The sequence below is a fragment of the Augochlora pura genome, chromosome 4, assembly GCF_028453695.1.
Source record: "Augochlora pura isolate Apur16 chromosome 4, APUR_v2.2.1, whole genome shotgun sequence".
In the NCBI taxonomy this organism is placed as follows: Eukaryota; Metazoa; Arthropoda; class Insecta; order Hymenoptera; family Halictidae; genus Augochlora; species Augochlora pura.
The window spans coordinates 24,170,124-24,221,879 of NC_135775.1; the positions used below are offsets into that span (position 1 = coordinate 24,170,124).

Genomic DNA, 51,756 nt, shown 5'->3' on the forward strand with positions numbered 1-51,756 from the left:
CAGAAGTAGCGTCGATTTAAACAATTAATCACGGTGATTACGCGATGCGAAAAATTTCGAGGACGATAAAAAAATAGCGAGGATGTTCCCGAGCAGCGCGGGAGCCATTTTAGCGGAATCAGCGCGGCCGCTCGAATATTCCATTTTAATTAGGCGGGCCCGGGGAAAAAGGCGTTGATGAATAAAGAAGAAGAAGAAGAAGAAGAAGAAGAAGGAAAGTGGGAAACGAGGGCGGAGAGGTGTGTCGGCGCTGGGAGGAGCGAGGCACCTCTAGCCTAGATTAAGTTACTCTCAGCTTCGGGGATATAGGTAACAGATCGTTAAGGCGGAAGATCGAGGAGGTCTGGCGGTGAAATTACATTTTTTAATTATGGCCGGAGCAAGTTCATAATTGGTGCTCACTACGCGGGGGATGAAACTTATTAGTCGGCAAGGCTTTACCGTCCTGGGGGATGTAACATGGCCGGCTTGCGGAAGGATATCGCCTCCCGGTTCCCAGGGACGCAGCCGGAACCGGTGAAGGGGCGCCGGGCTCCGTGGAAATTAATTAATTAGCACTCGGATATCACGATTGTTTCATTAACGCTGCTCGCTGGCCCCGAAAACTTTTATCGAGAACTATCGCTTATTAATCACTCATCGATGAGACGTTTTCGGTAAATAATTATTTTTATATCGATGATATGTTAAGGAAATTATTTTTTGAAAATTTCGTTCGTTATACAGTAATTAAATCTAATAAGATTTAATTTAATTTAATTTAATTCATTTGTTTTAATGCTCCTTTTATTCTGAATTATGAGAGGTCTATTTTCTCTTTCCTATCTTATACGTATTAAATAAATATTAATATCTCATTTTAAAATTATAATATCTCATTTATGATTCTACGTTAATTTTATTTTATTTTTCGTGTTTTCAACCCTTAAGTATTAAAATTCTAAAAATACCTATACTAGACTAGAATTTATTTTCTTTTTGTCCTATTTTCATCCCTTAAATCATCTTTAATTTCTAATTAATTATTGTCAATAAAAATATGTGATAAAAATATATATTTTCGAGCAATGTATTCCAGGAAATAATCAAGGGTTCCTAAACGCGACCGTATCGCGCGATCATCCCCACCCCTTGACCAAGCGGCCGTGTTTTTAGCGCTAATAAAGGACGCGAGATATTTTGAAAAACGATAGGCAGCGCGCGAGAGACAGATTGGCCGAGAAGAAGCAGCGGCCCTGACACTAATCTCGAGTTAGGTGGCAACATTTTCTCGTAGACAGGGAATATACGGGGGCTCGTAGCTGTTGCACGGTTATCCGGCCTCGGCTACACACAGCCGCGAGCGCGCGGACTCCGTATATATTTACTCTGCGCGTGTGCGCGCGCGCAGAGCCGTGGCTACAAATACGTATCGGACGAGATACAAGATACGCGTTAAACTTTCCGATGCGAAATTCGTTTCGGTAGCCAAAAATATTTCGTCGACTGCCGAGGCCGTTTGCAACCGATTATGTCAGCTAACGATTCGACTGCCGGAAAACCGTGTTCGATAACAGGAGAACGAAATTGGAAAATATTCCTCTCGCAGAAGAACATTTTATAGAATTTACTTAAATGAAAATATTCAAAAATAAGGGGATGAAAATTAAGAATTTATTTCTTGATAGCCGCGACACTGTTACAATATTTTATACAATTTTTTTCGAAATTTTACTTGAAATTTTATATTTAAATTTTAATTTTACAAGGAATTTGTACTTGGTAAGGAGGGGATGAAATTTTGTTTTCAAAGCATGGTAGTTACAATCAGGTTAACTGTTTAGATTAAATTTAGTTATATTAGATTCAATGTTTAATTATTTTGAGGTACATGGAGTAATTAGAGCTTGTAAAATTATTAGATATTTACAGGAAAATCACAGAAAAACAGTAATAAAGATAAAATAATTTTAGCAGCATTTCCAACGCGTCGCAGCAACCCTTGAATTCCTTGGAAACTAGCCTTTCACTCGAAGCCATTTTAAATCTATATCCAAAATAGCATATCTAACTAACAATATCCCTATTTAACCTCACTTACTGTATTTTACATAATTGATTCTTCTCCCCCGTAAAATAATAACTCTTTAAACAGTCTTTCAAACAGCAAGAACTTCAGCAATATCGAAACGATTTTCGAACGCGACGAAACAATTCTTATCTGCGCCTACCATTCGAGCGGCTTATCAATGCCAATCATACCGTAGACTCTCGATTCCGTCTAATAATCCTTTAAACAAATTCTGTATAGCGCGAGGTAGCACGGAAAATTCCGTGAAAATAACGCGGGGCCGACGACAGCGTAACACATTTCAAATCTCGCACGCCGCCGCCCTTTCTCTCCGTTTCTTTCTCAATCTTCCAGCCGTTTCTATCCCGACGACCACCAGAGGGTAAGATGGGGTTGTGTCTCGTTACACCGCCAGCCTCTCCCCGGAGCTTAATACGTGCGCGCACGGATAAGCGAGAGGGGAGGGGGGTCGGCGAGGCGCCGCGGGGAGGTCGGTTGCATGAACAAGTAAATAGACAGGTAGCGCGCGGGCGGAGGCCACGTACACACAGGGGTATCGTTGGTGAAGGGTCGATGGCGTGGTTGTGAGATTCACAGGAGGATGAGGGAGGGAGGGTTGAAGGGATGGGAGGCGCTGGTGGATAGCAATAAGGTGCTGGGCACCGCGCTGTTACGACCCCTGATCTAGCGACGTCGCGTGTATGAGGGAGTGTGCTCACGCCGCCGCTACCTCCGCCGTGGAAATTATAGGAAACATGCTTTATCCTTCTCGTCATTATTCCCGATGTTTCTGAATAATTCACCGCAGACCAGAGAGACTCGTGACAGCCGGGTGTTTGATCGTCCATGGCTTCGCCGCTCGGAAGCGGAAATCATTGTTGCTTATTTCGAAACGCTGAAGACGAAAATAGCAGAGAAAACTAAATGAAATCGCGTGGGATTTTATATTTTATTCTTTTTATTATTAGTTTGTTTATTAGCGAATTTATTAGTAATAGTAGTAAGTAATATTGTACGCACTTTGTGATAAGAATTATTAGTGATCGATACAGTTTATTTATTTTATTTATTATTATTTTCTTAGAGCTTGTGAGGAGTATACACTAAGTTACAGTTTTATAGGTTATATACAAGAATTAAAAGAATTTAATAATTAATAGTTGAATTCTTATGTTACATTTGACTGTAAAAATTGTTTGACATTACTAAATATTCTCTGACACTATTGCTATTTATTTTAAGTGATAGTAATGAATTAGTAATAAATTTTAACCTTTCCTATTCTGCTTTTAATTAATCGAAGACAAAATATTGATCTATGAGAATTGCTAAACTTTTCAACCCTATGAAAGCAATATTCAATATTTAATAATTACTATTATTTTCTATAGAAATGCATATGCTATAGCCCACTTAAAAATTCTCGTCCAACAATTTTACAACATTTCTAACCAATAAAAATAGCAACAAAAATCCTCCTTCACCCCCTAACAGAAACAAAAGCTCTTGCTAAAGCTATTGAAATATTTATCTAATTTGTTTCTAGCTTCGCATCCAACTCTGACGTCACAGATACGTTCCAGTGCAGTTCGACAAGTCCTCTGAAAGGTCGACGGACACCAATTTCGTAAACGGAAGCACGGCGATACGAGCGAAATAGCGAAAGAATAGCCGAAGTCCGTAATTCCTGTCGTGGATCGCAGAAGGTTGGGTTGCCTGAGAATTCCGCGGACCGTCGGAGAGGGGGGGCGGGGGTGGTGTGGAGGTGGTGGGTTATACGGGATCTTGAAAGGAGAGCCTCAGGTAAAAAGAACAGCCGCCGGGGGCCATGATGGCTCTGACCTTTCTCGCTTATCTGCGGGGCGAGAGAGATACCCGGGTCAATACTTCTCGGGAGGGTTTTGCACGAGGAAAGAGGGGATCGTTTCGCCACCCCTCGTTTCTCTGCTCGCCGACGATTGGCGGTGGCAGGAGGGCTGGGTGGTGGTCCTGCGAGGGTGGAAACACGAGATGGATATTTGATTGTATTTGTATTCGTACGGGTGTATCCTTGTTGGCTGTGTCCACGGAGAAAGAGGGGGAGAATGAAAGAGAAAGAGAGAGAGAGATGGAGAGTGAGAGACAATAGGGGATAGGGTGACGCTGAATAATACCGTTCTTTGGGGATGCGAATCCCCGATTTTATTTATATAATTTCGCGATTGAATCGCGTCATATTTAGGAACCCGTCTGACAGGTAGCCTTCGGTAATCGATATTTTATTGACTCGCTCTTGGGGGATCCTATGGGAGTCTGTGCATTGGAGGAGCTTTCTATATTCTTGACATTTTATTCCTTCGATTTTCGAGATGCAGGGACGCATTTGTTGATGGAATTATTGTGGAAGTTTATAGCGCATTGGAAACGATAGCAGAATTTGTTGAAAGGTTTTTTAAATATTGACGACTGTGGATTTTGCCTTTTTATAAATAATAAATTTATGCAGACGTTTTTAGATAGTGTTCTTAAACAACAGTGTCTGTTTTATAAATATTTTCTAATAATCGAGGTTCGAATAATCGCATCATCTCCACCCTGATTGCCCATTTTGATTTAAAAACCCAAAAATAATTAGAAAAAATCTACCATACCCTCTAATAAATATATAAACAATAAGCTAACTATTATCTTAACCTCCTACAAATCTACTTTACCCCCAATAACAATAAATAAAATCCCTAAGTAATTCAGCCAATAATTTCCTCTCTAAATCTCAAAAAAATGATTTTAACTACTACACTCCTAAACAATTAATAATTTTACTAAAAAAACCAGACACTCGGTATAGTTGCCTTTTACTAACCCAGCAGACCCAAAGAATAACAAATTAACCGAATGGCCGGCATTAAATGCAAATAAAAAGACAGGAGAGAAGTAGAAGGATTCGCTTTCACGGCGGGCTATTTATTGCAGAAAATTGTATCTACTTTCAATGATTATGATTTATCTGCAGCCGGTTAAGTCGGCGGGCGAAGAAGGAGGTCTTCCACCACACCTCGTTTCAGCTCCTCGACGACGATTGGTCGTGGCAGATCGCGCGCAGGACGACGTCGGGAGGGGTGGAGGAGGGAGGAGGAGGAGGAGGAAGGTTACGCGAAGGGGATGAAAGCGGTGGAAAAGGTTGCGGGGGCTGGCTGTCTTCGAGGAACGGCCGATGGGGTGGAAGAAGGATATCGAACGTGCGACGAGGACAAAGGGTGTTTCGCCCTTGAGTCTGCCAGTGGATGAGGCGCCTCGTGAAACGCCATCATCAAGCATTCATAAGGTGTAGCTGCCTGTTTATCAAGAGGAATACTTTGCAGTAGATTCCACGGGAATAACTGGCGCGTGTACGGACTCCGCTCGCCGTGGATTTACAGGATCCTACGGGATCGCTGTAACGCCGTTACTTTTTCTAATTGTTCCTCCCAGGACTGTTGATACATTCGTATTTTCTATGGCGACAATTTTCATGATTCTTAATTGTTTCGAGCTTTATCAAATTCTCAAAATATTGCCAAGAAAATTATTGACTCAGAAAAATCGTGGACTTCTTGACACATTTAATAAAATTATTGACAGAGAAATATATTTAATTTTGATATTTAGAATTACTGCTTTAAATTTTAACATGTTCCAGGACTGTTAATAAATTCGTCGTTCACTCTAGTGATAATTTTAATTGATTTTTAATGAATTCAAGCTCTATTAAATTCAGAAAATATTGCTATGGGAAGATCAGAATTGAAAATATTACTGGCTCAGAAAAATCATAGATTTCTTGACAAAGTTAACAAAATTATTAACACGGAAATTAAAAAATTTGAAAGTTTAGATATTGACAATAATTTTACCCCTACCTCGTAGCTTGAAATAACATTCACATTTTTGGAAATTCTCATCCCCTGTCATGCAAGTCAAATATATAGCAATTATTGTATTTTTAAAATAAATGATTTCTCTTTTATAGACAATAGTTAACGTTAATAATCTTGCCACTGGTACGTGTAACAGCTGGCAGAGTATATAGAAATTCGTTGATGGAAGAACTTTTTGCGAATATTTTAGAAAAGGGATCCATTATGTAGGAGAAACAGGATTGCCAGGATCGTACTCAGCTGTTCCTATCAATAAAATTGATGGTCCAGCGAGATGACTCTTTTATCCTCCCTTTCAGCAACTAATGATGTGGGCTGAACGGTGCTCCGTCGTTTCCTCCGGCGAATCATCATCCATCAAAATCGTATCGACGGGACGCCCTTCAATTTTTCTCTTTCCGGAAAGATATAATCCAGCTTGGAAAAACAGCCAGAATCCATATTAACAGTTAAATCAATTTTCTTATCTCGAATCCCATCTCGATCGCGCACTATATTTTTCTCTCATTTATATACTTCTTTATAGACTATAGAAATTAATAAGATACGATATTATGGAAATCTTGACGCAGAAATATTATTAAAAATCTTCGAAAGTGAAATAGAAAAATTTGATTTATGTTAATTTCTTAATTTCGTACGATGCTTAAATACGGCATAAGGAAATGACAATTTTACATGTTACAATAATAATACTTCTCCTACAATTTAGGCTAAATTGATTATAAAACATATTTATAAATTTTGCACATGGTAGATAAAAAGTATAAGAAAATTTATCTTCGAAATACATCGACGCAACTAAGTGGCTACAAAAAAATATTTATCCGTAGAATTAATTATTCTTTAGGAAAGTATAGTGTACAAAATTGATAAATATTAATCGCAGAAACTTTTATTATAAATTTTCAAAATATTAACTCCACCCAGTGACATTTACAGAATTAATTCTCCAAGAAATCGCTGAGCTGTCTGAACTTGTTCCACGTTCTTTAAAAATATACAGAGCGAAAAATTAATAAAAGCACATCACGGAAAATATTTTTAACAATGTAATTTGTACGGAATCTTTTACAAACAATTTTTGGGGGGGGTGGAGAATTAATTATCAGAAGCAATCAGGACTGTTCAGTCGCCAGTGGCATATCGGTGACGACGTCGGCCATAAAACGGAAGGGTGTGGCGTGCAGAAGTCCGGACAAAGGGGATTACATCGTCGAGGAGGCAAGTGGATCCACGCGAAGGGATTACCGGGGGGGGGGGGGGGGGGCAAATATTTATGTAGTCGGTGTCTCCCCACGGGACGACGGATCATCAAATTCCAATGACAAAACGTACACGGCCACGGGGCGGCGGGCCACCGGCGCGTCCCTCAGCGCGAGGGGGGTTTACATTCCGCATATGCTGCGCGCAGGTTTTATGCGACCCGGGGATACGAAATTGCCGTAACACGCCGGGTGACAAGGCCGGCCGGCCGGCCGAAACTGAAAACCCGATGAAACCCGATTCAAATCATCGTCCATCTCCGGAATTAATCATTTTACGAGCGTTTTAACATTTTCGACCAGCGACGCGCGTTGACGAATGATTCTTCGCTACGGAAACTGTTTCGCAGTGTTTTAAACAGTTAGGGGTGGTTTTTATCATCCCTGTCGATTAAATAGACAATTTTGGATATTATTATTATCGGCTCTTTGATGAAATTTAAATAAACGGTATAGTATGATTTTTTGAAGATTTTACTGTTGCAATTAAGATAGGGTGGTTTTTTAAATTAATATTTAATTTTTACTGTTGTTTATATTTTTTTATTTATATACATTCTTTAAGGGCTTTTTTAAAATTATAATACAAATTTTAAAAATAGCACTGAATTAATAATTTTAAAATAATTAAATTGATAAAAGGACTTCGAGAGGAATGAAATCAGAAAGTTCAGTAATTTTATTCACTGTAATTTATTATTGCTACTAATAGTAAATTATATGCATAGTAAACTTACTATAGATTATATAATATATTACAGAAATTATATATTGGTAAATTTACTAAAAATAGTCAATTACAATGAATAAAATTATCGAGCTCCCTCGCCCCCTCTTTATTTATTAACCCTTCTAAATTCTCTTGTCAATTCAATTGTTTTTATTGGTCCGATGAAAAATTAAACAGAAGAAAAGATCGGCCGTCCGTGAACGCGATCGCGCGCATTATTTATGGTAACGACGGTTCCGCAACTTCGCGGGGATTTGCACTTGTCGAGGGGACAAATCCTTACCTGCTGTCGGGAAGTGGAGACAGGGGAACCGGGGGGTGGTCCGCCAAAGGGTTGGGATTCTCGTTAATGAAATTAATCGTGCGTAAAGTCCTCGGCTGTAATCCGGACTTTATTATGCGTGACCGTTCATGCTCACGCCTTAGAATAGTTACGGCTGGTGCTAATTTTTTTCGACGAGCATAAAAGGGGTAAAACGGACGTATCGTTCCGCGTATATTACACGGCGCGATTATTGCGATACCGTCGACATTGTAATCTGCTAATTCATTGTTTGAGAAGGAACTACGGGATGGGTCTATCATTTGTTCGTTTCGTTCGTTTTATAGAATAGAGTGTTCTTTATTTATTTTAATATATAGAACGTTACGTTTTCATTTTGATAAATAGAGAATTATTCTTTTTGTTTTGATAAGTAGAGAGTTATTGTTTTAATATAATTAATAGAACGTTATTGTTTTATTTTAATAAGTGGAGCGTTATTTCTTTATTTGAATAAATAGTAGCACTATCTCTTTATTTCAATAAATAGATCTTTATAAATATAGCGTTAATTGTTCGTTAACGAAATAGAAGGCGAGTAAAATCTTCGCAGAATTTTTAAATAATTTTCGTACGCTCTTATAATTATTTTCTGCTGCCGGGAACATTTTGCGATTAGTATATTAATTTCCTATTTGATAGCAGCATCATGTGACGGTGCACCAGCAGTCAGCATATGCCGCTAAATTCTACAAATCCCACGTTAATCCCATTTAAAACAGCGATCATGTATAATGCAGCGAGTGCGTCTGTCGCGACAGGAAGTCATCCAGGGATGATTAATCGTTCTCGCACATCCCCGCAGCCTCCTGCTGTCACGGACCTCGCAAAAAAGACTGCTTCTGTCACCCGACCTCGACAATTACAAATCTTACATCTAACAATACTTCTCTGACATTCGCCATTAAACCACAGTTTATGTTTGATAAAGAGGAATATATCAGAGACATCAGTAAAAATGACAGAAAAATATCAAAGCGGCTGTTACCACGTTATTATCAAGGTATTAGTATAAAGGGTATTAATAAGTGATAAATAAAAATAAGGGCTATAAATAAGTAATAAATAAAAATAAAGACAAAAGTAAGTAATAAATTAAAATAAGGGTAGAATCTGTTTAGTTCCTCTGATAAATGAATCGCATTTTTATTCTACACTTGGACCGACAATTTAACAATTACTCAAGACCAGAAAGATAATAAAATGTTAACAGAAAATTGTCAAAGCTTTCAATCTACCCTGCCGGATCTTGCAAATCCTAAAACCGTCCTCTATTATTATTAATTCACGCAAAGTAGATCAGTATCGAAATCTGAACCAAATTACATGTCCCCCTTAAATTGTTCTTAATTAATTGCAACGAGCCATGCACGAGATGCATCGAAATAAGAATTGTTATCTATGATCGCACGTAGATTTTCCAGTGTCGCGGAAGGCTATCGAGATTTTTCCAGCGATGAAATTTACCGATGAACGCGTGCACGCGCGATCCGGCGCAGAGACAATCGTCCCTCCCCTTGCCATCCCCCCCCCCCCCTCCGCCGTGCCGGTGCACACGGTGTCGCAGTTTTTCCAGCGGAAGCTTTTTCGATTCTTGGGACGATCGCAAGGACCGCGGGAATTAATTTCGTCGCGAGGATCCGAGGGGAGGGGAAGGGGTTGCCCCGGCGATCCTCCGCGTCAATGTGTCGTCGTTATCAACGTCCTGTTCACCTCTCAGCTGACACGCCGTAAATCGCGGATCGACGTGCGCCCGCAAAAAAATCGTGCCCGCGCGAGAGAGACCGGGCGCCGTTCTCTCCTGCAATCTCCAGGAAAATGAACGCCATAAATAAGCACGGCCGGCCAATAATTCCGTCGCGATCGAGCAACAAGAGTTTTTCATCGGTGCAGCCGGAACGGGGTTGCGGACGCGGTTGAAACCAGCGATGGCGACGAGCCACGGCTACGAATTCACACCGGTGCGAGCCAACAATTTTCACGGCATTTTTCCATCCCAAATTCTAAACCGAAAAATAGAATATTTTTAAAAACATTTTGGCAAAGCTAAAACAAAAATTCTCTAAATCATCCCCTTCTGCCACGGCTTCGTTAATTAATAATAATACCTTTGGCATAAATCACAGATTTTGTAAGAAAAATGACAATAGATCATTGACAAAACTCTAAAGAAATAAGGCAAATTTTACATATATTTTTATACTATTTTTAAAATATTAAAATAATTCAAATACATTCTCACTTTTCTTTAGGATATTCAGGGATGAATTTAGAATTAATTTTTATAAATTCATAGATGGGGTTAAATAGTTCAAATAAAATTTGATAAATTATGCAAAATGTTCATTAAAGTACATTGTTTAATGGGAGTGGGGTTAGCACAGTTATCGGAGAGAATTCAAGGGGTTGTATGCGAGGGTGTCGTTGCCATCGCTAGCTGCAAGGGCGAAAGCTCGATCGCGGCGGACGTGTAGGAGACGGTGCCGATGGCGGGAGGGGGTGGCGGTGGACGGACGGGTGGACGCGTTTTGTAATCAAATCTAAAATTCCCAGCGCGGAGGAACCCGATGAAAGAGTAACCAACGGACACAATCGAATCGGGCTACGGGCTTGTCACCTGACTTCAAATAAGCGACCACTGTCCTGCGATTTCCACGCGGCTGTTCCCTTGCGCCACCTTTAGCCTTTATCCCAACCCCTTTTTTTCCCCAGCCCGACCTCAGATTTCCCTCGAGGCCGGAAAAAAAAGGAACGAGAGGGCACCCGGTTTGCACGCCCTGCGAAGCGTCGAAAGAGTTGGAACGGTGTCCGCCGCGACGTGTTTAGAGTTTTTTAAGGAATCTTCGAATTTCGGCGCGGGTCTTTGCACTGTAATTAATTAAAGGATTGATTAATCGTACTTTGTGAAAATTATTAGGTCTTGTTGAAAAATGATATTGATATTATCGAATTTGCTTGGTATGGATTGTTAACATTTTTAATGTTATATGGCGCAGAAGATTTAATTTTATTGTGCGTTAAAGGATATAAAATATAAATACAGTAAATTAGAAAAACTATTTTCGATTTTCAGGTTTTTAATATATGATAATTTTTTTAAAGTTGAAGATCGATAATTGGGAATTTTTTAAAAAATTATTGAAAAGCCGTAGCTTATTTTCTAATGCAAGATATTATTTAAAAGAAAATTGTGCTTTATTTAGACACGGCTATAGTCTAATTGTAATATATAAATATAGTATTTTAGGATAAGTATAGTATTCTAGTATAAATATAGTATTCTAGTACTATAGTATAGTCTACTATAGTATAGTAGTCTAGTATAAGTATAGGGTCGATAAAAAGGTGGAAGAATGCTCAAACTATTCGCCATAATTATCCATTAATGGTAACTGTGTACGTTTAGTGTTTTAAATGTGACATAAAATAACATCGAGTTAGTTCAAATAAAAAGTCGTGAACAAAAAGTTTCCCTATCTTATCGACCGTGATATTTTACCAATTGAAGAGGGTGCAGAATGAAGATCGATAATACAGAACAGATTCTATACTACATTTTTTATTGAACATAATTGTATTAAACAATCATGTGGATATTCGTTGATTTATTCGAAAATCCAGTTTTAGTTTTTAAATTGATCTATAAAACATGAGAATCTTTCAGAGATTATTATTAAATAAAAGAAGACCACTACCTTGACAATATTACAATAAAATTATTCAATAAAATTGGAATAAAATTGCAATTATAAAATATGCAACTAGATTGAATTTAAAGACTATTTTTATGCTTTCCAAATAGTTTATACTGCATGCTTTAACAATAAAATAATTTTCTATTTTCGACTTTTATATCGCCAAGAATTTACTCTAAACGCTTAAAATAAATAATCAAAACAGACAAAAGCAATTACCATTAACTATTCCAAACGAGAATAATAATCTTCCGATTATCTATATTAAATAATAAATAATAACCTTTCGCCATAAGATCCACCGCGATTAGGGGTAAGAACGGAATCGACGTCCGCGTTCCACAGAAGTAAAGGCATTCATTTATTTCATTTCTCCCAGATATTTAGATTACAACTCACACAAATATATACAGACGATACTGAGCACATTTACAATGTTTCTTTCGATCATTTGGTCGCGTTTATCAGTTAGACATCCACAAGCGAATGTTACAATTGCTCCAGTAAAATACCATAGACGATCACGTGACGTCGAGGACCGGACGCGGCGGGTCCACCCGTCGATCCCCGATCCTCTCTCGTCGATCTTCCTTTCGGCACGTGCCGCGCGCACGCCAAATAAATTAGAGGGCCCTAAACTAATTTATCCGAATAAATTACTTAGGTGTGTAAAAAAAAGAGACAGAGAGATAGAAGTAGAGAGAGAGAAAGATCGAGATAAATAGAACAAGATAAAACAAAGAACAAGAGAGAAATAGTTTCACTCGGGAGAGTATTGATCCGTCGTTTAGCCGCGACAAACGACGATAATACTGTGCCATCGTCAAGCAACGATCGAAATAAATTACCGCCAAGCATAAATACGAATTTCTCGCCTACCAATAAATATTCAATTACACGGAGGAGGGGAGGCTGGTTTTATTATCTACAACAAAATCAACGTTCGAGGAAACCGATCGAGGCACTGTCACTCAGACGACAGCGATCATCGCGTCGCAGGTTGGAACGCGCGCGGTCCTCGGATCGGTGCATCGCGCGACACCCGACGATCGTCTGGATCGTCCAGACGTGTTCTGACAATTAATATCGGCTCGTTAATATCATCGTCGACCGATCTCGTACACAATCGCCGCCCCGGTCGCGCAATAAATTACAGCTCGCATTTGAACGGCTCCGAAGACAAACAATAAATGATCGATCCCCGGCGAGATACCGTCGCGACGATTCGTGCGGCGAATTAAATAGGTCCATAGTGTGAAGCACGATCCTCGCCGACGAATCAAAAGCTCCGGAAACGCGGCGCTCGAGTCGCCTAAATAATTTCACCAAGTCCGGAACGACGGCGCGGGGGCTTCTTACGATACGAATACAACGAACGCGTTTACATGCTCGTGAAAACCATGGCTTCGCTAAGCTAAAGGATCCGAACGTTTTTCCACTCGCGACGCGCGAGAACCGCCGACGATCTCGGCGGGAAGATTCGTTTGATCAAGGAGAGAGAAATCGTCGCTCGGACAAGGATCGTTTCGCTTCTTAATCGTTGTCCTCGGCGTGTGCGTTCGAGGGGGGGTGGTTAACCGCGTTTTTCTTACACGTTTTGGTACACATATGTACAAATATCGCGAACGTAGAAAAACATAACGAGGACTGGTGGAGAAAGGAAAGAGAGCTAAACGGGGCGTCATCCTCGACGGAGTTGCCCGCGTGGGATCGTCGGTACGCTATAATAGTTATAGATCGCGAAGGTTCGCTGATTATTACACGGTTCTCGGTTTAGCTTGGTCTCGGGCTTCGTCCTAGAATATCGCCTCGACGATGAGACGTAGGTCTACGCTTATTCGAGCTCTATGAACGGCCGAGAAACAGCGACTTGGAATGTTTGTTGGTTGCCGGTCCGAACGGTTCCCCGTGTTCCTCGCTGAACACCAATGGAAGCCCCAGTACGCTTCCACCGTGATCGACGGGCGATGATCAACGTCGCCCCATTCGATCGTACAATAAACGGTAAATCGATCGCACGATAACGATAAATCGATCGTACAATAGCGACGAAACGGTCGCCTAAATCATCGATCTCCTAGCGATCGCGTCTTCGTCGCGCAGTTTAATCAAGTGTTTCGCGCAGCCTAAATCGGTCGTCGCGACTTCGATCTCTAGATCACAGACAACGAAACTCTGGTGCGATTGTTAGGATCTTTCGATTCCGATTGGTCGTGGGTTCGTTGCAGGTTCGGTCTTCGATTCTCACGGTTTGGCAGCAATTCCAGTAGAACGTGTTATGTCTCTAGGTCGATCGGTCGGTGTCCACGTGGTCGCGCGATTCTATTAGGTCTATCGGAAAGTTCGAGAGAATTTAATAAACTTTTAGTATACTTAATAATAATTATTGTACAATAGAATTTCTGTCGGTGATTATACTCTATAGCCAGCGTAATGGCTATTTTAAATATTATTTTTGAAAAATATATGTTTGAAATAAAGATGTGAATATTTATTGAAAATTGCAGTGATATTCGACTTTCTGGTAGATTTAATACTATCGGCTAATAATAGTGACTTAGTCGTGATTTACACGAATTTAAGGTCGCGGATTGTTCGACCAATTTGCGTATTATTCCACCGACTCGACTGCGATTAGGTTAGCGTGTTGTCTCGTAGATCATCTTCCTCGATTATCTGTCTACCGCCGGTGCTACTAGTAACAGTCTTTCCTCTACGTCTACGTCTTCTTAACTGATTACGAAAACTGGTCCAGACGGTCGCAACACGTTCTCCGCGACTCGATAATCCACGGCTCGCGAACGCGAACTCGCGGGCTTCCGGTCGCGCGCGCGCAGGTACAAAAGTCCGATCTCGCAAACTCGCCGGATGATCGTTAAACGCTAAATCCAGATTAAATGTCCAGTACAGCTCGAAGAGAGGTGAAGAGAGGTGGTATTATATTTCTCTCGATGGATAAGATCGATTGGAAGATTGCGATTAAGCGGATTCGAAGTTACATTGTTTCCGCGCGGGTGAAAGTGTCAACGAGAATGGTTCGAGCCTCGTTCCCTCTTCTTCGTTGATGCGACAGTCATCGCGGCGATCCTCCTTAACTATACCGAACCTAGGCTACCAGGCACGGTCTGTCGCGTCCTCCGGATAACGCAGGTTGCGGCGCGAATAACCGAATCGAACGTGAAACAGCGATTTTTCAAGAATTGTTTATGGCAGAAGGCGAATCCTCTTAGAGTAATCGGTGAATTAATGGTTAAATTAATGGTTGAACTGACAGTTAAAATAATTGATAGTAATTCAGAGAATTATGAAACTTTTGTATACGTCTTCTTAGCGAACATTATGTTTCTGTTTCTAACAAAGGAAAATGCTCGTTTGAAAAATGCAAAGAATTAAAAAATATGTTAACATCCTCAAAATCTTTGAACCTTCTCGCAATTTTCAATTCGACTTACTTTATATAATATACTTAAGATAATTCTATAATAGTCATCCTAATTGCATAAAATCGGCAATCTATCAGCAATGACAAGACATCGCCGTCTAAGTCCAAAGTAACGAAAAACCGATCTATAAATCCAGAAGACGTATTAAAAAAACTTCCCACGATTCAAGGAAAATCGCTGTTCCATCTCCGACCCAGCGACTCGGCCTAGGCCAGGTAGGTCCTAGGATTGGTCTTCGGGTTACCGGGGGGATCGTCCTTGGTCGGGCAGGGCCACGCTTCCTCCACGAGGCTGCCGTACCTCTGTACGCCTGGGAACGGTGGCCCGGTGCTCTGCGGCGAGTAATAACCGCCCTTCAGCTGATAATAATTGCTGGTCTGCTGGTATTGGTATTGATCGCTCGCAGGAAGTATGTTGCTGTATCCGGAATAGGAGCCGTACTGCGAGGAGTACGTCGACGAGTATCCTCGCTCGCTCAGGCTCCGGTAAGGCCCCGAGTGCTGGGGCCTGCCCTCCTGTCAAACGGGGGTGCTGACCGCCGCGCTCGTTATGTAGTCGATGTCGCCGATGCTCTTCACTCTGCGGTGCCTCTTGTTACCGGTGATCGGCCTGGGTGGGAGCTGCGGCGGCGGCGGCGAGTTGCTACGGGCGCTGCTCATGTACTGACTCGCTAGACTTCCGGTGTCCGAGGAGGACGACGGGGAGGCCTTCTCGCTCCTGGGTCGCAGACCGAAGGCTCGACTTAGAGATCCCTGCGGAATCACCGAAATGATTAGATCGCGCATTTTAACGGGGATGTGGTCGACGACTAGGTCCAACGAACTCGTGACGCTAACTTCGGTGGAGGATGGTGTGGTGTAGCTATAGGACATTTTGTCTACTGGGGGGAGAATTTAGGATTGGTTGGGGTGGTTGGTAAGGGGAATTTTAGATGGATTTAACAATGAATTTTTTTGGGATTATATGTATTAATATGTTGGTTATTCATGTATTAATATTTTGGTAGCAACTGTATTAATATATTGATATTCTGTACATTAATATTTTGGCACCCTGTGTATTAATATATTAGTAAACTATATATTAATATTTTGGCAACCTGTGTCTTAATATATTGATAGTCTATATATTAATATTTTCGTACCCTATATATTGAATGACTTTTTATTCATTAAAATATATAAAAATTAGGAAACCTCAGAAAAATAATCCTAATAATTCTTGAAAAATTGTCTTAAGCACTTTCAAGTATAAAATTTGCATCTGTATAATCGAAACATTAATAAACATTTACAGAAACTATTTCTTTGCAATTATAATATACCGTAACAATAAACTATAAAATGAAGAACAGAAACTAGAGCCAGCATATTTAAAACTCATTGTTAAAATTTGAACAGTAGACATTTATTTTAACTCTTGCCCAAATAAAACAATCGTGCCGATATTAATATTTCCAATGTCTCGTTTCGTTTAGCTGTTCGAGTTCGGTGAACCTCGTCGCCTAATGCAACTATAGGTCCCGTAACAAGCGATGATCCGATAGAGGACACTTCTATATGAATGACTATGATGTCTCATGCGAGTTCGGGTTCCCCGAGTAGAAATAGGATCGATACGAAATTATTAGGTAGAAAGAATGATCGATCGTGTGACCAGAAATTGATTGTTCGAGATGATCTATGATTTCGATAAATTAAACACCGCCTTTGGAGCATATACAAAAATTCAGTGAAACGATGACGAGTTCGTGAACCGATCGAACGACAGACAGAAATGACGCATGTGTTCAGAGTTCGTCGAGAATTGCGTCTCGAATCGGAACGTCTTCTTTTCTGATCGTTCCGATGCGAGATCGATGTTTCGGCATGAGTGACTATGATTCTGTGTTTGATATGCGCGTGCAAGTGAGCGTCGAACGATTCCAGGATCTATACAGTATCCAGGAAACGTGGAGATCGCGCGAGGATGATGATCCAGCAGCGCGAACGAAAAGCGAAGGATTGCTGCGTGATAATGGAAAATCTGGTGATCGATTCCAACACAACAGAACACGACAAGCATTCTTTATACTCTAAAGAAAATTCAAACAATAATTCAATAATAGGATTGTTAATATTCGATTAAAAGCAGGGTTAAAAGAAGGAGTTAAGCTGATCGAATACATCGAAACTGGCTAAAGTCGAATCAGCATTTCTTGATCTATGCTTCTACTGTTAATAAAAATCTCTTTCGATGAAAATAGATAGCATGATTCGAGTCAGCCAATTTCGACGATGATCGGAGGCACTCGGAACAAGGGTGTCGAACACGTCTACCGAGCAGGACATCGGCCAACGATGATAATAAACTAAACACGCACGATGATACGCAAAAGTATATGATGAATAGGGCGCATACCTGTGAGCTCTTCCACGACAACTAGTAAAGGACGAAACAAGGTCGATTAAGAACCCACACACCCTGGCTTCCACATTGAAATCATCAGTTTATATATTTACAACAATGGCATCGTCATCGTTATTATAATTAGTCTTTTAAGTGGCTAGAAATCGTATGCGGGGCAATCCGTTTCAACGCGGCATTCGCTACAATTAAATGTGATACCCTTCTTTTTTTGAGGGGGAAGGAGGGGGGAAGGAAACGGGACACTCTCCGATTAACATACACTGGAAGTGCGGCCGAGAAAAGAGTGGCGGGATCGGAGCTTTCTGTCCGATCTTCACCTTCGACCTTTATGTACAAGTGTTTACAGTACGGCGGCGATACAGTCAGCCATTTCGAGGAAAATATAGTCGTGGACTAATTAGGGGTCGCTCGTAACTCATCGATCACCCGGTGGATGATAATAATAATATTATTTATATTTATTTTATAGTTACTTCGCGTTTACTTTAAAGTTACTCTATATTTATTTCGTAAGTATTTTATAGTTATCTTATAATTATTTTCGATTATTCGACGCGATTCATAGCAAATAATAAGCTTTAATTAATTATTAGAAAATGAAAGAGAATTCGAAGTTAGTGAATGGATATTTACTGTGTCACTTGTTTACCCTTTGCACTATAATAGCTAGTCAGTCTCGCGATGCAAATCTACTAAATATTATTAATTTCGTGTATATCGAATTAAAAATAAATTCTTCCGTTCTCAAAATCTAGAAACGAAAATAATATAAAATTAAAATAATATTAAAATATATGATATAATAATATGTAATATGTAATAATAATTTAATGTACTATTTTTAATCTTAATTTTATAATATACATATATATATATAATATATGATTATAATAATATAATATAAAATTGAGATTAAAAATACAACGTAAGAACAATAAAAAAACAACAAAAATTGTCTGATCCTATTAAGGAGAAATAAATGCTGATCAACGCAGCGTGAAAGGTGAATCACAGTGCAAGGGGTTGAATAAAAATAAAAATAAAATAGTCTCGATCAATTAATCTTGCTTTCTCTACTTCGACCGATGGAAACGATGAAATGAAATGAATAAAAAGGGGGTAGTTCGGAGGATCGACGAGTTACGAGCGCAGAATACCAACCAGACGATTCCCTGGGAATTCGACTAACAATTTAAGCTCGTGTTTCGTGAATCGTGCGTGCCCCGACGATCGGTTGCTGCAACCATCGTGACGTAGCGCGGGGTTTTACAAGATTTACAATTAGACAGCTCGGGAAGTAGAATGATTTATAAATCGCGTATTTTCCTAGGCTGAAAGCGGGCGTTTGCGCGAACGCAGCCCGTTCTCAGTCCTTCTCTATCGAACATGTCTCGAGGCTCGAATCGGAGGACTCGCGATCACCTGGAAACGTGTGCGGAGGGGCGGGAGGGGGAACAAGACGAATCTCGTGAACTCGGACGCCATTGCCGCGCAGATCGAACGCCCGTCTTCGTCGTCCGTATTTCCGCGGTCGGATACAATAGCGATCGAAATTCGCGAGGATCGTCGACGCGTCCGCGCGCAGCGTCGAACCAGCACCAGGATCAACGATCCGATTCGATCGGAATAATACGTTCGGCGGATCGTTCGACGCTACGTCGACGACGCGACGGCGGTTTGATTTTCTCGACGAGGAGACATCCTCGGTGGTATCAGCTGGTCGCGAGGATGTCTCGTCGCTTGGCAGGGTGATCTAAGATAACGATGAGTAACTACTATGTCTCTACGAATACGTGGAGCCTGCAACGCGACGACGGATCGCGTTCGTCCGGTCACGTGTTGGTGACGACATCGAACGCGTCGATCAGCTTTCCAAAGATTAGTTTAATCGTTTCTACGCGTCGTCTCGACGAAGTTCGTTGGAACTGAATTTCCTAGCTTCTGAATTACATCGCTTCTGAATTACCTCGCTTCTGTACAATTAATTATTGTGTAACGCTAAATTGAATCGCGCATGCGTCAGCGTCGCCTGTACCGATACATTCAACAACCTGCTGCTAAGAACTTTAATACATTATTTCTAGATGTATATTCACAATGGTTACGAACGATTTAATATCTATCTATCTATCCTATATTTATATATATAAATATATAAAGGCGAAGTCGCGGATAAGTACAGCTTGGAATAGAAAATCTATATCTGCGGCCGCGAAGATTTGACGAGATTCAAAACGGATTGTCGGTCGATTATTTTAATCGAGAAGTGATCCGATCTTTGGCGCTCGGTTTCACGATCAACGATTAGTCAACGATTATTAGTCAACGATTATCAGCAATTGTTTAATTTTAATTATTAATAAACGATTATCAATCAACGATTATCAATAAACGATCATCGATCCGTCGTCGGCGTTGCACGCTCCGAATAATCAACATCGAGGCTTCCGACGAGGGTGGTTCGCCGCGTTCGCGATCAAAGCGAGCAGAAAACGTCTCGATTATTTTCGTCGGCGAACCCCGTCGCGGAATCTTCGTGAGCGCAGGCCCAGGACTCGTTTGCGCCGCGGCCGAGTGCAACGGCGACAGAGTTTAATGTACAAGAGAGACGTAAACGAGAGGCGAGAAGGTAAACGATGGATTAATTAAGTAGATCTAGAGATACATGTACGTATATATATAATATATACATATATACCGAACCTTTTTCAAGTAAAGAAGACTGCAGGTCTGCGACGATCCACAGGATGCAGGGACAATGATTAACGTTAGGTCCGAGAGCTATCGTAGCTCACAGCTCGCGACCCTTCGCGTCGCGCCGAGCCGTGCGATCCCGTCGCGGTCCTTTATTTTTCTCTTTTCCTTTTTTTCTCGGGTGGTCGCGCGTCGCCCCGAACAGAATGTTAGAAAAATATTCTATCGCGGTGAAACTGAAATACCATACCTGAGATACATGGAAGTGTCTGGTTTTTGACTCTCGTGGGGATCCTTCGCTCGGTTCTAAATCGTCGGCGACTCGAAGGCGACGCGCTCATATCGATATCGATGATCGTTCCGCGAAGGGATCGCACCCTCCGCGCGGTAAGGGTCAAGCGTGTTCAGGATGCATCGAGATTAGGAGAACAGCATGTGTGTTCAGCTTGTTTTATATATTTTGTTTTCGCGGAGCGTTCTGGCGCGAGCGTGCTCCGCCTAAGCGATGCCATGCAAAGTCGTGCGAATGAGAAACGAAACGGAAGGCTGAAAGGCGAGCTTTTATATTTACAAGAAATGAGATGTGACGAGAAATAGTTAGAGAGAGAGAGAGAGAGATAGATAGAGATAGAAAGAGAGAGAAAGAGAGAGACTCAGAGATAGCTCAGAGAAGGGTGCATGGTGTAAAAGAGTCCCTTTGGGGGATGGCGGCTCGAGCGACGTCGCCGAGTTACGGGGATCAAAACCTCACCGCTGCGATCGAATGAAATGCTTCGCGATCGAATGAAAATCTTCTCGTTCAAATAAAAATCTTCAAAATTGAAGCGAACGCTTCGCGATCGAATGAAATGCTCCGCGATCGAATGGAAATCTTCACAATCGAATGGAAATCTTCGCGATCGAATGAAAATCCTTCGCGATCAAATAAAATCCTTCACAATCGAATGAAAATCCTTCTCGATCAAATAAAATGCTCCACGATCGAATGAAATGCCTCGCGATCGAATGAAACGCTTCTCGCTCGAGCGACCATCGTGACAATGCGTGACACACGGTGATACAAGTGATGCCGGAGCGACAACGGCTTCTCCGCGTGCTGTCTCGAAAGATGTTATGCGAACGGTAGTATACAAAGTGGAGGGTGTGTCATCCGTGTGACGTTAGCGGGTGGCAGACACTTGGCTATTTTTTTTGTTATTCAAGGCAGATTGCTTCCGCAAAGTGGATTCGGAACACTGAAATATTTACCTATTTATTGCGACAATCCCCCGTTTACTTTTGTTTTCTTTTTTTTGTTTAGTTTGTTTCTAGCACGATCGAAGTGTCAACGTCTTAAATATTTATTCTGTTACTCAAGACCCCGTTACGTTTCGGACTGTCATCTATCTGACGCCCCTTCGTTCTCATATCTGGCGATTTCTTTGAAAAGTACCACTCCATAGACAACTACTGAAATCAATAAAAATTAGTCGTATTTTTATGCGTCCGCGGGGAGAGGTGACGGGGCGCGGCTCGTTTATTTAGCAGCGTGTGCGAGCAACGTGGACGATTTTGTTAGGTCTGTGCGCGCCCTGTGCGAAAACGTGCCTTTGTACTCTCTCTGGAATGAAGCGTTAGGTTTGCGGAATTTTGCCAGCGAACTCTAATTGAAAACCATAGTCTTGTAAATCATGAAAAAGTTAATTATATTTCTTTAAAACTGAAGGAAAAATCGCTATCGACAAAACAGTCGTTTTACATCCAAATTCTTATATCAATTCTTTTTCAAGTATCTCTCTAAGTATTTTTTAGATGGACCTCGTTACAGCAGCTATCAATATTAAATTTTCATATTCGCTTTAAACAATATTAATTCCATCTATTTATTTTACTTTTATCTAATTTATTAGGTCGAAATAAAATGCTATATTTAAATATAAATATCTCTTTTCTTCGAAGAAATTACCGAGATCTCGTCGTTGTAAAAGAAATAATACAGCAAAGGGTTAAAAAGAAGCATACTCTATTCCTCTAAGTGTTCAACTGAACCAGCCAACGGCATGGATTAATTCCAGGTCCATCCAAAGTACTTTCCAGGGACTGTGTTCACCACGAAAGCTGCTCAGCGATGTTAAATTAAAACCGAAGAAGCCAATAATTCACGCCAACATTAATAACAAAATAAAGCTACATACTCTACCCCTAGGTCTTTAAAAAGAATCCATGGTGACAATAAATACTATATCAAGTGCTTCTAAGTCATCAGTTAAACATATCTGCCTATAGAAGCTGCTATGAACACCGAACAAAAATAAGCTCTTAATCCCAGTCTTGGTATACTAAGCCTCTGCACCTGACATCAGAAACAGGACACCCCAAAAATTTTCTCTGTGATCGATCGGAAGCGCAATTTGAGGATCGATCTGGCTACTCTATGTTTGTACTGCAGCGATAGAAGCGATCTGCCAAGAATTGCTCGTACCCCGTGCAAGAATCGAAGAGATTAGGATACCGTACAATAGAAGTAACGCTAAGTAGATAGGAGCACCGACGTGGTATACCCGGTGCAGTCGTGTACGGACCAGGCGGTGTAAATCTATACGGTACGTTACCCTGAGGCTGGATCTGCGTCTATCGACCGTGCCAGTGTGATTAGCCGTCATGTGGAGGGCCGAGAGGGAGCTCTGATGATGCTGTAGGTGCAGCGCCCTGCTTCCACGACCGAGGCTACCCCCTGCGCTCACGGTGCTCATCGGACGGCCACCGCCGCTGCTGTTCCTCGGGACCACCTCCAGCTGACTTCTACGCACACGCACAACCACGCTTCATGCACGCCTTTCTCTTGCGTGGGAACACGCACGAACCCCGCGACCGCGCTTCGATATGCACACACCTTTTTTGGTGACACCGCGGGACACACACACGTTCGGCACAGTTTGCAGCGAACCTCTCTCTTTTCTTTTTTTTTTTCTTTTTCTTTTTACTTTTTTCTCTATCGTCGAGAGGTCTTTTTCACCTTTTCTGTCTCCGTCGAGCTCGAGTGGCCCTTTCGTGAAGGGGCGTGTGGGGTGCGCTCGGATGGGGTGCGAATTCTCGGAATAGTTTGCTAGTTACTTGGCGTACCAGGGGGAGAGGGACTTGCCAGAGATGGGCCGGTTAATCGCCGATTTAATGTGCCATCGGGTCTGGCGTTCATTTTGATAAGAGGTTAATTATTGTTGAATTGATTGAGATTGCGATTGTTGCGTGAGAATTGAATTTTTTGTTTTAGGGGTGAATTTTCGTTGGAAGAGAATTCGCTGTGTTAAAATTGAAGTTCATATGATAGAATTGAATTTACTATGTTAGAATTTAATTTACTATGTTAGAATCGAATTTACTATGTTAAAATTGAATTTGCCAGGCGACAATTGAATTTACTATTTGAAAATTGTATTTGCCATCTTAAAATTGAAATTACTATCTTAAAATTGAATTTGCCATCTTAAAATTGAAATTATTATCTTAAAATTGAAATTACTATCTTCAAATTGAATTTGCCATCTTAAAATTGAAATTACTATCTTAAAATTGAATTTGCTATCTTAAAATTGAATTCGCAACATAAAAATTGAACCATCAACCTTAAAATCGAATCTGCCACATCAAAATTGAATTCTCCACATTCAAACTGAATTAAAATTGACTCCAACACAAAATTGCATCCACAAGTGTCACATTTAACTATATCCTCCACCATCTCGAATTGAAATTAGCATTCCACGGAATTCGCTTTCCAATTACCACGAATCGCGTCAATGTAATAATTTTCTCAGAGATTAATGCCCAAGTCTGGAATCGAACGGACCACGTTGAATCCTCGAAAGTTACCGTGCATGGAAAAACGGACTCAATAAATACTGTATCAATCTTCTTTTTATTAGGACGATTGCCGCGTCGCTCATACCTGTCCGACACAGTTTTTAGTCGATCTTTAACTTTTTTCGAATGGACGTCTCTGCGCAGTGATAGTGACGGACGCTTGGAAATTTGTCACGCGAGCTCGGATCTTCATATACGCTATCGTCCTTCATGTTAAAATCACAATTACAAAAGATATTATATAAAATGTCCGAATTATTAACAAACTATAACAATTTATTTATGACCGCACAGTGATAAAAATATGAGAAAAGCTTGGAAGATTCAACGTGGTCCATTGAAACGTGATTGATCTACTCTTGGGATTTCTATTCTAAGGACATGATAACATGACAACGAGATTACACGGTGAAAAACAATTGTTTAAAAAACGAAACAGGGTAATAGCTATAATGGTAATTAATGTAAGGGTAAGAGGAGTGACATTGATACCGAAATTCCGGGGGGTGATCAGGCGTTAAAGTTCCGTATAGGTTAATTGTCGAACAGAGGAAGGTGCAGGGGGTGATGGAGGGTGGTTCGGTCGAATATAATTTTTGGCACACAAAATCTATAGTGATCGGCAACGTTCGTTAATTTAAGGCTCGCTGCAAGTGCTCGACGTTAGGACCAGATCGATCATAATGAATATCTAGTTACAACATAAATATACATACACAAGCATTTTGTGCACCATTGATATATATATATATATAATATATGTAGAAGAATGAATATATATGATGGCTCGGCCGGGCACCGGACGCGCAAGGATCGTCCGCAATGGGGATCGACCGAGTCGCATCGGGGCCGGCTGGTCAATTGGAATAAACACCGAACAGTCAAAAAATGTAAATATCAAAGTTGGCAAATCAGAAAAAGGTAAAAGGAACCATAATGCATACTGGTGTGATCCATGGTTATACTCGCGGCGAAACGCGGCGACCGTCTGTCACTTTTTAATACGGTTTTTCTAGTTAATCAACCGAGCGGTGATTGATCATTAATAATAACAAATTGTCCGAAGCGATTAAAAATTACTGAGATTTTAACCAGAGTCTATGCTTCGCTTTAGGACCATCCGATGAGTAACTTAGAGCTGTCCTAAAATGTTGCAGCTTCGAAGACGGCTGCCATTTTACTTTGCCTCTGACCTGCTCTGTTTGATTTAGACACAAGTATAATATTCTAAGACGAATTTATTGCAATTTATAATATTGTTTAAATAAATAGAATTCTATGAATTAGCGAGCAATATTCTTCAAACAAGTATAATTTTACATTCAATGTTCATCTTTTTCCAAGGTACAATTTAAAGTGCGATTAAAGAAGTCTACATAACCTCCAAATATCAAAGAATCGCAAAAATGGCTATATAGTGAATTAATATAAAAATAAATTTTGGTAGAATATTTTTCTGAAAACCCGACAGAGGCAAAGTAGGTGGGACGATGCTCTGCTATAGTTTAGGGGATGGTCCTCTGGATCCCGAAGCTCCCCAACTGAGAGACTTCTTAATTAAAGCTGTCGCCTCCTTAATTCAAAGCATCGCATTCGACGATTCCGGCCACGTATCACACCAGAATTACTAAATAGTAACATGTGCTGTACATAGCGCAGTGCAGTGCAGGCGGCAGCTGTGGGCTACGGCTCAGCTATGAAAGACATTACCGATGGATCCGCGATCGAGTGGACTGCAGACCCAGCGACATTTGCTGCGGTGCCGAGTAACAATGTTTCAAAGAAGAAACACATTTCGTCCGGGTATGTTTGTATATGTACATTATGTCGACTGTACTGTACTGTATTTACGTGTGTGTATTCCCGATATATCCAAGTATGGCGTGTGTATTACGGATGAGTACTTAGGCTAACGGGGACCAACCCCGGGGTGGGGTGTCCGGCGCGACCCCGACCGTTCCGATACGGCCCGGCGATCGGTGAAACCCGGCGTCTCGTCGCTCGGGGTCGCCGGGACACCCGCTTTGGCGTGTACAGTTACCTCACTGCGAATCGATCATTCGATCATGCTCGTCACTACGGCGATCTCTACCGGAGACCTTCGTGACCCGACTGGTGTCCGATGTCGATTGTCTGAATGAGCTTGTGTACCCTGTGACGAGCAGCGACCATTCGTGGCGATCCCAAACTAGCTCGGTTCTCGGATCACGGTGTTGCCTCGTTAAAAGTACAGTGTGGTGGGCGCAGAAGCTCGTGGGGCGAAGCATAAAGTCTAATACTTTTGTATAATGTTGGTAGTTGTTAATTGTCAATTTTTCTATGATTATGTATGCGTATAGAATAAGTAATATCAATCGTTGTTTAGGTGACGCTCGATTATTTTCAATTTTAAGTTAATATATCTTGGTGATGGCATAAAGGAGTCTCACAGTGAAATAGTTTATAATTTATTGTATATTATTTTAGAAGAGTATGAAGAGTTTCTGCGGTCGAATTATAGCATTGAAAATTAAAAATCGCTTACGAAATACTTCATTAAAAACGCTGTCATTGTAAATATTATTGTATTTGTTTATAACGTATACGTAAGCATATAATAATTGAACAAGATCTAACAGCGTTATACGAGAATATTTAGATATTATAGTTCTGTCTCACGTGACCACACTATACGCAACGGAGTTAATTAACAGGAAGACGCGTATAAAGTTTCGCAACTCTTTTCCCTCGATTATAAAAACATTCGTAAAAGAATTAAAAATTTTTAAAGCAAAGGACAGTGAGTCTAGATCACTATCATCAATTTCCAAATCTTGGAACTGCGAATAGAATTTCAGGAATTCTCGTTTTTTAGCTCCATAGCGATAAATATAAGAACGCGGCCTTTTAACGAGGTAACACTGTACTCACGAGTACACGGGGCTCTTCTCGCGAGCAGAATCACCGCTCGACTATTTACAATCTCCCGCCATTAGGGACGCGCCCTCTTAAACGACACCGATTGCGGACTAATAGTAGAAGCTTGCCGGTCTTGCTATAATATTTACAGATCACGATTACACACGATCCCCGCGATCTTCTTCTACGTTTCCGAAGTAGAAACCCTGAAAAATCGAGACCTGTCCCGACTCTATACAATTATTAAGAACGCCTTCGTGGCTGACGCGAGCGTATATCGCGACGACTCCGCGCGTGTTCTCTCTCTGTTTCGCGCGAGCCGGAAGCGGCTCGACGGTGTCCACCGCGACGGAAATAATTGACAGCGATCTCAACGGAATCGTTCTCCCTACGATAGCTCTATATAAAGCCTTAGAGAAGCCTCGCGAATTAAAATAGAGAGGGCACGCGAAATTTTCACACATGTTCCGACGTTTTCAAATTTCACGCACGTTGTCCGCGCGCTTTTTTTCATCGAGCACGGAGAGAGAGAGTGAGAGAGAGAGAGAGAGCGACTGTTGTTAACCGGTTTCATCGACAGAAACTTGCGACGTCGGTGCTCGAGACCGACACGAAATCTGTTTGAAGTAACCTGTTGCGTGGCCCGAGCTCGAGAGAATATCGGGACACGGCATCGAACACGTCCGACTTGTTGCAGTTGCTTCGGCGATGGTTTTTGTTTTCATCGTGGTTTGGAGACGACAGAGGCGAGAGATTATTTAATTTGATAAAGAGGGTTGTTTAGAATATATGAAATAATTTTTAAAAATATTTAAAAGCTAGTGTGAGTTCGATTTGTAGGCCATTGTTTGAATAAATATACATCAAAAAGCAAAATTGCTTCACAGTATATTAAATATAAGTATTCAGACGATTTATAAAATTAAAAAGATAGAAGTGTATTGATAGGTGCTTCCAAGTTTAATTTCTTGGCCGTAAAACTGGAATAAATAAATATATATCCTGAAGCTAACTAGAAAATTATTGCAACTGTGTAAAACTGTATATTAAATATATTCTTCTTCATAAAAAAAGCATCGTCTTTTTACAAGAATTTTTATTATATAATAAATAAATATATATCCTGAAGCAATTTAACTGGAAAATTGCAACTATATAAAACTGTACATTAAATATATTCTTCCTCATAAAAAAAGCGTCGTCTCCACATAAAAATTTTTATTATACTTTTAGAGCCATCGAATACTCGAAATTAACTTCCCCGGTCGACCCAATTGATAGTCGCTATCTGGTGTCTTTTTCAGAATAACAAAGCGGCGCGGTATCGTCGAAGGACAACGCGCGCCCGATAAGGTCTCTCGAGCAAGGACAGTTGAAATGGAACCGCGAGAGCGATGATACGTGTTTTCGGGGTCGATCTCGTTATGTCGATTAGTGAGCGTTGTCCAATGTCGCCTCGGGATGATAGAAGACTGAGTACCTTGCTGGAACGACGATGGCTTCCAGTTCGGCGGTCAGGTGCCGTCTGATCATGTGTTTAGCCGGCGGTATGCCCAACGCTGTGGCCATCGTGTCGCCGGTGAAGGATGGCTCCAGCACGACCAGGGCACCGTGCACACCCGAATCTAGTTTTGGATGTTAATCAGTACTACCATCGTCTCGAATCGCAAGGAGAATCTTGGTACGAACGTCCGCGAAAATGGCGTCGGGTTATTATTACGTTTTAGGTTAGGTAACAATTTCTATGTCCTAGCTGGCAATTTATATATTTTAGGTAGCAATTTCTACGCTTCCATTATACCTCCATTTGTAAATTAAATAAATTAAATTAAACATACTTCACTGATTTTAAATATAATGTCTGATCTTTCTCCTATCTTGTATTTTTTATTTTTTATTTCGAACAAAAGTGCCATTTTCGTGGAACGTCCATACGCATATCCCACTGAAGAAGAAGTTAATTAAAAATTACGTTGCGCACGGAGAGACCGCGCGCCACGGCATTTGATCCGCCGTGGATTTTTTGAAAAAAGAAACGCCGATTTCAAAGGCCAAGGCACCGGGAGTGGTTTTAATTTTTGAGTCGCGCGGACGTTCTTCAAATATTACAGCCAACTAGCTGGCCGACCAGAATAATTTTGTCCCTTTTGACGGTTCCTCTCCGCGGGTAATTACGGGAACGTACCTTTCAAGTTCTCGGCGTATTCGGTTAGATCGATGCTCCTCGCCCACCGGATGAACCTCTGGTTCGTCCAGACTAGAGGATCCGTGTCGACTTGCTCGCACTGGTGTCTTCTGACTGCTAATGCCTGTCGGGGAACACGGTTAACAATGTTCTTTGTATGTTCGTATCGACGTATATTATATTAAATTAACGGGACAATTTTTTAAATGCTGGGTCAATTAATTTGTACGAATTGTTTGAGGATATTTGGAGACATTGGGATAAAAATCAAGGCTGAGAAGTGTATATTTAGGTATTTTAAGCTATCTATTTCAGTAATTATACGGAGTTTAGCAATTATTATTTTTATGCGATTTATCGTTTGGATAATTATTATAGAAGAACTGTGTGAAAGCAATAGACTTTTATCGACTGAAAAATGACTAAAGATAAAGATATTAATTATTTTATATGGCATATTAGAAATCTAAATCTAATAAAAATATATAGATTTGTCACTCTGTTTAATGCATTAATTTTAGCAATATTCATTTTCGTGCCACTTACCATTTACAAAATTATCATAAAAGAACTCTATGAAAGGATTACTCTTTCATCGACTAAAACTATTATATTAAAAATATGTTAAATATGAAATATATAAAATATACTAAAAATATACTAAAAATATGAATATCTTTACCTATCATACTAAAAATCTAAATGTAATAAATCTATCCTAAATATAAATCTGTCGCCCTGTTTAATGTATTAATTATGAAATAATTGCGAAGAATTAGGCGAGATTTTTTAGATAAATTTCAGAAAAATCACCTGGCGATCGTAGTTGAGCATACGAAGCAAATGAATGCCGTGCACGATGCTCGCCTGATGGAACTTCCTTGAGACGCCGAGCAGCTTTTCCAGCTCCTTTTTGCCGAGATGATCGAGCATCCGAGCGTCCACCATATTGGTGGCGAAGTTCTCTGAATATTGTGCGAGTCCAAGGTCCGGCAGCCACTCGGAGCTGACCCACGTGTGACCTAGTTGAGCAATGCATGGATATCGAACTAGACTCGGATGCCGATGCTCCTCGATAGCTAAACGTAATTTCTTTCTGTGTAGGGGGTGCGCCACGCCCAGGCCGGCCTCCAATTCTGCGTCGCTCAGCTCCAGCAGTACCTAAACAATATTTTAAGGTTTCAATACAGTTTTTAATTCTAGAGAGAAGAGGCTTCGCTGACTTTGTCCTGTGAGGGGTATAGTTGTTCTTTTATTGTGATTAATGTTCTTTCATTCTGATTAATATTCTTTCATCGTGATAAATGTTCTTTTATTATGATAAATCATTTTGCATTTAAATAAAAGAAAATTGAGAATGCTCTATGTGAAGGTTTAAATTAAGGTGGAATTTTAATATAAAGGAAGACTATTTTTAACGTTCATTGGATGGATCTGCTAACAAAATGGTCGCAGGTTGTTTATCTCTTTCCTAATATTTTATAAAAATGAGAGGTAAAATATCCTTTGCTGTTTTTAATAATTTTGTAAATGATCCATTTTCTACTCAAAAAATTCTATGGAGTATCGATTAAAAAATGTAGTAGATACTTCCAATTTTTAGTACATTTATTAAGTTAATATTTATAATTAAAACTCGAGAGTTTCTTGCAGTGCTATTCACCCTCATTTCCACCCCCTATCATTTATCAAGTAAACATCATCAAGCTGCCGAAGCAGGTATAATTTACTTATAAATCTTCCTATTAAACTCTTCATTATAAATTCAATCTCATCCTCTCAGAATTTTTAATATAAACAATAATCACCGAACTGCATATTTAACGCCTTACGACTGATATTTTTACAAATCGAACAATTTTTATTTAGCCAAGATATCCGTAGTTTACCAATCACGTCCGGGCAATTAATTAATAAATCCAGCTCGCGATTTCAGCGAATTGAAAATAACTCCTTCGAGGCCCTCCTCGCACAGGAGCGCGTAATTGTTGACTCGGCCCGAAATCGATACTGTTATTCGCAATTTTAATGAAGCGGTGCCTCTCCCCTTCCCTCGCCCCTTTCTCTCTCTCTCTCTCTCTCCGATTAGTAGGGGCAATATATGCGCATAATGTTGCCGAACTCGATCAAACATATTTACCTTGCCGGACTTGACGTTCTCGGCGCACCGTGGACCGTACTGCGGCATGCCGAGGGCGACCTCCAGCCAGGCGAGCACCGTCGGCGCCCTCCACCGTTCCATGGGCACGGACGCGGCTTCCCTGAGCAAGCGAAGCTTCTCTGCGTAACCTTCTTCGGTGAGAGGTGACCATGATCTGTACGGATCGAAGCCGTCCGAGCCCTCGTTGCTGCCGCTGCCGCCGCTCGAGTTGTTCGCCGCCTTTCGATGCCGTGAACGGGCGAACACTCTGAAAGAACGTTTCGTGACGCGATTTTCAAACGCCGCAATCGTCGCGCCAGAATTTTATTGGACGTGGCCATAAATATTATTCGACCAGGATATTTTTGGTAGATGGTATACGATTTGCAAAATGCAGACCGTATACTATCAAAATTATTATTCACTTCAAGTAATATTGGTTTAATATAATAGAATTCGATATTTCGAATATTGTAATATACTTCCTCAGAAAATGCATGTCTAACGAAGAACTACGGCCATGCCAAAATCTGCCGTAGTTAAAGGGTTAAATAAAAAATAATTTTGACCGCAGAAAATTCGCCAAAAAGATCGTAAAAAATTGTATGGAATAACAGATATTTGACCATAAAAATTGATAGGCGTTTCCCTCCGGTCTCGTAATATCGGAGCAGAAGGTTCGCACGAAGCGCGTTTGCCAATGCCGCGGCGCGTGCGAAAATGGCGTCGTCTCACCTGGAAATAGAACCCCACGTGCCACCTCGGGTTGCCGAAGAGCGCGAGTGCGCGGCAGGTGCCGCGATAGGTGTGCTTTGTTTGCTCCTTCTCGGCTCGGATTCCAACGGGCTCGACAGCTGTTCCACCGATCGCGATAACGACGAGTTGTCCATAGACCTAGAGAACGCGTTCAGGGGTGACAGCGTCGGGCTGCAGTCCTTCGGCGTGGTCGCTGCTGAAATGAAAACATGCCCGACAACCGTGAATCAACGAATCGAAACACCGTAGCCTCTTGAAATACTCGACAGTGTATTTTGGGAACGCTGTTGCTAATCCTTTATGCGAAAACCGTAGATTTTAATTGGTAGAACTTCGTTTTTGCTGCATCGTATTTAATTTAGTGGCTTTAATTTAATTTTTGATTCAATGGCTTTAATTGAATTTTCGATACAATATCATCAATTCAATTTTTGATTCAATGGCTTTGATTCAATTTTTGATTCAATGGCTTTGATTCAATTTTTGATTCAATGGCTTCAATTCAATTTTTGATTCAATGGCTTTAATTAAATTTTTGATTCAATAATATATTCAAACAGCTAATATATTAAAAACCTAATATATTCAGTACTCATACTTAATATATTCAGTACTCATACCTGATATATTCACTACTCAAAATATTCAACACTTATATTTAATATATCACGTATAAAATCATCGTCTTGAATCCAACCCATCGTCACAATGCATCTCATTGCACCCCCTAACCACCATCTGCACCATTCTGACCTATCAGTCGCCGCTCAACAAAGAATTCTCGAAACTCTCACAGGGCCCTCCAATAATCAAAATATCTGCGTCTCGTGGTACAACATATCGCAGCCTCAAAAAATATTTGCAACTTCCGAAACCTGTCAATACATCGTACAGTCGTACCTAAAACTCCGGGACCCTATTAACCATCCCTGTCCGAACAAATGCATGCGCATGCGTCGTCGAAACAGCAGGCAATTAGCCGATTGTTCGGACAATACCACAGCACAATGATATCCTTATCGGCGTTCAACCGTCAGAGTAAATAAATTAATAACAAACGCCAGTTTACAACGATTCCTATACCATGAATAGCCCCATTGTTCGGGCCAATTAGCATCGGGAGCCGGCCGGAGCGAAGATCGAGCGGAGAAAACGCTGAGCGAGTATCGCAACGCGAGACACGTTGTCGCAAGGCGTGTTACGATAACCCGTTCGCGGCGGGACGTTATATCAGGGAACGCTAATTAGCTGGACGGAGAGCGGGCGAAACGGTGTCGGCGAACGGGAGCCGGTAGAATTCGCTGACAGAAAAATGCACGGGCCTCGGCGCGCTGTCCAGACCCACGCCTGACCCAGACCGCGAGACAGAGAGGAGGGACAGACAGGAGGGACGGAAAAAAGGCGCGCAGAAGCGGGAGGAGTTTACCGGAAGTGGAGGACGGCGACGGAGAAGCGACGGTGACGGAGGAACGATGACGAAGGTGCGGCGACGATTGCACAGCGAAATGGAGAAGAATGACAGACGGAAAAAGGAGGACCATGGGGGGCGAATGAGAAGAAACGAGGGACACTCGATAAGAGCAAATTTTAACGCTAATTGCTTACCGAGTCTAATGCGTTGTTTTTTCTTCACGGCCGACGTTATCTGCCGTGATTGCGGCGCAGCCGGAAACACGTATCTTGAGCAGATAACGATTGCCGCGCGATTCGGATGGTTTAACAAATTTTTTAATATTGTGCAGTTAGACGTGTTCTCGGAGGTCCGGAGAATTGTTTACAATGCGAAATATTTATTTAACTCGCTCAGAAAAATTGTAGAAAAATGTAGGTTCGTTGAAGATTTGAATCTATAGAAATATTTCCGTCGCTTTGAAAATTATTTAAGAGCGTCCAGTTTTATGCAATATTAAAAAAATATATATTATTTTACTCGGGAGAGTCCACAGAATAATTCCTGGTAATTTTTGATCGAATAACTGCTATAGTTTAATCGCGAGAATTTTTCAAAGTTGAACAACCGATATCGCGAATGTAAAGAGCGACGGAGTATACGGTCTTTCGTTGCTTTAGAAAATTATTTAATAGAAATTATTTGGGCAAACGACTGTAACGTTAACAAGATATATATGTATATACTATGTTCTTTGATAGAGTCTACCGGAAGCAACTTTTCAGCAGGCCGAGCCGCGGCGAAAAATCCGACTGGAAAATCGAGTTCGCCACGCGATCCGATGAGAAAACGTATCTCCGATTTCCATCGCGCGCGACCGAATAAGAAAATCCGCCTGGCTATCCCGGCCACGGGAACGAAAATTCGTCGGATAGCGTATCTCGTCGTGAAAGTTAGGCGCGGAGGAAGTGTGTTACTCTCTCCCGCGATCCGAACCGCGATTCTCGGCCATCTCATCGGCTCGGGTATCCCGTGAATCAATAGCTCCTTCGTCCGACGAGAAACGAGGAAACGGAAAAAAATAGAAGGATCCTTTAATCAAGCAAAGAGGAATAAATAAGATTTTATAATTTTTCTAACAATATTTTATGAAATATTATCTTTGAAGAGTACTTAATTTCAGGGTTCGATTAAAGTGTATTTTTAAATAGTATTCAGTTGCGAAAAATATTTCTGTATTTAGTATTTTATATAAAATTCTATATTTACTGTTTTATGTCAAATTCAATCTTCACTATTTTATATAAAGCTATTTTAATGTTTAGTCAAATTTTTCCTGGCCCAGATAAAGACAGACAAAACAGAGAAACATAAAAAGAAAAAGAGAACAGATTTCCAGATATTATAATATATTAATAAAAATATTATAGTAATTATTTAATATAATATATCCATAATACTATAATAATTATTCAATATAGGATACTAAAAACATTATAACAATAAAGAATAAAAATATTATAACAATTATACGATAATATCAACATATAAATAATTCAATCTTTAATACTTCATATAAAGTTCTTCCAATTATTTTGTAATTATTATCATCTAATAATTATGTGTTAAATTAAAGGAAATTTTCCGGCGGCCCTACAGAGGCAGACAAAACAGAGGAAACAGAAAAGAGAGAGAGAGAACAGGCAGACAGAGAAAGAGAGACAGAGACACACAGAGAGAAGCGAAAGAGGAATCTCCTCTGGACGTAGCGTAGAACGACGACGAAGAAACGGAAGTAGAGACGACGATCAGCGATTATGTTTTGGACACTTACACTGGTACACGTGGGACGGCGCGATGGAGGATACCACGGAGATGCTGTCCATGTCGAGACCGCTCCCCTCGACCGTAATTGTCGGCGTGCCTGCGCGGAAATGTACAACGTATAGCCAGAAGGTTTGCCAAAAAAAAAAAGAGAAAACAATAGAAAATTTTGCGTACACGAGTTCGTCCGTCGACTTACGGCCGGCGGGGGGCAGAGACGAAGAGAACGGGGCAGAGACGAGGAGAACGGGTCAGAGACGAAGAGAAAGAACGAGGGTTTCCGTGTTTCGAATTTTCAATTTCCGTTTCGTCGTTCGGCGTGTATGTTTTCCGGATCCCCGGCTTTGTCAACGCGAAAGCGCTGGGCGCGCGCCGACGAAAAAAGCGGTGTTTGAGGACCGGGCGCTCCGCAAACGCGGCCGGACACGTCGTTTCTAGGACGGGCCGCGCGTCGCCGCGAAATATAACAATCACTTAATTTTTCAATTTGAAAGTTTTAACAAGCGAGGCAACGTAACGCCGCTCGGAGATTGCCCCGGGACGCGCAGAGAACCAGCGCGTTTTTATTTATCTACGCTCTTCCTAGCAGTTTCCTAGCAGTTCACCAACGCTTCAAATTTGTTCATAATAATTGTATTATTGCTTTTAGAAAACCGACTAGAATTTCCCCAATGAAACTGCTGAAAACGTATTAAAAATCGAGGAGAATGGTCGAACAGGCAGCGATCGATTCCGAAACATTTTTCAAACGCGACAGGGAATGATTCGATGTTTAACAATTCATCTGCCGGCTATCCCTATTAAATATTCAATTTAATTATCAAGTCTCGTGCTCCCGTGGCGGAGAACCGCGCGGCACGCTCCCTCGTTATCGATCTATTTTAATACGGAATAAAACGGCCCGCGACTGTGTTAAATAACCTACCAGCGGATAATTATTGTTATCTCTGTTCAGACATCTCTGCGGGACCGGTCGAAACGCGTTGTCCGCGTGGAATTGTTTTCATTAAAGACGGCGACGTCGCGTTGTTGAATAATGTTGGAGAAACGACAGGCGATTTAAATTCTTAAAAAGTGCGCGAGAGGTTGATTAACCCGCGGAATTTATTTGCTCGTGACAGAGGCGAGCAGATCAGAAGGAAACATATTTAAAGAGATCGTAAATATATTGTGCTTCTAGGGGCTCGATGGAATTGTTTAACCCTTTGCAGTTGAGATTATTTTAATTCTAAAGAGTTCGAAAAATTCGCAAATCCGCAGTCTAATCCCTCGCACTGAATATTTCCTGTATTATTAAATAAATACGACTGCCAATTATTTCAAACAAAATCTGAATCTTTCATCATGAAAATCTAGTAATAGTAATACTATAATAATAATCTCGTCTCAGTAAGGAAATTATTAACCCTTTACACTACAATTCCTTCCACGATCGCAGCGATTAGAATCTCACCCTAATAAAATCAATTATAATTTCTTAGAAAAATAAAATAACTGACAACTATTATATGTCTGTACAATACCTGTATATTAACAACGATAAAACAGTAATAAATATATATTTATTACACTCTGTTCAAAATCTCCTTCGCGAGACTCGTCAAACTTCACCAAACAGTTAAAAATCCTAATCAACTCTGTCTGAGAAAAATTATGGTACAAGGAGTTAACCTTTCAATTATTTAATCTAATAAAAATCCGAATGCGTAAATAATTGTTTCCTAGCTCGAAATATTCGGCGGACGTCTAGCCGCGGTTTGTTTCGCGTGCGGGGAACGCGGCGTTCGCGATATTCGGCGTAAAATTCACGCACACGCGTGCCATCGGCGGCGAAGTATGTTTGTCCTAGACGAAATCGATCAATCCGTTTTAATGCACGGACACGGCGTGCCCCGGGCTGAATAATACATGAAGGAAATGCGCTCGATTAGCCCGTCACCTACGTTCGGCTAACATTCGCGGTTGACGGAGCTATCAGCCTCTGCGCTCCTCTTTCACCCTTTTTGTTCTCCCTCTTTTTCTCTCTATATCTCTCTAGCTCACTCTATTTCTCTCTTTATATCTCTAGCTCACTCTCTTCCTTTTTCTCTCTTTATATATCTCTCACTCTCTCTTTTTCTCTCACTATATCTCTAGCTCACTTTCTCTCTTTTTCTCTTTCTATATATCTCTCTCACTCTCTCTCTTCTTTTCTCTCTCAATATCACTCTTTCACTCTCTCTCCCTCCTTCTATATTTCTCTCTCCATATCTCTATCTCTCTCTCACACTCTCTCCCTCTTTCTTTCTCTCTCTCTCTCTCTTACGCCACGCGTGTTCTCTTTCTCTCTCTCTCTCTCTCACGCCACGCGTGTTCCCTTTCTCTCTCTTAGGCGACGCGTGTTCTCTTTTTGCAACGGGCTCCACGCCCCGACGGATGCACCGTAATGCACTTTAACTAGGCGATTAATCTTGCCGCTCGTCGCACACCTAAGCGCAGGAATCGGCCGCGCGGCCGTCCCGCGCCGGCTGACATTCGGATGAATAATAATGCCGATTACGTAGTTACGCGCCGCTCTCGATGTTCATTCGTCAAGACGATTACCGGCTCGGACGACTTCTGCGCGGTTACGCCGCGTTTACGGGTTAATTAAAACGAGCGCGGCCTGTTGCGCCGCCGTCGCCGCGGCATCTTATCCGTTCAACCGTACGCTGTAAACATTTCACGCATTTTTCCGGAACAGGTTAGACCCTCGGGGCTAGTTTAATACAGTGCAGTTCGAGTACCTTGGGTGAATCTTCGCGCGCGGCTTTTTCTACGTCATTTAACGCGTGGCAATGCTGTTTTATGCGCGTGGATACTTGAGGGATGATTTTGGTATTTGAATTATTTTATTATTTCTGTTAGAGGTTTTGTATGTTTATTTTAAATGTAATTATTTATTTTAAGAAGATTATGGGAGTGAATGGTATAGCATTATTTTTTATTAGGTTGCAAAAGGATTCGAAGGCTTTAATATTGTATAAGCTGTTTTATTATGTATTTTGTTTTATCTAGCACGATATTTTTAAAATTATTATTATTATTATGCGATTTAATGTAATGCTTTGAGAATAATTTTTCTGACTATTTTTGAAATAATCTTTACTGTCCGTGAAAGTGTTAATAATTAATAATGCAATTTTATACAGCGCGTTGTAATATAAAGCAACGCATACGAAAATTACTATAATCGTGCTTTGTTGGAAAGGATAAAAATCACTATAGCGACGCAATATTTCTTCATCGTCGATAAATTATTCGATCTACAAAAATTGAGTGAAACAAACCACAAATCGACGAATAAAAATATATAATTATTAAAATCGTCGTCCATTGATTATTTTAGACCTTGGATTTTTCCGAACGATGGAAACGTTCGAAGACGATTTTATGAAATAAAATAAGAAACAAATCGTATCTTTCAACAATTTCGACGAGCTCCGAAAGGCGGCGTAATAAAATGATTAAATTCCGCGCGCGTCGCCGCGCGAACAGGGACGCGATCGTGATCAGAAAGAAACATGTTTCTCACACTATTGTTCCGCGGGTAGAGAGGACTCGAGATGGTTCGGTAGTCGCAACAGCTGTCCGCGTCGCTCTTGCAACCCATATGTTACGAGTCAGGTGCAAGTGGAACGGGGGAGGGTAGCTATCCGTTACGGTGCGCTCTCCTTTCGGGGAGACAGGCTATTGTATTTATGAAGGCGGGTAAATTCGTGGCGAATGTGTGCTTCGCGATACAACGCGTCCCTCAAAATTCAAAGAAACTGTTCACCGAATTCTCCGGAGGAGATAAAGCCGTGTCTGATGCGGGGGAAACGTCCTCTGATTTTTTTTATCGTTCCGGATGAGTGTTGCTAACCGATAAAACGTTAACATTTCTTTATAAAACATTTCTTTAAAATTGTGGCGTATATGGAGAATAGCAGAAGTATTAAGAGGGATGTATATTTTGTATTAACCCTCTGCAGAGGAAATTATAATTAGGTTTATGCATAGGGGTTGTGCTGGTCGGTGTTAATTGTTGAACGGAGGGTAGTATATAATGTTCATGATTAAAATAGAGAAATAGAATTTATTAAGTCTTCTATTGGAGTTTGGATATTTGTTTTAATTTTAGCTGTAATAAATAGCTTTTGTGGCTGAGGGTAGATATACGATCGCAGAGGGTTAAATTATGCACGTTGATCCTAGAACAAACCCTCTTTCTATTTTTTAGCATAAATGACATCGTAATATTGCGATTCAAAGTAGAATCTTAAAAATAGAATTCATTAATACATATTCATAATTTTTAAATAAATTGCAACATGAATTAATGCAATGAGATGTCGACCAGAAAACCCAAAACATCGACGATAATTTACTATAAATTAATTCTACCCTAAGTGATACAATTCATTGCCGATGTTTAATCTGAAAGAATCGACTATGAAGAAAAGAGAAACAATTCTAAAAATTCGATCGAAAGCTCTATTTTTTCTCCACAAGAATCGAACGATCCTTGGTCGGAAGTGCGCGCGAAAGAACGCCATCGATTCCGGCATCCCGGGGGCGCATGGTCCCCGGGCGACGGGAGGGATGGGGTAAGTCGATCCGTATAAAATGAATGTCGCTTACCATCGGTGGTGGAGTCGGATAAATTGCCGCCCACGCTGGTCGCGCCTCCGCTCTCCCGATCGCTGGATCCCCGCACGCCGCTGTCCGCGCTGCAGCTCCCGCGATCGCCCGCCTGCCCGCCGGATGAGCCAGCACCTGCCGCATTCCCGACGTTCCCAACAGTCACTCCCAGCTCTGTGCTGCCTAATGGCGGTTGAGAATTCATATGAGGGATGATACCACAGCCGCCGCCGCCGCCCCCGCTGCTGCTCCCGGCGCCCGGCGTCGCCGCTCCGTTCACGCTGCTCCTCGGGAACGAGACCAGGGACTCCTGGTCGCTCAGGCAGATCCCGCCGCCGCCTCTTTCCGCCAATTGACGCTGCAACTGTTCGCGGAAAGACCAGGTGACAGTGCGACGCCTCTTATTCGACGCCTTTGAAGTCGGCGGCGCCGAAACTCGGTCGCCGATTTCAACAGAAATTGAAGGGAAATTGCAGAAAAATTTGAGAAAAGTCGCAGAAAAATCGAAGAAAAATTCAGGGATATTCGGTGATAATTATGAGGCGATAAATATTCGGTAAACATTTTCAGGGGGGATATTAAATACTAAGGTGCTTGTCCAAGTTGTATACCTGTCTGATTCGAGAAAAATTGGGAAACAATTCAATGATAAATTCGGTAAAAATTCGGTGATAATTATGAGGTGATAAATATTCGGTAAAACCTTGCCAGAGGAATATTAAATACTTCTCCACCCAATTTATACACCCGCCTAATTAATATTTTTTCAACGCATTGACCCGCGATGAAGGAGTCGAAGAATAAACGTTCCGCTCGATGTGACAGCGATTAATTCTCGCGAGTAGCGCGCGAGATCAACGGTTCGAACTTCCGCGGCGACGGTTTCGTAAAACAGTTGATTAAAGTACGGAGATCCGCGGTTGCATTTGCCGAGCACTTCTATCTAATGAAAGCGAAGAAAGATAGAGAGAGAGATAGAGAGAGAGAGAGAGAGGGAGAGAGAGAGAGAGAGAGAGAGGCGCGTGTCTCTGCGCAAGAGCCGCGAGACGAGGCGGGAATTTTCGGGGCGTGCGTGACTGTTGAGCACATTCCCGGCGACCCTCGAGCCATCAGTTTTAAACTCGTTAGCCGGGGTGGGTAGCTCCCCGTTTATGCGCAGCGTCGAGGACAATTTGAGGGCTCAAAGCGGCCTCGCCCCTCGCCGCACGTAATTGCATGCGCGCGCGAAAGAAACGCTTCTTTCTTACCCCAACCGTGCGGCCTCTCGTAATAACCACGCGCGCACGGCGATCGATCGCCGATACTCTTCGGCCGCCCGCCCCGCGGAGTGCTTCCACCCATAAAAAGAACTTTACGCAGGAGCCCGGCGTTCTTTAAGTAACGGAATTACACAGTCGCCGGCGGAGGGCGGGAGAAAGAGACGCTCGATTTAACCGAATACCGGCCGAAGTTATTTTCCGACCGCGATAATTAGTACAGAATTTATTTTCTGATAGGTCGACGCCGCCCACCCTCTTTTGCCGCTCGAGCACGCTCCCCCCGTGCGCTCGCCCGCCGACCGTATTCTTTTATTTTGGTAAGGGCGGCTCTCTCTCTGCCCTTGCACTTTTTCCAATTTAGAAAAATGTTTTACGATCTTTGTATGGAAATTAAAAATTGTTTGGGATTTGGGTAATTTCGAAAGCTCAGCGGTCGCTTTAAATTCTCTCCGCTTATTATTTATTTAAGAGAACATTTTAACATCGAAGAAAATTCTATAATTGGTAAATTGACGATTTTCAGTCCGTTAAATAATTTATTTATAATATAAGAAACCTGCTGACGTTATCGAAGATTCTAAAAAGAAAATGTATTATATCTCATTATAACTCATAATTTTATAATACATTATTATAGAAGTTTGAATATTATAAAAAATTAATAAACCTATCATAGAAGTACCAATATTAATTACAAACGTTCAAGAATAATTTAAACAATTGTTCTAGTAATTTATAAGAACGATACAGAAGGGATTGGTACAGTAGTTCTCCTTATTGCGACGGATTGGCAACCCTGCCCGCGTGAGTAGACTAAAAATATTGTTGGCCGTGAGAGAGAGAGAGAGAGAGAGAGAGAGCACTTCCGGGAGTGCATCCCCTAAGTAGCCGGCGTAAAGAAGATTCGATCGGGTCTTAATTATGCCGTAGTTTCGAATAATTCAGAACCACTCCATTTTTAGTGCACCTGTAATATACGTCGAGCTTCTCGCTTAGCTGCTTTTATCCGCGAGCCAGAATTTATGAGAACAGTCTGACCTTCGTAAATGGAGCTTACGCGGAACGACGCTTAACCGGCGATGTTCATAGTCGATGGTGAAATCAAACTTCTGGAGAGAGAGAGAGAGAGAGAGAGCCGCGAGATTCGAGGAAATTTTCAAACTATTCCATCATCGAGTTTCATAAAGAATATTATCATTTAATGAATTAAATCTGTGCAAATAATATATCTAATTTTTGATTGTTAAATTGTTAATAATATATCCAAAATTTAATAATATATCTGAACGTTAATAATATATCTAAATATTAATAATATATCCAAATCTTTAAACAGAAAAAATAAAATTCTCTTCTCGTTGCGAGTGGAGATCGCGCGAGCCTCGACAGTCTCGGCTTTTCCTTTATTAGGTGAAGGAGTCTAGCTCACACAGGAGGGCGTTCCACGGGGGTTAATCAGAGAGGAAAAGTGTTAAGGGAGCCATCCGAAACAATTCCGGCTTATATCTTTCCCGAGCTTCTCCGCGACGGCGTGGAAGCCCGAAGACGATCCGCGGACAATTTAATGGAGCCGCTCATCGCGTCGGAGAAAAAGAAGAGAGAATTCCGAGGTGGATTCGATGCGACGGTGTGGTATTCCCAGCAGCATTTAATTCCGTGGAAACTTGGCCGCGTAACAATTTCATCGTTAAAACCTTCGGGGAGCGAGAAAGTTCGCCGTGACGGCGGGGGGGGGGGGGGGAGGGGGGGGTTAGGGGGGCCAACTTCGCTAAAAGCAGAGTCAACGCGTCCGGTAAATAATTCCGAAAGTTCAGCATCCGGTGTCTCCGCGCGTGAAAAATCTTCCCATCTACATAGACCCTTCCTCTGTCACCCCCCCCCCCCCCCCCCCCCCCCCCTCTTTTTGTATCCTCGGCGCGCGCGCGCGCGCGAACAAAAATAACAGACGGCATCGAGGCGGATCAAAGAGACTTCCGGCGGGAGACGGTGATACATACTCCGTCGGGCTATTTACTTATCGATTCTCTCTCTCTCTCTCTCTCCCTCTCTCTTCTCTCCGCCATTTTCTCCACGGAACAGGAAACCTCATTAAAATTCCCCCGGACGACGCGGAAAACTTCTTTTCCCCGACACAATGCTACTTCCGCGAGAAATGCCGGCGAGCATAATGCCGGCGACACCCTGTCATCTTTCCGAAACTTCTTTTTTTTTTTACCCCGCGAACTATGCCGCACCGGGGAGACGAAAATTTCTACCCCAACAAAAGTCGTTTATTCTTCGCTGACAAAAGGGGGGGCGCGCCCGCGCGCGAAAGTATCAATTTAGTGCGCGACGTGCATTGGAAAGTGAAAACAATAGGGGACGGCATCATTTTTCTTTAATTTCGACGATGTACGGAGGAAGGATGGTCTTCTGTCGAACTTTTTGGGGTTGGAGAAGACATGCGGGCAATGTGTTGCAGAGAAATGGTCGATTTCGAAGTCGCCGGGAAGTTTAAGGGTTGTTTTTATCCCTTTTATGTGTATTAAAAGTTAGAAATTCGAAAGATATCTTTATAGACATGTTCTACTTTCTTTTTGTTGTATGTATAATAGTATGAGTATGTTAGAAATTTTGAGGGTTGTTTTTACCCTTACTATACACGTTGAAATGTTATAAATTGGCAGAACACAGTGTAAATATTTTTTAAAGACACGATCTCGTCATTGTTGACTGAATAATATTACATCTTAAATATCAGGGTTGCTTCCACCCCTAATATAAGAATTACAAAAATAACAAGCAAATATTTCTTCCAAGCAAATAATAATTACCTCAACACACCCTAGATACATTTAATTTATAACTTAACCTCCGAGGATTGCTTCCACCCCTCTCACAAAATTTCTAAAAATCCGAAAGCCAAAAAAGTATTAAATATTCACGAATTAATTTACATCCTCCTCGTATTTAAATGCCCCACTTAAACATTAAGGGTTGTTGCAAAACACCAAACACGACAAATTAAAATACAGAAACGCCGCGAGTTGAATTCCTAGCTGAATACTGCCGAGAAGAAAAAGCATTCTGGAAAATCATAGGGATTGTTTAAAGAGATGCAGCTGCGGCCGTAATTCGATACGCGAGGGTAGTTTCCAGCGGGACGGATTTCAAAGGTCACGGATAAAGGGGAGAAGAGCGTTACCCATTTCTGAAAGAAAACGGGGCCGTTACACTTGTATGACAGGCCTCTTGTGAGTTTACACTGTGTTTCACCTCTGGTACGTCGTCTGTTGAACGGGGGTAGCCTCCGTTGAAAAGAGGGATACCTTACCTCTTTTATAGTGGCGTGTGCGTGCGAGAGGGCGGCCTCTTTGTCGGCCAAACTAGCCGCGAGGCTGAGGCTTCGATCGGCTTCGTCCCTCGCGGCTCTCAGCAAGCTCCAGCGTTCCCTCTCCCTCTCCCTCTCGCGCTCCTCCGACGGCATGCCGACTCCTTGTTGCTGAAGGCGTCCTAAGGTCGCCTCGTTCTCCCGCATCCGCTGCAATCAACGGTCAAAGAGACCCATATCCGGGCAGTAACTCCACCCAAAACCACCACCGTCTAACAATGCATGCGGAGAGCGTTACAAAGTGCAAACTACTTGGGTCGGGGAACAAAGCTGGGCGAGACCGGGAATGATTAATTCGTCGCTCGGGGAATGGACGTCCTCTTTTACCATCGGCGACTGACATCAGCCACCCCCATCGGATGATCGAAGGTAGATCAGTTGTTTCCTCATCGACGATTTCGAATTTTCGAAACAGGTCGCTGTTGTCTAGTTGTTAAATTGATAACGTTCAAGGTAGGGGGTGGTTCGAACTATGGAGTCCATCGCGTGATTTGTTTCGCCAGGGAGGGGGTAGTTTGAGGGACAACTTTATCGACGAAATTAAAATTCAGTTTAAATTAAAATTATTAAACTCATCTTATGAATTTAGAAGTATAAATATTATTGGTATAGCTTTCCTTTTATTTGTGATAGAAGTTAGGCGAATTTTTCAGTGACCCTAGTCTTGCTATTATTATAAAGAATTATTATATTTTTCTTTGTATTCGAGCGATGGCTTTCAAATAAAAAAAATTCATTAATACTGGATACATTACTACGCCCTTACTGGAAAACCCTATATACCTATCGCCAGTCGCAAGACTCGCTTAAAAGCAGTTGCTACAATGTCTAAACGGCGAATTAGTTCTTCCGGACACGTGCAAGGTGTTCCTCGGGAAGTCGTCGCCCGAGCAGCCGAGCAGCGTTTTTCCGGTCGAGCGGCCAGGAAACGCTTACGATCGACAGTTTTCAACCCCCGAAAACACGTCGAGTCTCCGCCGGCCCCGACACACACCTGACCGATCCGTTCGAGCGTCAGTAATCGCGTTGTCCCGAAGTTTAGCCGATAAACCGAGCCGCACAGCACCTGTTCTACGTGCGGCGTGTGAAGTAACTTACGCCCGGAGGGAAAGATAAGTGGATTAAGTTCTCCGCGCAGGTTGATACATCCCGCCGGCTAATAAGCGAAAGGGGTGTACGTGACACCTGTAAATAAACGGGCCGAGTCGCACCTGTATCGAATTACCGTGCCCGATCGACCGGCAACGATGGGTTCCTTAAAAAAGAGATCGGCGAACACGATCGCGTCGTTCATCTTGCGCGAACCTTTCCCACGCGACATCGGCGTATCTATCTGCATGTAACTCGTATCTCTTCGGATCATTCGATAGCCGTCCTCGTGTTTCATTCGAGAATTATGCATTTTCATTCGAGATTCATGCACTTTCATTTCCAGATTTATGCACTTTGTCGAATTCGACGGTACATCGAAATTAGATTTCTTTGCTGCGTCTCCGATCATTCGATACGATCGTCTTCGTGTTTCACTCGAAGATTGCTTTGTCGTCCGAGCCACGATGAATTGAAATTGTGTTTCATTGTGGCGCATGAACATTCAATACCGTGCGGTTGTCCTCTTTGTCGTTTCGCTTTACAATTATTATGTCATCGATGGTGTATCGATTGTATCGAAAATGTATTACCTTCTGGTTCGTCGATGTGATTATTCGATACTGTATGGATGTCTTTTATTTTATAATGATATCGTAGTTAGAATTACTGAATTATAGTTTCATTTGTTTGTAGTGCTTTGCTGTGATTATACAATGATAGTCATTTATTTTTCAGATTAATGTGATTTTATGTTGTTATTGGGGGTAGTTGGAAATATATCGCATTTGGGGTAAGTTTAATCTAATAAATAGTAAATAAAATATAATGATAAAGTTATACACTATGATATTATAATTTTAGTATTTTAATATTGTAATAGAGTGAATATAAAATTAGTAATTTTAATATTATATTTTTAGTATAATATATTAGTATACTATAATATATTATACTATATTATATATCATATTCTATACCATAATATAATAATAATTATCTTGAATTCAAATTCTGTATTTCCCTCTTATACCACAGCAACTATTCGCATAATCGTGAGCAACGCTATTACCTTCACCTCAGACTTTACAATAATTTCATCAAATCCCGGGTTGCAAGTCGAATTACGTTTCGCCCGTTAATACGCGCGTTTGATTCCAGTCAGAACATCATCCCTATTCCAACGAAAGGAACATTCTCTCCGCGAGCATACACACACGCATACAGAGTATTTAATACGGGCGTAATTAGTTATAGAATTAGCTAATTAAAAAACTAACGAGAACAAAGTACACAGGCTGGTTCGTGTGTGCGAATAATTATTCCATTACCGTAGCTTTCTTGATTCTAATTTGAATGGGAGGGAGGGAGAGATCTCTCTCCACGGGCGGCGGTGCCTCATTGTTATCAGCCTCTTTTATTTATATTATATTATATTCCACCGCCGTGCGCCGTGTTTCCCGTGCCTCCCTCGTTTCCGTATCAGTATTTTTATAGCGCCGGCGTATCTCAGTTATTCGCTGTTTCTCTCGCTTCTAATTACATTCTGCTCTACCCTCTTTAATTATATCTCTTTTTCAGACCGCGCGGTATACGCGTTTCGTTCTGGCACGGTGTCGACGAAATATGATACATGTATTCGTCTCGTCTTTTCGACTGTCTAGCGGATGTATTTATTGCGTTTTTAAATTAACAGATTCGCGGTTGGCGATGCGATTTGAACGGAGATATATGGATTTATAAATGGTAAGGTAATTTAATTAAGTGGCAAGAAAGGAGAAAGTAATTTTAATTGAAGCATTTTCGAATATCGTTTGTTTTTAGAAAGGACATGTTAACCACTTGCTATATTATTTTCTTGTCAATTATGGTAACTGGAAATTTTTCGATTATAATAATTTTTGTGAATATATAATATAATAATAATAATAACACATAATATATATAATACCTAATAATAACCTATAATATTATAATATATTTAACACCTAATAATAACCGATAATATCTAATACATACAATATCAATTAATAACCTATAATATATAATAATATTGCGGAAAGAGAAAAGAATTTAATTCGATCACAAAGGACCAAACTAAAATTCATACTTCGCCAATATTATTACCACAAATCTCCACAACGTATTAAACCATGCTCATACGTAAACGCATCTGTTAATTACGCTGCTTCCTCGAGCAACAATCTCATCCCCCGAAATCTCTGCCCACGTTAAATTTCGTTCAAGTACAGCCATCATCCCCAGCGCCGTATAATTCCGCGCACCGAGCGTTATCGTCTCGCGTATAAATCATTTTAATCGCGTAGCCAGGGCGATTACCGCGAAATCTCGTGGCGTCAAATTTTTGAGCGCATCCTCGCCGTCGACGCGACAATTCCTCAAATTTCGTAGCGGCACCGTCGTTCGTCGAGCCGGTCAGAGAGAGAGAGAGAGAGAGAGGGAGAGAGAGAGAGAGAGAGAGAGAGAGAGAGAGTAGAGAGAGAGTAGAGAGAGAGAGAGTAGAGAGAGAGAGTAGAGAGAGAGAGAGTAGAGAGAGAGAGAGAGAGAGAGAGAGAGAGAGTGCCGGCGTTAACCGCGTTATTATTGCCGAGCCGAATTTTCCGGGGTCATCAGTGTCCATCACGAAGGGTCGTAATGGCGGAGCTGGTCCGCGTTTATCCGCTATCATCGGATATCACCTAACTAGAGAGAGAGAGCGAGAGAGCGAGAGAGAGAGTGGACGACGGCTCCTCGTAATGGAACATGAAAGGAAACGGACCACGTCCCCGGGTCTTACAGCAATTTCTCTTCCTCGTAGCACGTCAATTTCCTCCTCCTCCTCCTCCTCCCCCCTCCCCTCCCTTTTGCTCTATGCTCTTCCGTCTTGTCGGATCGCGCGTAATCCACTTCATCACCGCCCGAACCGGTGGACGTTGTCGCCCGCCCTGTTTCACCGTAGAACGAACCTCTCCGGCGCTCTCTATGATTTTTTATCCGGTCGGCTTAACATCCGCGCGCTGGCGAACACAACTCCTCCTCCCCCCCTCCACCTCCACCTCTTCCGCCAACTCTCCCCCGCCGTACGGGTTCTGTTCAAACAGAAACACGCCGGCAATCTCGTCGATCTCACTCTCTCTCCCTCTCTCTCTCCCTCTCTCTCTCTCCATATCCAGGCTCTTCCGTTGTTTGACATCGTAAACGTCGCTGTGTACGCTACCGCGGGGATCTCGTTGTGTTTGATGTTTCGCTAACATCCTGCGCGAGCGCGGAAGGATAACCTAGGCGATATACGAATCCGCCGGTTAAATAAATTATCGGCAAATACGTGTCCCCGGCCTCCGTTCCGATCGGCTGTCGATTCCCGACGATTTTTACGACCCCTTTCGTCCGCCGCTACGGTGCCACGTTGATTCCGTGGCTTTTTTTTATGGTCGTAGGGAACGATTACTTTGGACCGAGATTGGTTTAAAAAAAAGGGACCAGTATTTGTTTTAAGGGCGTGATTGGCGGAGTTGTTAAACGTTAGTGGATAGGGGATGGGAGTTTTTTGCGGACTTTGGAGGTCGAATATAATTTTGTATATTTCAATATCGAGAAACAATTTTCTCTGCGCCGGTCCAATTTTAAATATATATATAAAAAAGTCAATTAGATAGCCTGTTCCGACCCTCTGCACTCAAAATCAATTTTTAACAAGGTTCTGACTGCGACATATTCTTTTTCCTATTTTAATATCAACAAACAATTTTCTCCTGAACGACATCAAATGCATGTATAAAAGACAATTAAAAAGCCTGTTTGGAGCCTCTGTACAATAAAAATAGATTTTATAACAAGATGTATTGATAATTGCTAGCGCCTCGTTGCGATACATTTTCTTTTCCCTATTTAAACCCTTTTCCCTTGCAAGCATATTAATTCTAATTCTGAAATAATTCCTCTGAGCACCAGTACTTCCATTTTACATAATTGAACACATATTATGCATATAAAAATTAAGTCTTCTGACTTTTGAAGCAACTCTTTTACTAGTTTTCTAAATATAACATTAATACAAAATTTCTGTTAGACCGCTCTATAAAAATGTTTAACAACACCTCCGAGTGCGAAAAGCTCACAATTCCACCGCAGAAAATTCATATAAACGAACAACAATTTTCATTCCATCGGCAGCGACTCGAGGTGCGTCTAGAGTGCCTTAAGCGTCCGCCAAGTGCACCGTATCCAAATTAGAGAGCGGAATAAAGGCGGACGCCTATTAATAACCACTGACCTCCGATTTCCTTCATTTTCTCTTTTCTCGAGCAACGATGAAGGTGCACAGGCCTGATTAAAAATAGTTCGCCAACCTTTCGCCGGTTCAGAATAGAATATCGCTCTGTCGAGGAACAGAGGTATAAACATTGTCCGTGATAAGCTTAACGACGCTTTCGCGGCACGTGAAACCGCGTTTAAAGAAAGCGAATTTCTTTTCTCTCCGTTCGAAGCGTTAAATAGGGGGGGGGGGGGAGACTTTACGGAGGGAGGGGAAAGTTTAAATTGCGATTACGCGCGTAGCACGTCGATCCGCGACGCGGGAAGTTCGATCGTAAATCACCGCCGAACAATTCTTAATTAATCGAACCGCTTATTAAGCGGCCACGCTGCCTCGACGTTTACGACTTGTTTCGGCAGGCTTCTCGTTAATTTTGGTACACGGTGTTTACGATCCGCCGTCATGGAATATATTAACCCTTTCGCTACGGAAGGCATTACGGAGTACTTTACGCCGAGCGACGCTTGTTCTCTAAATTTTGCAACGATATTTGTTATATTTACCAATATCGTTTTACTTTCTAAAATATGAAAGTTTATAATCGTAATTTATTTTTTTAAATATTATAGTCAACTGTTTGTTGATTAACAAAAGTATCTCGCTTAAAGTATGGAATAAAAGTATATATATTATATGAAAGTATATGCACGCTTTTTTTTTTATATAAATGGTCATTTTTTGGAGGCGTAGCGAAAGGGTTAAAGACTTCCGTCGAAGCGAAAGGGTTAAAGGATATTACAAGACGTCCCTGCCAAGTAGGTCCCCTAAAAAGACACTACTTGATACACGGCCCCTGTTCTTACAAGAGAATCTCCACTTTCTTACGGAGAGCTTCTCTCCTGTTTCTTGCAAGCTCTATGTTTTTTCCGCGGCGAGCGCCATTACCGCGCCTTAAGCCGCTCGCAAGAAACGTTAAAGACTGTCTTCGTAGAACAGGGGGGCATTAACCATCTCGCTCTTTTGTCGACGTCGCGTCCGATCTCGCCGGGGCTCGGAAAACCGTGAGCGTGACAGAACGAGAACGCTTTTTAATTTTCATAATGCAAATACTTTAAGCCGCTTCCCGTAATCTCTGTTTATACTTGCCGCGAACGCGGGGCACTGCGGCAGCAACTATACACCGCGAATTCGGCGAAGTTCTCGAAGTCCGTCGCCTCTGCCGCGGGGACAACAGTGATCGATCACCGCTCCGGGGAGGGGAGGGGGTCTTGTAGTTTCGCTCTTTGCAAATACCCGCGGAAATCTTCAGCTGGAATTCGCGGTGCGGTGCGACGAAGCGGACGAGACTCGCTCGCTCGTGAAGACACTTGAAACTTCGCTCCGCGGAGCTCTCGCGAATTTGTTCGCGGCCTGTTGATGCTTTTGTAATTGTTGGGTCGGTTCGCTAGGTTGTTGCAGTCGTTGATACTGTTTTTATTTTGTTAAGGTGGTGGAAAGTGCAGATGCAGAGATGCGGTTTTGTTGGAAGTTCGTGTTGTGACTTCAAATTGGAGGAGAAGAATTTTTATAAATTTATTTTGAGTCTATTGAAGCTTTTATAGTTGT

The 51,756-nt window shown here is 41.6% G+C and overlaps 2 protein-coding genes across 9 annotated transcripts in view; one reads left to right on the plus strand and one right to left on the minus strand.

Moving 5' to 3' along the window:
- Positions 1-324, plus strand: part of LOC144468537 (segmentation protein even-skipped-like) — a 3,567-nt gene extending 3,243 nt beyond the window's left edge. Inside the window, exon 3 of the mRNA XM_078178094.1 lies at positions 310-324. Coding sequence (XP_078034220.1) covers positions 310-324 — 15 coding nt within the window. The remainder of the gene's footprint in view (positions 1-309) is intronic.
- An 11,971-nt stretch (positions 325-12,295) lies between these two features.
- Positions 12,296-44,962, minus strand: LOC144468621 (kazrin-like). 8 transcript variants are annotated; one of them, XM_078178228.1, is made up of 11 exons: positions 44,751-44,962; positions 40,398-40,542; positions 40,179-40,313; positions 32,303-32,519; positions 31,568-31,835; positions 30,241-30,588; positions 29,428-29,551; positions 28,723-28,867; positions 23,096-23,285; positions 17,802-17,822; positions 12,296-16,153 (listed from the first exon to the last, which is right to left on the minus strand). In XM_078178228.1, exons 1-11 carry the CDS (start codon positions 44,952-44,954, stop codon positions 15,920-15,922), a joined length of 2,031 nt encoding a protein of 676 aa, XP_078034354.1. In that variant the 5' UTR covers positions 44,955-44,962; the 3' UTR covers positions 12,296-15,919. The 8 variants fall into 8 exon arrangements, 6 of the variants coding, with proteins under 6 accessions (XP_078034354.1, XP_078034352.1, XP_078034351.1 ...); XR_013493835.1 differs by adding an exon at positions 21,753-21,950 and having other exon boundaries at positions 16,064-16,153; positions 40,179-40,542; XM_078178226.1 differs by having other exon boundaries at positions 32,303-32,516; positions 40,179-40,542.
- Positions 44,963-51,756: the final 6,794 nt, after the last annotated feature.

Coding starts and splice junctions, on each gene's coding strand:
- LOC144468621 (XM_078178225.1), bottom strand. CDS start 44,954: ATGCGGGAGAACGAGGCGACCTTAGGACGCCTTCAGCAACAAGGAGTC. Junction 40,543..44,750: donor CACACGCCACTATAAAAGAG/GTAAGGTATCCC, acceptor TTCCGCGAACAG/TTGCAGCGTCAATTGGCGGA. Junction 30,589..31,567: donor AGAACGTCAAGTCCGGCAAG/GTAAATATGTTT, acceptor AATATTGTTTAG/GTACTGCTGGAGCTGAGCGA.